This window comes from Tenrec ecaudatus, chromosome 1 (assembly GCF_050624435.1).
Source record: "Tenrec ecaudatus isolate mTenEca1 chromosome 1, mTenEca1.hap1, whole genome shotgun sequence".
NCBI lineage: Eukaryota > Metazoa > Chordata > Mammalia > Afrosoricida > Tenrecidae > Tenrec > Tenrec ecaudatus.
In genome coordinates, this window is record NC_134530.1 from 171487503 (window position 1) to 171559591 (window position 72089).

The following is a 72089-nucleotide window of genomic DNA, read 5'->3' on the forward strand; positions in this document are numbered from 1 at the left end:
TTGCATAGTGGTTATGAGTTGGGCTGCTAACCTCAAGGTCAGCAGTTCGAAACCGATCTTTGGGAGAAAGATACGGCTTTCTACTCCCATAAAGAGTTACAGCTTCGGAAACCCACAGGGGCAGTTTTACCCTGTCCTATCGGGTCACTGTGCATCTGAATCAACATGAGACAACGAGTTTGGATTTGGGGGAGTTTTTTTTTTTACAAGAAGGCAGTGTCCCTTTGGTGACAGTGAAGAAGTTCAAACCCACACACATAGATTGTGGTAAAACCCAGTAGGAGCCTAGAATGTCATTCTCTATCCATTACAAATCTCTGAGCTCTGTTTCACTAGGTCAGGGACAGGCACTTGACCTTGAACATTTTCAGGACATTTCCAGGTGATTCCACTTTACAGTGAGCCTCAAGGGAGCCTCAACAAGTACATGGACACAGGGGATCAAAAGACCATGGAATTTTTCCACAGATTTTTTGAAGTCCCCTCCCAGATGCATATCACTCTTCTTAGTAGAAAGTGGCAATTGCTGCTTAAAAAGAAGTGACAAACACGGTAAACATGACGGAAAGATTGACATCTGTCTCCTACCTCCCACCCCAGGACTCTCACCAAAGACTCGCAGGCTGTACTCCTGGATGTGGGTGATGACGGAGCCCCTTAGGTTAACGTGGGCACGATAGGCGCCTGCATCTTCCTTGCTCAGGTTGCTGATCTGTAGAGAGTGGCCTGGGCCCACAACACTCATTCGGCCCTGGTACCGGGTTTCTGCCTGGTGAAAGACATCTGCTCGTCCCGCTTCCATCAGGGTGACCTCTGCGAGGGCCACAGGGATGGAACGGGTGGTCCAGGAGATGCTCTCCACCTGCTGTCCTGCTGGCCACTGCAGAGGCAGAGTGACAGAGCCCCCTACGGTGCCAGTTACCACCACCCTGGTGGAGGCCTCCCTCGGAGCTCCTCTGCCTGCAGCAACAGAATGGGGGGGGGTGTGGTGGCAAGTTCAGGGGCAGCCTGACCAAACCAAAGGGTTGCAACAGACCTGAGAGCTAGTCAGGTAAGGGATTGTCATCCTCATTTTATATGGGAGAGTCAGAGACCAATGAGATTAGAATCACAGCTAGAACACAAGTCAGCTCCTTTCCTTCATAGCAGATTAATGCTAAGTATTTACAGTAATTAATAGACAGTTGCATGAATGGTGCCCTAAGGGTGGCAGGTGTGAGTAACTCTGTAGGACTTGGTAGAACTTCCCTTGTGAGTTTCTGAGACTATAATTCTTTATAGAAGTTGTATTGGACAGGGTTCTCTAGAGAGACAAACCAGATTGCTAGTAATTATATATAAATATATTTATAAAGATAGATATATAATTCAAGAAATGAACTGTTAAATTAGATACAGATAGATAATACAAGAAATTAACAGTTAAGTTATAAAGTAGTGAGACACTAGCAGTCCTTCAAGTTTTGAGAGCTTCCAGTTGCCAGTCCCCTTCTGTAGAGAGAGCTGGGCTATATATATATATCCAGACAGCAAACAGCAAGGCCGGTCCCCAACTGTCATCAACTGTCAGTCCCCAGCTCCAGAGATGAACATTCCAATCGTGTGGGCTTAAAGGGACCTCAACTTACAGCCACACAGTCCACAGGCTAAGCATCCCACAGGTAGTGTACCCCTTTAAACTGAGGCACAGAATGAGCAAGGTGAGGCTCACCGAGCCATTTATCCCTCTGCCCTTCAGTTAATCCTATTTGTGTTTATCGGCCAGGCTGGCACAATAAACTATAGCACTGTCTTTCTCCCACTGAGTGGCTGGTGGTTTTGAACTGCTGACCTTGTAGTTAGCACTCCAACACATAACCACTACACCACCAGGGTTCCCAAGGAACTCGTGAAACATCCAGGGGATTAGATAGATTGCTAATATTGTAAATGGAACCCTTGGGGGGTGGTAGGATCTTGCAAATAAAATGTATGGTCAGTTTTGCCATCCTGCTAGACTTAAAATTAGCATCCCTGAAGCAGAGAAAGGAGACCTATGGTCACCAAGAAGAAGTGACAGAAGTGGAGTGCTGACCCAAGATCCCTACACTGACAACCCCCATGACCTAGGATGGAGAGAACGCTAACATCAGAGATGATGAGAGACAGTAAGAGTGGCAAAGAAATGGTGGCAGCAGTACCAAGAAACTGGCAGGAGATAATGCTTTGGGCTTCCCAGTCTACAGTGCGGGAAAACTGAGCACTTTGGGGCAGGAGCATTGCTGGCAGAGTGGAGTGCCCCCGAGAGACTGCAGGTTGGCTAACTCACAGAGAGAGCACTGAGTGCCTTCATGCCAAATCCAACGGTTGAAGAATGGAGTGCCCCAGCCACTTGCTGGCGAAGCTAAAAGAGCTCTGCACACTTGCCTGAGCAGGGCAGAGGGCAGGATAGGGATCTGAGAACCAGAGCATGGCTGAGAAGAGGTTATCCTGTTAGAAGAACTATATCCTAAGTGTTCCTGATCCTGAATAACTTGTTACTTCCCTACTAAGCCTTGTAACGGTGAGCCTGGTCTGTGAGTTCTGTTTCGGGAATGCTCAAATCAGCAGAGTAGGGATTGCCATAGAAAGGACAGTTGGCATCAGAACTGGTCAAAAGGTTACAGAGTAAAGACATGTGTGACCTCCTCACAGGACTCAGCCAGACGCTCTTCATCCTGATATCCTGATATGGCTCTCTCTTCCCCTCCTAACGGTAGAAACGGTCAAGGCCTCCTGTGCATGCTTACAGAGGGCAAACTTACATGGTATTACAGGGAAAGTGGTACCCTGGGAACATATTGTAAACCACATGGGAAATTAGTCCAGCTTAGGGGCAGTAGAGCCAGTGCCAACCTTCTTTGTTTAAATCCTTTCTCTGGATTTAAGGAAGGAGAGAGACACAAGAAAATAAAACACAGGGCATCCATCCTAAATGCCAGCTATTATGCCAAGGACTATGTGCACATTATCTCATTGGCCTCTCCTAACAAACTTGCAAAGTGAATATTATTATTCCCACTTTTCAGATGAAGAGCAGGAAACTCAAATAAGTTAAGAAATGTGCTCAGAGAACCAGGTCCCCCTGATCCCAAAGTCCATTCTCTATATCCTGAGACAGGGGTGGCACACTTAATTCCTCCCTGTATCCCGCTGTCTCTCCCCAAGCACAGACCTGGCACTCAGGAGGCACCCCAGATGTCTCTAGAATTGAACTGAAGAATGTGTACTTGTTTTTTCTAACCTGCCTTTTATAAGGAAAGCTTTATCTTGCTCATTCTTTCACTGAAAGCCCAAGTTTCCTCTGTAGGCAGTGGCCACCAAGGGCCCCTCTGGGTACCACAAGACAGGAAAGCAGCTTGTTTGTCTGTTCCATGGCAGAGAAAAAGGCAGAGGAAAGAGAAACATTACTGGAACCCAGCCTCTTGGTTTCCGCTCTATAACTGTGAGCTGATACTGTGGTTCTCTGAAACGTCCCTGTTGCTGTTCCCTTCCCATCTTGGGGCTGCACCGACGTTTGGTTTCAGAGATTGTTAGTCATGTATCTAGCAGATGCCACCTATCCTCTGTAAAATGTCAGCGATACCATCTGCCTTATCTGTATCATAGATTGTTGTGAGGATGTTCTCTCTCTCTTTTTTTAATGTATGTAAAAGATTTGTTTTATAAAGTGCCAAGTTTTAAGTGTATGTAAGCATCCTATCAAGGATCCTCCATGGCATAGTGGGATATGCGTTAGGCTGCAAACTGTAGGGTCATCAATTCTAATCCACCAGCCATTCCATGAGAATGACTGCTCCTATAAAGATATATAACCTAAGAAATCCTGGAGAGCAGTTTTTATAGGGTGACTGTGAGTCATGGTTGAGAAGGGTTCCATCGGTATGGTAAGGAGACCATCTCAAGGCTGCAGTGAGGATATTGATTAGAGTTAGATGATGCTGATAGTCAAGGCTGGTTGGCTTCCCCCATCAAAGAGAATGAAAGTGAAAGTTTACAATTCTAGAATCTAACTCAGGAGACATCAAGGTCAATTGGCATAAAATATTTCACACAAACAATGTTCTACACCTTACTTTGGTGAGTAGCTACTGGGGGCTTCCAAGCTTGTGAGTAGCCATCTAAGGTACTCCTCTGTCTAGTCGTCTCGCTACATCCTGAGCAAAGAAAAGTGAAGAAAATAAAAGACACATGGAGACAATTGGAGCAAAGGACTATGGGCCACATGAACTCCAGCCTCTGTGACCCTGAGATCAGAAAAAAACTAGACTGCCACTATGAACCACTCTAAAAGAGATCACATTAAAGTCTTGGATAGATTGAGAGAAAAAGGTGAAACAAAATTCAAAAACTTAGAAAATGAAAAGCGCCATGCTTCCCCAAATAGAAACTGGGACTATCCTTGAGATTATGACCTTGGTCAACCTTCAGGGCTGGAACTAAAACCAACCCTGTTGCTCAATTTCCAGCCAAGCAAGAGTCAGGTCTCTAAGGTGAACAATGGCACAAGGGAAGCACACATCTTTAATCAACAGTTTGCGAGCAGCAGAGCGGAACTGGCTCAAGAGCAAAGTCAGAAGGCAGAGAAGATTAAGTAAGAAGGAAGGCTGGAAGTGGAAGGTGCGCCGCATCTGCAAAATTTGACCTGAAAGAAGATGTGTATGGACATTTTCAAAAGGTTAACTCTTTCTATCCATGAGAATGGCATATTCCTCTATTTATGTAGGTCTCTTCTGGTTTCTTTTCTTTTCTCTTTTGAGGGATTGTACAGTTTGTTTTCAAACACAGAGAATGAGGGAGTTCCATCAACACCCACCCCCTCTGTCCCCCCACTTGAATCTCCTGGTTGCTTATGGTAGTGTTTTTGCTGTTTCTATGTATGGGTCTTTTGTTTATCTGGTTATATATATTCCTGTTCCTGAGTAGTTCATCTTTTGAGTAGCTATTGTAAATGATATTGTTTTCCTGGTATCCTTTTCGGAGCTTTCTTTATTAATATAAAGGAATCCGACTTTTTGGATATTGATTTTGTTCCCTGCCACTTTGTTGAATCTTTATGTTAATTTTCTTGCTTTGTCTTTGGGATATTCTGTGTATAGGATCACATAATTTGAAAATTTAGAGAATTCCATTTTTTTTTGTTGCCAATTTGGATGCATTTAATATCCTCCTTCATCCCCAATAGCTCTGGTGAAGACTTCCAGCACAATATTGGGTAGGATTGATGCTAAAGAGCATCCTTGCCTGGGAACTGTTTGCCAGAGGAATGTTTTTAGTTTCTCTCCATTGAGAGAAATGTTGGCTGTTGACTTGGCATATATGCCCTCTAGTATCTTCAAGAATTTCCCTTCTATTCCTGTTTTGTTGAGTGTTGTTATTAGGAATTTTAGCAAAGGCCTTTTCTGCATCAACTGATATAATCAAATGTTTCTTTTCCTTTGTTATATTTATGTGATGGACCACATTCATTATTTTTCTAATATTGAACCATCCCTGCATATTTCAGTATCACCAAAAAAGAGAATGACCCTTAATGGGATGGATCGACACCAAGGCTCTCACAAGAGGCTTAAGCATAACAATTGTAAGGATGGCACGGGGCCAGGAGATGCCAGAGCATCTGCTGTAGAGTTGCTATGAGTCAGAGTTGACTCTTTGCAGATGGCAAAAACAACTGGTTTCTTTATTTTACATTTCACATGATTTTCTGTGTCAAATTCATTTTTCTCGTGTATTTATTTGTCATTCTACACCATTGCTTTTGTCTTAGTGTTAAACAAATCGTTGTGATTTTCTTTTTCCTTTTTATTGTGAATTAGGTGGGGTTTGCATATCAGATAATCATTTTTGCATTTAACAGCTTAAACAACTTATTAAACCACATAATGGCTTTCCCTGTCTCTGATTCTCCACCCACTGTTATCCAAGTTAACATCTGTCTCCCTTCTTTTTTTTTTTTTTTACATCTGTCTCCCTTCTAACCCATTACTTCTCCTTCTCTCCCTTCTCTTGACACCCTTAGTTACCTTCAAAGTAGTGGGCCTCTCACTTCCTGATCTCAAGACTTATGACACAGCCATGGTAGACAAAACAACAATGGATACACAGACCAGTGGAACAAAACTAAGAACAGAAGTTCTCATCCATCCACCTGATCAGGCAACTGATTTTTGACAAAGAACCTTAACACATTAAATGATCAAGAGAAATCTCTTTAGCAAATGGTGCTGACAAAACTGAATATCCATTTGCAGAAGAATGAAACAAGATCCATATCTTATACCATATTTTAAAAATGAGCTCAAGATGAATCAAAGGCTTAAATTCAAAACTTAGAACTATAAAGATTATCAGTGAAAAAAATGGGAACAAATTTAAGGATCCTTATGCCCTTGGCATTATACACCATTATATGGCATAACACATCATTGAACCTAACAAAAAGTATGTAAACCACAGAAGATCAAAATAGCTGGAAATTCCTAAAAGTGAAACACTTATGTGCAAAATAAATTTTACTGGAAAAGAAAAAGAAAACCCAAAACCAAGCCTACAGACTAGGAAAAACTCTGGCAATGATAAGGGACTAATCTCTACCTGTATGGAAAAGCTCACCAAATACAGCAATAACAACACAACAAAGCAAAATAACCCAATTTAAAAATGCGTAGCGAACACTTCAGCAAAGAAGACATTCAGATGCACAATAAATACATGAGGAAATGCTCCCAATCATTATTTATTTGAGAAATGCCAGTAAAAACAACAATGAACTGTCACCTCACCCCAACATTAACAGCAAAATTAAAAACAAAAATAACAAATACTGATGATGTGTGGAGAGACTGGAATCCTCATGCATTGCTGGTGAGAATGTAAAAATTGTGTAAGCACTGTGGAACTCAATATGGCCCTTCCTCAAAAGTTTAAGAATAGAAATACCATATGACCCACTAATTCCTCTATTTGGTTTCTGTCCTAGAAAAGAGTTACAACATGTAAAGATATATGTATACACATGTTCATTACAACTAAATACCCATAAGTGAAAGAAAGAATAAACTTTGTACATACACACAATACTATTCAACATTAAAAAATGATGAATCTGTTAAACATCTCATAGCACAACTGAGCACATTATGTGGAGTGTAATTAGTCAACAACTAAAAGACAAATATTGTAGAAGACCACTGTTATAAAAAGTCAAGAAAGGGTTTTCAGATTAAAAGAAATATGTTTTGATGGATACCAGGCATGGAAGGTGAAGGGAACGGGGAGAGTCGTGGAAAGTCAATGTTAACTTGGAGGGAGGAGAAGGCAATGTACACCAAGAGGAGGCTTAGGAAACAATGACGGAGGCAAGGTAAGGCATCGGGAAGCTTGCAGGAGCTAAAGACAACAGAGAGCAATATTGCTATATACACAATCCTGGAATAGTGGTGGTGGCAAGTAGATGTTTAGATCGACACGCAGGTTAAACGGGTAGAAGGAGATTGGGAATATATCCATGAATATAGGTTTGACAGATGATATTTGTTTTTGTGTATTTACCTTTGCTGCAAATCTACCCATAACTTTGGCAAAGGCATACAGGGGTCAAAGTTATGGAAGCTTCTTAGACACAACCAAACGCCTCGAACGAACGAGTCACTGAGCCTGGGGGATCAGGTCCATAGTCTATCAATAAAACATAGTTCACAAAGTGAGTGTCCTTTGGTGAGTCGTGAAAGGAGCCTTCAAACCTGAAGAGTAGCCATCTAAGGTATAACTACTGGTCTTTCCAGTCCAGAGGGAGAATAATAAGGAAAGTCGAAAGACATATGGAACTATTTAGTTCAAAGGACTAATGAGCCATGCAAACATCAGCCTCCGCTAGATGAAACTCAGCTACTACTACCAATTGCTCTGAAATGGATCACATTAGAAGGTCCTGGACAAAGTGGTAGGGGAATGTGGGAAACAGAACTGGGAAGGGAGCGTATGCAGGCAAACTCTCAACATTCATACGTTAAAGAGTCTGGGAGGCCAGATTTTCCATGGAAGGAACCTTCATGTTTGTGGGTTGGAGATGCATCCCACTCACATTCTCCTAAGTGAAGACCATTGCATTCCATGTCTCCCCATAATAATGCCAAATTTAAGGTGCAGTTTGCAAACACGCAGTCTCCTACGGTTAGCTTTAAAGTCACCTGTGTAAAGGTTCTCTGTCTAAAGTTGTCTGCCATTAAAATCAATCAGACCCTATTGTCTGTCCCTTCTGACAAGGTCCATAGAGTGTTCCCCCAGAGAAGAGCTCAAAAACACCTAAGGTCAAGCCAACTCAGAGAGGATCAAAGTTAGGCTGCCATCTTGATTCTAAGGCCCGCCCATCTTGTTATAGTGCCTTCCTGTCACATGTATGCCTCCAGTGCCTCCCCTTCCTATTGTGTGTGCGTGCCCCTAGTTCATCCCCCTCACGTTATGGATATGCTTTTAATGCAACCCCTTCCTGTTATGTATGAGAGGTTTAGATGTTACCTGTATGCTTTTAATAGAGTGGTTCTCAACCTTCCTAATGCAGCAAACTTTTAATACAGTTCTTCATGTTGTGGTGAGCCCCCAAACATAAAATTATTTTCGTTGCTACTTCATAACTGTAATTTTGCCACTGTTCTAAATCGGGCAACCCCTGTGAAAGGGTTGTTCAAGTCCCAAAGGGGTCGAGACCCACAGTTTGCGAACTGCTGCTCTAGATTACATAAGTCTGTGAGTCGATAAAGTCAAGTCTCCTTCTGCTTGTGCTCATCAAGGAGAGCTGAGCCCTTGCATGCTTATCTTGTCTGGCATTTCTTTAATTTACGCCTCAATTACACAGCCACCCCTTGTGCCCATTCGGTTGTGGGGAGGTTGGTCCTCCACAGGAGAGGGTGGAACAGAAGTCCCCTCCATGGAAAAGGCCAGGCTTACTGGCCAGATAGACTGCTGGAACCTCCAGGACTATGGTTCTTAGTCACCCTTCAGGTCTGGACCTGGATTTGCTCCCATGTTAGACTAATCAGCCATTTAAGATCAAACTGGCAACATCTACCCAAGATAGAAAGTTAGGGAAGGAAGAACAATGGAAACAGGAAATACTGGGAGGAAGTGAAATAAGCGATGGTACATTGAGGAGATTTAAATGAATGAACCGAAACAAAAAGCATTTAAATTGTTGAATGTAAAACGAAGGATCTTCTCTGTAAACCTCCTCCTAAATCACAATGAAAAGTTTTGGGGGAAAAAAATTCTGGAGTCCCAGAGCAGAACCTGGTACCCTCACCATGAATTTCTCAGGAGCTCTGTTCCCAGGGCTCTGTTCTTGAAGTCCATCTCCCACAATCCCTGGGGAGTGGGAGGGAGGAGTAAGAATTTAGAAGAGGCACTCCCCTCATTGCCAGGTTTGAAATCCCCTACTGAAAAGCTCAGTCTGGGACAGGAACGACTCAAGTCACAACGAAGCGTGATTACCATAGGGCTGGCAAAAGAGGAGGGAGGAAAGAGACACAAGAATTTTAGATACAAGACACAAATCCCAAAGGACTGCATCTCTACGAGGCCTTAAACACCTGAATGTCCCAGAGAACATGCTCAAGACGGCAGGGTGTTGGTAGGAGAATCCCAAACTGGCTATGAACCGGTCTCTAACTCATGCTGCCACCAGTCCTCCTCTTTGGAAGTACACAGACTCCTTGGGATTTATGAGTAAAAGAAATTTTGCGTGTGCTGAACACACAATCTGAGCTTGCATATTCTGAGTTTAGGGTGCACTCCAGTGGTGCATCTATGGAGCATAACACCTATGGTGATCGCTCCTAAGTTGCTCAATGATCTCTCTCAGCTGGTGATGGAAAATTTGATGGCCAATAGGAACTGCTCATTACCACACCCACCCCCCCAAGTGACTTCCAGGGCACATGTCATACCTGCCATACATTAGATATACCTATGATGTGCGCACGTGTCCACAAACACACACGCACACACACAGCCTGAGTTCCAGAAAGGTACTGTCGCTGGTGAAATTACCCATTCCTAGAATAAATCACAGTCTTAGTGGCATAGTGGGCTACAGGTTGGGCTGCTAACCACAAGATCCGCAGTTCAAACTTATCAGCTTCTCTGAAGGAGAAAGATCAATCTTTTTGTTCCCATAAAGAAGTGCAGCTGCCCAAAGCCACAGAGATGGTGCTAGTCTGTCTCACAGAGTCGCGTGAATTGGAACAGACTCAATAACAGTGAGTGTTGAGAATAAATTGCTCTGCAGGGCAAGTTGAGGTGCCTGGGAAGCTTGTGCCAGGGGTGGACTTACCCATGAAAAGACCAAGGAGGATCAAGGACCACAGTGGCGACAACCCCATAACATCCACCAGCAGACCGACCTGCCTTAAGACAGAGGGTAACTGCGTATGGTAGTATGTTAAGTTCACACACATTTCCTCTTTTTAGAATGTTACCACTTTAACCACACGCCATTTTTGAGTCACGAGATGTGAGAACCAGGAGATAAAAAAAATAAAGACTCATGAGAAGCACCCGAGTGAGCTATTTAAAATTAGAGCCGAGCACGGCACGGCACGTCCCTACTTTAAACCCTTCAGAGGTTCCCCTGGGCTGAAGTCCAAGGTCACACCCTGGCCAGTTTACACCCTGACCACTTCCCTGACCTCCTGTCCTGTCACCAAGGCTCAGACTGCACTCATCACAGACGATTTTTTAGACTTAGCCCTACCCCCACCTTATGGTTTCTCACTTTTCTAATTTGACTCAGGAAGTTCAGCTTACTGGATGGCCCTACAGTCCCTGGGTAGTTCAGTTGTGTCAGCACACAAGAGGGGCTCAGTTCCTACATGCTTACTAAATGCATAGACGGGAACCGAGGCAGCGGGCAGAGGAAGTGTGAGCCTAAGATGGGTCAAGGCCCAAAGAGGTGAACGTCCAGCTGCTGACCATAGCTTCTCTGAGGAAGAAATAAGGCTGGAGAGGGACAGAGGGCAAGAGCTTTGGGATCAATTCCACCTTCAAACACATAGGACCATGTCAGGTATTTTGCTATCATGCCATTTGGGTGTACTGTGGAGGGAATAGCATGAACAGGTCCTGATTCATGAGTGAATGGAAGGAGAGTGGAGAGAGATATGAAGTCTCCTTCCCCTACCTGCCATCTCGCCAACCCAGACAGTTCTGATAACTTTCCTAAGGCACAGACTCTTTGGGTAACTCCATGAGTATGTAACAACTCTCACCCTGTGGGTCGCAACCAGGTCGAATGACCCTTTCACAGGGGCCGCCTGATTCATAACAATAGCAAAATTACAGTTATGGAGTAGCAATGAAAATAATGTTATGATTGGGGTCACAACCACATGAGGAACTGTATTAAAGGGTCGCAGCATTAGGAAGGTTGAGAACCACTGCTCTAGATGCTTTGGCCGTGATCTTAAGTGACCACCACTGGAACTTGACACTGGGAATCTTCCTGCTGCCTGTACTTTCCTGACTTAGACTCCAAAATACTGTTCTCGGTGGGTTCTCCTCACTCATTTATTTAACAAACATACTTTGAGGAATTAAGAATACGAAAGGGGAAAGAAGTCTCTGTAATCATGTGGCTCATAGTCTATTGGGGAAGAAAGTCGGGCCAATTAAAAATATAGCAGTTACACCGAGTGGTTTAGCATCCAAGTTAGTGCAATGGTTGGGTGTCAATTTCCGGTTTGAATCTTATTTCTACTGATTGTTAGCTCTATTGACTTTAGCAATCTACCTACTATTTCAAAAGGTGGGTGTCTTCAACTATAATTTCTTTTCTTGCAGGTAGTTTTGTGCATAGGAGAGACTATTTATAGACTATTGTTTTTAAGAACTAATTCTCAATTTATTCAAGAAATGAGTAAAATTTTTTGTCAGCTTTAAAATGAACTTGGCTTATTATAAATCTTATTATGCTACTTAAAAATCTTGCCAATTTTAACAACCTTTCTTAGGGGCTGTGGATAATATTTGACTGTTTTTATAGATTTACAAATTGAGTCCTTTAAACATTTTAAACCTCACCAATAAATTTAATGCATTTAATGTCCTTTTTAAGCTTTTTAATCAGCATAAAGTTTTCCCAGAAACATAAAACCAGCTTATAAATTTAATAAATAATAATTCTTAAGTCAACCTAAAATTTTCACACTCACAACTACAAAATGAACTTCTACTTTAATAATTCAAATTTTCTCCAACAATAATACACTTAAATATAAAAATAGTAACTGATTTCTTAAACATTTCTGCTCCTAATTCTTTATCTTTCCAGGACTGAGTGATTCATAACCACAAAATAAATTCCCAAGCCCAGCATTCCCTGGGGCACATTGTCAACCACCTAAAGTTGTTTAATGACCAAAAATATTAGCAAGATATTAACGGATGGTACTTACTGAGGGGTTTTTCACTGACTTTGTTAGTGTCTCTAAAATGCTGGTCTCATAGCCCGTCTCTCCTAGATTCGGCTTGCTCACTGTGACTTTCCCTAATTCTCTCTCATTACAGTATTTGATAGATGTAGCACTCCTTTAGTTCTTAAAACATTTAACTGTCTTTCCAGCTATGTGTAAGGAACTTTGAACTTGTTGAAGTTGGGCATTCTTCTCATAGTTTTCCAATAATATAGGCTTCTATAGTTAATTGGTGTCAGTCAGTAAGCTTCAACTGATGAAGAATGAAACAGAATGAAACGTTGCCATCTTCTTAGGCACTATAGTAGAAAATGATGTTTTAATCCATAAGGTTTTCATTGGATTATTTTCAGAAGTAGATTGCTAGGCCTTTCTTCCTCATCTGTCTTAGTTCTGATCCACAGCAAAGCATTACAAACCCCCATGAAACACTGCCCAGCCCTGCGCCATCATCACAATTGTTCCTATGCTTGAGCCCATTGTTGCAGCCACTGTGTCAATCCATCTCGTTGAGGGTCTCCCTCTTTTTCTCTGCCCCTCTACCTTACCAAGCATGATGACCTTCTCGGGGCCTGGTCTCTCCTGAGAACATGTCAAGGTGCACGAGACACCTTTGCCGCTGAGGAGCGCTCTGGCCAAAGTTCTTCCAAGGCAATTTTCCTACTCCTTTGGCAGTCCGTGGTACTTTCAATATTCTTTGCCAGCACCACAATTCAAACCCATGGGGTCTTCTTCAGTCTTCCTCGTTCAATGTCCAGTTTTCACATAAATAGGAGGGAATTGAAAACGCCATGGCTTGGAGCAGGCATATTTTATTCCTCAGGGTAACATCTTGTTACATTGCAAAAATGGGCTCAAGCATAAAAATTATGAGGATGGAACAAGACCAGGCAGTGTTTTGTTCCATTGTACACACAGTCACTATGAGTCCGAACTGACTGTAAGATTTCCTGCTAAGCTCCAAAGAAAATGCTGTGTCTTAATCGATAAACATTTCAGATAGATAAACAAATGTTGTGTCTTAATAGATAAACATGTCAGCACCCATAGTCATGGCCCTGTTCATCACAACCAAAGAATGTAGCTGCTACTGCTGTTATTTAGTCGTGTTATTTTCAAGCATTTGGCCTAATGTTAATATTTCTGTTCTGCATCTGGCATTCATAGAAGTTGGAATAACCAATCATCTTTTTAAAGCTTATAAACAAAACAGAATGGTGCCGAAAAGTCATTTTCAATTTAAATGACAGTCCAGAAAAACTCAGTAGACAATTTTGCTCTGAGCATTGTGCCCTATTAAAGAAATTCAGCCCCTTTCAGACGTAGACTTCAAAACACACTTAGACTAGTCACTTGGAGTTACGGCGGGTCTGGTGATCATTTTATAAGGTCTTCCAAGCCATTTCATAATGTGTCTATCTAATGCGCATCGTACCCTTATTTGTACATCTTTAAAATCGCGTATTCAGAGGAGACCTCAGTTCAGCTAGTCTGTCTTCATTGCAGGGGGAGTAGGAGACCCAAACGATTCTTGCCATGTAGCATTGTGGAACAGCTACTCTATAAGACACCCCTACAGTGGTGTTCAGGGCATTTCGATGGCAATTCATGACCAGAGGGGTTGGTGTGTCTCTCCGAGAAGGTGTTTTCACTATTGTGCATGGGTATACTAGAGAAGGGCACCCTTAACATTACTGGTCTAGATCTCCCATGGGAGAGTCCACCCCGGGCTATGTTGCTAACTGTGCATTTTGGGTGAAATTCCTTGGTGCTCCAGGCCTCCGCTCTTTTATTTCATTGTTTTATTTATTTGTTTGTTTGTTTAAAATGCACCTAGATTTCAGAATTTAGAGTTGTGCATCATTCTTCATCGGTCATTCAGAAGGACCAGATTTTGGACACAGTCTTCTTCCCTCCCCTCCCCGCCCACCTCAAGTGACCTGACTTTGTCTTAAACAGACCTGTTGCAGATTAAAGGAACTGAAATATTCCTTTGGATTTAAAGATAAAATTCTGTAATTTGAGAAGAAGCAGAGAAGACTGCCGTTTTAATGTTATAGACTTTTAAGCCATTGGATTGGGATTCAAATCTCTATTGCTTTTGAGGTTGACCAACAATTAGCAACTTGAGAGAACCATATATTTCCTATTGGCTTTGCCTGTGTGACATGTCTTACTTATGCAGACAAATAGCTTTCCCTTAGTGAATGAGTGCTATTGAAATTATTGCTTTATGTCAAACCTTCATTTTTTAAGCAATGTTCTGTCACTTAAGTTTTTAAATCTGTATAAGCGAACTGCCCATGTATTTTAGTCTGAAAATCTTTCTTATATAAGTATATTTTACTTTTCTCACGAGTCTTTTAAATTTTATAGTATTAATTAGGCTAATATTATTTTTAGAATTACTAGATGTCGGATTCTACCATCAAATGAGGCAGACCTCTCTCTCTCTCTCTCTCTCTCTCTCTCTCTCTCTCTCTCTGCTTCACATTCCTGTTGACAAGCCACAAGGAACCACACTGATTGCAACCAGAGCCCTGCAACCACACTGACTGCAACTGATTGGGTCCACAGGGCTTTCCACCCACCGCTCTGTGATCCTCATGCATTCGGCATTGACACATGTGCTGCCTGAGTCTGAAGAGGAATTTATGGGCTAATATCGGATTCATGGGCTAATATTGAATTTAGGGACTTGATCTGGACTGGATGGGGGTGTTTTCTTGATGCATAATTATTTCTTGATATAAAGCTCTTTCTAAAACACATATGAGTATCTCTGGATTTGTTTCTCTAGTCAACCCGGACTAACACATGGGTAATGGGAGATCTCAGTGTGGCAGCTGTTTCTAGAAAGTAACTGTTTCAGATGGTCAATAGGTTAGGGAAGGATGTTGTTGCTGTTGTTAGGTGTCCTCAAGTTGGTTCCAAGTCATAGAAGCCCTGTGTACAACAGAGTTAAGCACTGCCCAGTCCTTTGCCATCCTCACAACTATTCTTAAGTTTGAGCCCATCGATGCCGCCACTGTGTCAATCCATTTTGTTGAATGTTTTCCTCTTTTTCGCTGCCTCGCAAATTTATCAAGCATGATATCTTTCGCCAGGGGCTAGTCTGTCCCGACAACATGCCCAAAACATGTAGAATGAAATCTGGCCATCCTTGCCTCTAAGGAGTATTTGTGTTGTACTTCTAAGGCAGATCTATTTTTTCTTCTGACATTCCATGGTACTTTCAATATTCTTTTTAAAAATCATTTTGTTGGAGCTCATACAACTCACAATCCATACATACATCAATTTCATAAAGCACATTTGAACATTCGTTACCCTACTTTCAATATTCTGTGCCAGCACTATAAATAATAAAAAGAATTACTGGATGTTACTTATATTATTGCTCTAAAAGCTTACATATGCTGCCTCTGAGGTGATATATATCTATATCTATATATAACATATATATTTTGAGTCCCCCACTTAATCATAAGCCCTTATCTGACAACATTTAGTTTTTATGATGTGTCATATCTTGATATGTACTTCTATGAAGTGATCACTGAAGATATGGGTGCTATAGCAAAGTGTGGTGAAGAAACCAGATGATTCCTGGCTATAAAAAAAATAGCTTTTAGGGTCTTAAAGGCTTGTCTAAAAATAAGCAGCCATTTAAGTGAGATGTTAGCTAAGTCTGCATAGAAGTACATCAGCCTTTGTGATTAAAGGATTATTATTAATAAAATCCATAATCAGAGGTGGAATTGTATTAGAGCTTGACTTCTGAGCACCCTGTTTGCAGAAGGCTATGGATGACAGTGAAAACCTTAACTCCATTTTTTGAGTCCCCACAAATGGACTAAGCTTCACTGAAGTCCTTCTGCCTGTACATTAGGGATAAGAAGAGTCTTAGCCCGGGCAGAGTGAGCTGGAAAGTAGAATAGCTCCACTCCCTCTCCAGCCAGCCAGGGCGGGGAAGCCTCCCTTCGATGAAGATCACCATCCTGGAGGTTACATAGTCATGAATCATGGCCTATATGTCATGCTTTAGTCAGAAGGCCCTGGCTCAATCTTGTAAATCCTTCTGTCTAACATAACGTATGGGTACTAATCACAGTCTCCTTCCTGCTTCTGTATAAGCATCTGTAACTATGATGTATTGATCTCCAAACAGTCATGGATTTGTGAATGTTTCCTTTTTGGTCCATGCTTTGTTTAAGTAACTGCCTGACTGTAAATCCCTAGGTACCATTATGACTTCATGATTTGGTCTCCCTCTACAGGAGGATGTGTCTCAGTCTTTGTCCCATTTAAGACATAACAAGGAGAAAACTAAGAGGTAAGGAGGGAGAGAGAGAAAGAACTGTATCCTGGCCCACCAAGTCTAGAGGACGATATTCTTGCTTTGAACTGCCAGTGCACAGAGAGGACCATAGGGCCGCCCCCAACAAGACACAGAAATCCCCTCACTAATCCGTAACACTACAGGGACAACACTGGAGACACCGGACAGGAATTGTGCCCAGTCTGACCCCACACACCAGGGCAAAACACAAAGGGAGTGCAACAGAGCATCAAGGAGAGCAAAGTTCCTGAGGAATCCCAAAAATAGACTTCAGGGAACAGGGATTGATAACCTCATCAGACTCGATCCGAAAACAGATAGACCTAGAACTATTTATAGGTGTTTCCCCCCACACACACCCCACCCCTTTGAGGCCATTCTATATAAAATAGGCAGGTAAATGATCCTGAGGAGAAAACAATGGGACCAATGGTTCTGGGAGGACATGGGAGAAAAGGAGGTGGGGAAAGGGAAGAGCTAACAAACACAGAGACAAGCAACAAGTGATCTAAAATTGATGGCAAGGAGGACATAGAATAGCTGGTGGGGCTTGATTGAGTGCAATGTAGCTGAGAGGAATTACTGAAAGCCGAATGAAGGTTGAACATGATAGTGGGACAAGAGGAAAGTAAAAGGAAATAGAGGAAAGAACTAGGAGGCAAAGGACATGTATAGAGGTATAAATACAGGTATGTACATATGTAAAAATATTTATATATAACAAATAGATCTATGTACATATTATATGTTAAGTATTAACATAGCAGACAGACATTAGGCCTCTAGTCAAGACCTCCTTCAATGCAAGAACACTTTGTTCTAATAGCCCAGTATTCTGTGATGCTCATCTTATTGACATGATTGCTGAAGACAAATGGGTGCATAAGCAAATGTGGTGAAGAAAGATGATGGTGCCCGGCTATCAAAAGATATAGTGTCTAGTGTCTCAAAGGCTTGAAGATAAACAAGCAGTCTTCTAGCTGGGAAGCCACAATGTCCACATGAAGGAAGTATACAATCCTGTGTGATAGAAGTGGTCTACAGGATCAGGTATCAGGTATTAGAAAACCCAAAACAAACAATCATGTCAATGTGAACAAGGGGGGTCAGAGTGGAGACCCAAAGCCCATCTGTAGACAATTGGACATCCCCTCACACAAGGGTCACAAGGAAGGGATGAGCCAGGCAGGGTGCAGTATAGCACTGAAAAAAAATAGACACATTCCTCTAGTTCTTTAATGCTTCCCATCCCCCGACTATCATGACCCCAGTTCTATCTTACAAATCCAGCTAAACCAGAGCATGTACACAGGCACAGATTAGAGCTGGAAATACAGGGAACCCAGGACAGATAAACCTCTCAGGAACAATAATGGGAGTAGTGATATCATGAGGGTAGAGGGAAGGTGAGGGGAGAAAGGGGGAGCCAATCACAATGATCAATGTACAACCCACCCATTCAGGGTGAAAATAATTTTAAAAACTATTTGAAATAATTGAAAAATTATTTGAATTGAAAAAATATGAAAATAATTTATAATTTATCAAGGGTTCATGAGGGTGTGAGGGTGGCGGAGGGTGGAAAAAATGAGGAGGTGATACCAAGGGCTCAAGCAGAAAGAAAATGTTTTGAAAAGAATGATAGCAACATATACACAGATGTGCTTGACACAAAGGATGTATGGATTGTTATAAGAGCTGTAAGAGTCCCCAATTAAATGATTTTAAAAAAATAAAAAGGACACAACAAATATCCTTCTTAAATTATATTTGAGATTCGGTGTGGTAAACTGATGAAATAAGAATGGATGAGGAGGTAATACGGTTAAATCCTCGATGCTCATAACTACGGGTCTGGAAAGCCGACTCTGGTGGGGGAAGACCCTCACGGTTATGAGATATAAATAAATCTTAATACACATTCTCATGACTGCACAGAGTACCTACAATGACATCCCCCTCCCCATAAAGGAACTGTCATAAAGGAGTTATCATATAAGATGAATCAAGCCTGTGTCTGGCTACTTCACCGTGCCTAAAGGTGTTGTGTATATAAAAGCAATCAGGTTCTATAGCCAACCCACTGTAAAATATAGCAAACTCTCTTTTGACATCTCTTGTTGATACTGATCAGAGATACTTACCCCTGGGGAGGGCTCAAGGTAGCGGTTGAAGTCAACTAGGACTAGGTCAAGACAATGACTCGTGTCATTGCCTGTTTATTGTTACCTGCTTATTTTACCCATTAATTGTGTAATGTGTTAGCTGTATGAGTTCATGCTTTAAGAAAGCTCTCTAACCCCCACTATATATACCCATTGGAAAATACATTCTCTCAGTCCTGGAATGGGATGAGGAGCCCCTGTGCCCTGCTGTCTGTCTGTCTTTCATATTTTCCACAATCTCAAAGTCGCTCCTGAGGACCTGTTTGAATGTTGGGGACACCCTCACCCCGACAATCTGGGTCTCTTTTGTACCTTAACACGGGATTAAATGAATTGAGATATGTAAAGTGTCAGAAACTTCATCTTCATCACATGAACTGAGAGATGGAGAAGGTCAAGCCCTAAACAGGAATGTGACCTGTGGCAAGAGTAAGGCAGATGCTCACTTCCACTGCTGGCAATAGGGGAACAAAGAGAGCCTCAGAGCGGGGAAGTTGAACGTACAGCCACCTTTAAATTTACAAGTGCTACTTGAGAGGGAGGAAGTGAGAGAAGTACAGGATGCATGAATGATATTGCAAGTCCCACGAATACCCTGAATAGACATTGGGTAGAGGAGTCTGTGGTGCAGGCTGTAGCTCAGCTTCTCTGGGTTACACTTGCGGAAGTTGTAAGTTCTTCCTCCTTCACATTGAAAGCTAAAAATAAGACTATAATGGCGGACCCGCAGAGAGATACAGATGATTCTTTTCCGGTGCCTTTCTCGGTTCATCTGCCGAGGATTCTATCCGACAAATTCCTTCCTACTCTGTGGACTCCTCTCCTCTTTCTCCTCGTGGGTAAGTCCACAGGAAATATGCTTACCAATGTTTATGACGAGTGTTTCTATGAGGCTGGTCCATTTCCTCTGCTTAAGGCAACTGCTCCTGGGCTACCCCTTGTTTTAAGCCCTGCGTATGTGTGTGTATTTATTTCTGAATGTATTTCGTCTTCTTGTCAATTAGCTAAGATCAACTTATGGTCCTCTCACAGTCATATTTTTTTTTCTTGGAAAAAAAATTCAAGTGATAAGTTTGTTCCTGCTCAATGTAGATCAAATCCCCAGCGAGAAGCAGCAGAATGCCCCTGACTGTAAGTCAGTGTCCAGTGGGCTAGGAAGGAACAGAATTATTGGAGCTTCTTTCCATGTTCCTGCTGTCTCTCACATATCCTGGACCAGGCTTTACCGAGAAGTGTCTGGTGACCCTGGGCTAGGTGATTTCTAACTTTTCTCTCCTCTGTATTGTCACCATTCTGTTTCTCTCCAAGGCCCTGCCTCCTCTTCAAGGATGAGCCCCTGCTAATTGCTGGGAAACATCTCCTAGAAACATGGCTGTCCCGGTACTACCCAGCAGGCAGGGCTGATCCAGGAGTCCATCCCCACACCCCGGGAGGGACTCAGCCACCCGGGATCTCAGCCCCCCGGGAGTGTGGTGGTCCCACCTCTCTGCACTTTGCTCCCCAGGGTCCTGAATGATGGCACACATGGCACTAGGTGCTGTGGAGCAGTCATAGGGAGGAGGAGGAGGAGGAGGAGGGAAATGCTAGAAAAACTCCCAGCTATGAGGGTGGGAGTTGGTGAGCCTGGACCTCGTTGCGAAGCAGCAGGAAGTTCTAGACTGGGCTCTCTTAATTTTCAATCTTATTCTTGCTCACCGTAAAAATACAGGAAGTGTTTTTATATCCTGGTTCTGTTGTGTGAACTGAAATAAGCCACATCTGCTAACATCCAGGCCTTACATGATCAGTGAGGTACACTGGAATAGTTTAGGGCAAAGAGACCTCTCCCTTGGTCTGGTCCGTAAATTGGGGTAAACGCACACCTTCTTTGGTATAGAAAACAGCTGGGTGTAGGTGTTTTTTTGGGTTTGGGGGAAATGGTTTTAGAGTAGGTAGGGTAAAAGAAGCCTTATTTTAGAATCAGAAGCATTTGGTGTTAAGTTCTTACTCCATCAAGTATTAGCTATGTCAGCATCTGTTTCTTAACTGCATAATGGATTTAGAAAAGCAGGTCATGCTAACTTCTTGTACAGATTAGAAATTATCTGAAAGCCATGAATGTTATGATACTGATATTGATTACATGACTTGTTTGGAAACTATTAAAGGATGGGCAAGCCAAATTCAGTTGTTGTGATTATCACTGAACTATCTATTGTAATTTGCCAAATGTCTCTGTTAAAATAAGAAGGCTGACAATAGGGACGGCTGTCACTGTGCTGATAGCTCTGTGTGGGGGAAAGGCCAGCCCCCCACAACTAATCGCGGGTTCAATAGGCACAATTGTGCAGTTGCTATATATAATACAGTCATAGAGAGCATGAGAGATAAAAGACAGATTGAAATAATGGAGTCAGACACATTTCATGGTAGCATGCTCACCTCGGCCCCACTTGGTGGTCCACATGGAGATGGGAGACTGGCGGGAGGGAGAGAACGAGAGGGGAAGGACACGGGGAAAGAGAACAGGGGAGCAAGACCTGTGGAAGAGGAAGGGAAGAGCCAACACGAGGCCTAGGGGATCTTTATTGCTAACCAAGGATTATATCTCTTTGCGGGGCGTGCAAGCCCACTAATTACAGGTAAAGACACACGTCACAGGAAGGGGTTGCATGGTAGGTTATATAGCAATGAGAGGGGGACAATCTAGGGATATACACACAATAGGGAAGGGAGGGATTTGGGGGTACACATGTGACAAGGGCGGATCCTAGATTCAGGATGGCAGTCTAACTTTGGATGTCACTGAGCAGGTTTGACCTGTTCTCTGGCTCACTGTAGAAACCATTATCAGTAGGGCACAAACCTCATCTACAGGGACCAGACTGATGGCTGATCATGTTTAGGGAGAAGTAGCCCATTGTCCTTAACAGCTTGGAGAGGAGCGGGGCCTACCTGTGGTGGGCCCAGACAATTGTCTGACAACTGACTGCCTTCAGGGAGGATGTCTCTAAGTATCTGACCTCCCACCACGTGCTGGCAAATAGCCTCTAAAGTTTGGCATGTCTCTGAGGTAGACAAAGCTGGGAAAAGTCTCTTGATAATCCCACAGCACTGTTTTGCCATACCTTTGGGCCTATGGGGCCTATGTCCTGCTTCCACTCCTGGTGGTACTGCGAGGCCTGGTTTCTCTCTGATGTGAGGAGAAAGGAGGATCAGCAGCAGGTGGTCCCTGGCATCATCTGGATGGGTGTGGCCAGTGCTCCTGACCTCTACCACCGTGTGGCCACAATTCAGATAAAACTAGCCGCTGTCATGAAGTCAATTGTCACTTCTGACTCATGGTGACCCTGTAAGGCAGAGAACAGTTTATCACTTTCCAAGATTATAAATATTTACAGGACCACCCAGCCTCATCTTTCTCCTGAGATAATGGGGCTAAGTTTAGAATAATTTGGGGAACTAAATGAAGTGGTTTCCCTCAAGTGCTTGATGCACACCTAACAATAAGTGGTTTCTTCCAAATGGAACGTGTGCTCACAGCAGCCAGCTTCCATTTTCTGAGGCAGCTGCAGAATCCACCACACTGACCTTCCCACATGCAGACTACTTAGCAGGTTGTCTTGGTGCACCTTCATATTGCCCAGTACCCAGCTAGTGGAAATCTGGGTGGAGCACCCCACACCTCAACAATTGGGGGATCTCTTCTTACCCTGCAAGTTCTCTAATCATAAAACCTTCCAAGTGAGCACCAGATGTTCTCCACCTTCCTACGTGGGACTTAGGTCGCATCCTCTTTCGCTAACATTTTCTACTTAATTTCCCACCAAGAATGCCCGAAGTAGCACAGGAGCTAAATCCATCCGACTTCATCTAGAACTCCTAGAGTAATCTCCAGGCTCAGAAGCCATGGACTGAGAATCCAAGCTGAGGCTCCTAACAGACACACACGGAATTCCTACATGAAAATCAGCTGCCTTGGCTAACGTGTGGGCCCCTGGAAACCTTGGGGACAGTGTTTATCAGGGATTCTGAGAACAGAGAAGTTCTTCCTGGCCGAGGCAGATCAGTCTGAGTCCCTAGGATCAGATAAGGAAGGTGGCCTGAGCTAGAGATGAGAGATACTCCTTTGTCCCCATAATGTTTATTTTTAACTATTTCAAACATACAGAAAAGCTTAGAGAATTTTCAATGAATGTCTCTCTATATATACCTACCATCTAAGTTCTAAATCCAGTTCTAAAGCAAGAATCCCTAAAAGGAGACAGGAAAGATCTAGGAAGCAAAGCTATGGACAGATGTATATACATAGGTGTGCACTTATATAAATTTATTAATTCATAAAAATAGAGATATTGGCCTATGTACATATATTTCTATTGCAATACATTGAGGAAGTGGACAGACTTTGGGCCTCTGCTCAAGTCCTCCATCAACGCAAGAACACTTCGTTCTAATAACTTGGCAATCTGTGACATTCACCTTCCCAGCACGATTACTGAAGATAAAATGGGTGCATAAGCAAATGTAGTGAAGAAAGCTGATGGTGCCCGGTTATCAAAATATATAGTGTCTGGGGTCTTAAAGGCTTGAAGTTAAACAATCAGCCACTTACCAGGGAAGCAACAAAGTCCACATGGCAACCCATGTGATCATCAAGTGTTGAAGGGATCAGGCATCAGAAGACCCAAAGCAAACCACCATTTCTATGCAAATAAGGGGGGTTGGATTGGAGGCCCAAAGCCCATTTGTAGACAATTGGACATCCCCTCTCAGAAATGTCTCGAGGAAGGGACGAGCCAGCCAGCGAGCGTGCAGTATGGCACCAATGAACACACACAGCATTTCTCTGGTTTGTTAATGCTTCCTCCCCCTAACTATCATGGCCCCAGTTCTAGCTTACAAATCTGGCTAGGCCAGAACATGTACACTGGTACAGATAAAACTCTTGACACACAGAATCCAGGACAGATAAATCCCTCAGGACCGATGAGGGTAGTGATACCATGAGGGTAGGGAAAAGGTGCAGGGAGAAGGGGGAGAAAGGGAGAAACAATTGCAATGATTGAAGTATAACCCCCTCCCCAAAACCCCAGGGGGATGAACAACAGAAATGTGGGTGAAGTGAGACAGCAGATGGTGTAAGATATGAAAATAAAAATAATTAATAAATTATCAAGGGTTCACAAGGGGGTGGACAGGAAGAGAAGCTGGTGTAGCCAGAACTGAAAAGATGGGTCATGATAGTGGGGGGTGAGGAAGCCTCAAAGAGCCAGAGGAATATTGTGTGTTTCATTGGTGCTATACTGGTTGACTCATCCCTTGCTTGTGACCCTTCTGTGAGGAGATGTCCCATTGTCTACAGATGGGTTTGGGGTCTCTATTCCAACCTCCCTCATTTTTAACAATATGGTTGTGGGTTTTTTTTGTTTGTTTGGGGTCTCCTGGTGCCTGTTACCTGATTCTGTCAACACCTCGTGATCACACAGGCCAGTGTGCTTCTTCCATGTGTGCTTGTTGCTTCTCTGCTAGATGGCCACTTGATTAACTTCAAGCCCTCAATACCCCAGATGCTATATATTTTATGTTTAATTTTAATAAATCACTTTATTTGGGACTCTTACAGCTCTTATAACAATCCATGCATTAATTGTATCAAGCACATTTTCACATATGTTGCCATCATCATTTCCAAAACATTTTCTTTCTACTTGAGCCCTCAAAAACACAGGATCCAGGTCAGATAAATCCCTCAGGAGCAGAAATGGGAATAGCAATAATATGAAGGTAGGGGGAAGGTTGGGGGCAGAGATGAGGAAGGGGGAATTGATTGCAATGATTGATGCATAATCCCCCCCATCCTCCCTCCAAGGAAAATGAACAACAGAAACATGTGTGAAGGGAGACAGAGGTCAGTGTAAGATATTAAAATAATAATATTTATAATTTATCAAGGGGTCATGGGGGGAGAGGAAGGAAGGAGGGAAAAAAGAGGAGCTGATACCAAGGGCTCAAATAAAAATAAATGTTTAGAAAATGATGACAGCAACATATGTCCAAATATGCTTGATACAAGTGATGTATGGAATGTTATAAGAGCTGTAGGAGCCCCCAATAAAATGCTAAAAATAATAATAAAGAAAATTATTCTTGGGGAGGGGGGAGCAGCAAGAATCCCATCTCAAACCTCTAGCTCCACAGTGCCTGGCATTTCTGTTCAACACATGCTCACTGAGTGAGTGAGTGAGTGAGTGAGTGAGTGAGTGAGTGAGTGAGTGAGTGAACGCATGAATGCCAGTCTGAGGAGCCCAGCTGCTTCTCCATGTACCTCTTCTGTCTCTGCAGGACAGACCGCCTCAAGTGAGCATGCTGTTTCAACAAATGTAACGGGGACTTTAGGGAAGTCTGTGACTCTCCCCCTGAACATCTCAGTGGACACAGAGATTGAGCATGTCGCATGGACTCATCTCCAAAAAGCAATTGTTATCGTGCATCCAGGAGGGCGGCTTACCTTTTTGGACAAAAGTTACCAGAGCCGAGTAAGCACCTCCAATCAGAGTTACTCTCTGAGCATCAGCAACCTGATACAGAAGGATGAAGGCCTCTACAATGCTCAGATAAACAAAGTGAATACTGACGTCACCACTGAAGAGAGATTCACCCTGCACATCTACGGTGAGTTCCATGCTCATCTATGGTGAGTTCCATGCACATCTACAATGAGTTTCATGCACATCTACGGTGAGTTCCATGCACATCTACAGTGAGTTCCATGCACATCTATGGTGAGTTCCATGCACATCTACGATGAGTTCCATGCACATCTATGATGAGTTCCATGCACATCTATGGTGAGTTCCATGCACATCTACGATGAGTTCCATGCACATCTACGGTGAGTTCATGCACATCTACGATGAGTTCCATGCACATCTACGGTGAGTTCCATGCACATCTATGATGAGTTCCATGCACATCTATGGTGAGTTCCATGCACATCTATGGTGAGTTCCATGCACATCTATGGTGAGTTCCATGCACATCTATGGTGAGTTCCATGCACATTTATGATGAGTTCCATGCACATCTATGGTGAGTTCCAGAGAGCTTTTTGGGAAAGTTTCCATCTTTATTTGTTAAAACAGGTTTTTATTCTTTAATGTAGCTCTCTATGAAAAATAAGACTACCACTTTGGTCTTTTTTACCCTGTTCCATATATAGAGACATCAAGAGTAGGAAATGCATCCATAAAAATCTTTATACATTATATAATTTCCATATGTCATATAGCGTGTCCCTTACAGATAGTCAGATTGTTTCCAATTTCTTCTCTCAAACAATGCTGCAGTGGATATGGTAATGCACCTGTCGTTTTCATATGTGAAGGGATAGATTCTGAAGGATAAATCTATGGAATAAATTCATGGAGTCAAGTTGCTGAGTTGAAGGACACAGGCATATTTCATTTTGATCCAGATTTCCAAATTGTCTTCATGTTATCAAGTAACCTTCCCACAGCAATACTAGAGAATGGGTTCTTGAGTGCATATATTATCAAGCAGGTTGTTGAAGTGATTCATTAAAATGGTATTTGTAGTTTAAACCATGTTTTTTTTCAATTAGAAATTACATGAGCATTTCCTGTGTGCCCCAGAGACGTTTGTCTTCTCTTTTTATGACATTATACCCTTTGTCCATCTTTCTACCAGGCAGTTTGGTCTTTTATATTAATTTTTAGTACTATTTTTGTATTGCAGTCCTGTTGGTATAGTGCTTATTTGTTGGGTTGTGATCCACAAGGTCGGCAGTTTGAAACCACCCAGTGGCTCCTCGGGAGAAAGACAAGGTTTTCTATGCCCCAAAATAGTTACAGTCTCTGAATCTCAGAGGGGCAATTCTAGCCTGTCTTATAGGGTCACTATGAGTCAGACTGACTTGATAGCAGGGAGCTACGTATGTGTTAAAGAAATGCAATTCTGTGCAACTGATAGTTGACAACTATTGCTATAAAATCATAGAGATCTTTATTAAACAAATATATTAAAATGTGAAGCTATTATTTTTTCACATAATCTTTCATGTATGTTTACACATTTCATTTTTGAATGAATGACTCTTTAGTATGAATAGGTGTGGATGTTACATTTCAGATCATCCATTCTGTATGCAATACTTCAAACTCCTCGTCAATGCCCTCACCCCATATGCTATCCCACCCCGCACCCCCACCCACCCCCAATTTCCCTCCCCCCTCTTATGGATCACTGTCCTCCCTTTAACCCAAGTCCATACCCGTCAGCCCTCGATTTGGTTCCTTCACCTTCTCGCCCTTGTCCTCCCTCCCTAAGGAACCTCCAAAGTCTCCCATCTTTGGTAGGCAAGCAGCTCTACACATTTCCAAAGGTGGCATTTCCATCTCGCTAACCCTCCCTCAAAGAATGATATGCTTCAATTCACACCATGTCCAAACGGCAGATGGGCATCCTTGAACAAGCCAAATTGTGTCCTTTTAAATGCTCTTTGAGTTTAGGGAGCAAAAAAAATGTTAGGGCCAAGACCAGCACTGACGCGTGGAGTGGGTGAGGTTTCCCAACAAAATTCCCATAGGTCAACCCTCGCAGGCACATTGTTGTGATAGAAAAAATGTCCCAGCCTAACTTTCCCGGCCCTTTCCTCAACAACACAGTTTTCAGTTTTCTAAAGTTTCTCCATAAAAAGCCCCCTGTGACTGTCCTGTGTCTTTCGAGAATTTTTTTATTAAGACTACCCTTATAATAAAGGGACTCAGGCTGACGAACAATCATGAGAATGTCACAGGACCGTGCAGGGCTTTGTTCTTTGGTGCATAAGGTCGCAAAGGGAGCTGACTCAACCAACCCTAACAATAAACAGCAGCACCCTTTTAGAATAAAATTGAAGGAACAAAAACAGTCGCCATAACTTTCTGAGGTGACCTTTGTGCCTTTAATTCATCTTTACGTCTTCCCAATCTTCCTTAAAGCCGTTGATCCCTCTGCAACAGTTGTCTTATGTAAGGCAGAATCTGTAAACTTGCCTCCTGCTTTAAGGATTTGAGAAGCTGTCCACTTGAGCTTTGTTAAAAATGTGACATTAGCCTTGACTTCAAAATTATTTGGATTTTTTTTTATCATGTCATGAAAAGGGCTCCTTCAGGGGCGGAGGAGAAGGGGGTGGGAAGCACTCCCCAGCAAGTCTAAGGTGAGTGTATTATGAGATGAGAGGACTAACTTGCCTCCAGCCGCCACTGATGACAGAGACATGCGATCCAGTGCGTTTCGCGTGGAATAACCCCGCCCATCCACCCAGCCTGTGTGAACTGGATCCTAGAAGAGTGTTTCCCAGAGTGAATTATACTGCCGCCTAGCAGGGCTCTGGAATGGTCTGGAGGAGTGGGGGGGGTGGGGTGGGGGCTGCTGCAAAAGCAGATGGCTCCACTTCATCCTGGATGATGGGCTACAGGGCAAATGTTTTTATTGCCGGAGGGATGCTGAGTAATTTTTTTTTTTTCTGAAAAGAGGAGAGTAGACCAAACAATTTTGGGGACCTGTGCCCTAGAGCAGTGGCTCTCAAGCTCCCTAATGCCATGACCTTTCATACAGTTCCTCACGTTGTGGTGACCCCCCAACCATAGCATTGTTTTCGTTGCTACTTCATAAGTGTGATTTTGCTACTGTTATGTTTCAGGCAACCCCTGTGAAAGGGTTGTTTGACCCCCCCCCCGAAAGGGGTTGCTACCCACAAGTTGAGAACTGCTGCCCTAGAGAAGTATATTTTCACTTCCCTCATATGTAGCTGCATGAAATATATTCAAGATACACTGCTGGTTTTTAAAAGTGCAGAATAATGCATATGGTATGCTATCACGTGTTTATCTATAGCTAGACCAATTTTTGGAAGAATCAACAAGAAACTCTTAACAACGATTGATTCTGCAGAGAAGAAATAGTTGGATGGGGGCAACAGGATAAAAGAAAACTTACTTTTTTCATAATGTACCTTTTTTTATTTCTTTCAATTGTGCGCTTACATTTCCTAGTTTTAAAAATAGCATTTAATCGAGCACAGGCAACGAAGAGAGGAGATAGAACAAAGGGAAGGAAAGAGCTAGGAAGTAGCTCTACAAGACCCATGGGTCCCATATGCACAGCCAAACACAGGGAAACTCAACTTGGGGGTCAGAGCTACCCCTTCCCTGGTGTTTGGGCCAGGTCACTCATCCACTTATTTACCAAACATGTGCAAATGCCTCTCATAAGGCAAGCCAGATGTCACGTGTCTGGACACAGGCTTTGAACCAGTACAGAAGCTATTCACATCCCAGAGGGGGAAAGAGAAGTATTTAGGCAATATATCAAGGTGAGCCATGTGCAGGACACATAGAATCAGGAGGACAGCTTCTCACCCTAGCCTCCCAGGGAGAGCTGAGAGAAAACGCTGCTGGAGCAGTAATGCCTGACGCCCCTGCTGCTCGGTTCCCCCACCCTCACCATCTGGTTCCAGGGCTCACCCTCCTGAAAGGGGTCTGACTAGTCTTCCTTTGACTGTGTTCCCACAGAGCAGCTGCAGAAACCCCAAGTCACAGTTAATGCCACCATGAGTGACAGTGGCTCCTGTAATGTCACCCTGATGTGCTTCGTGGAGAGAGCCGAGACAAGTGTTCGGTACAGATGGACCCGAGCAGAACCTCATGCTTCTGAGTCCCATGAGGGCTCCACTTTCACCGTCTCCTGGATGCTCTGTGACCCAGATCTGGTGTACACCTGCAGCGCCAACAACCCTGTCAGCCAGAACACCTCCCGCCCCGTCAGTATCCAGGAGTTATGCACAGGTACCTGACACCACTCAGGGCTCCAGGGGATTCCAGAAACAGTTTGAGCCCCTGTGGAGTCTGAACACACCTGAGAGGACACAGATGTAGTTGGAAAGCAAGAGGACAGACTTGAAGAACCCTTTCGCTCTCCCCTCAGGGCACTGAGACAGGTTGGCAAGGGACTTGGGAACTCCCTGGGTACTCTGAGAACTCCAAAGACAGAGCAAGTGAGAAGAGCGCCTAGAATTCGTTTTTCTTGGGGAGTTGAGGGGACAGGATTTCCCTTAGGAGCACAGACAGGGCAGGAGGGGTCTGGTCTGCAGGGTGGTCATGGGAAAGCTCAGGAAGCCTCATCAGAGGCTGGGGGGGAAGGGTGTTGACTTGGGCAGGCTGACTGAAGGGCAAGGGAGGTGGGAGACAGTGACTGAGCTGCACTATCTCGTCTCCGACAGCAGGTCCAGGAGCTTTCAGAGAAGCAATGAGGGAGACAGTGATGGGGACCCTGGGGGAGTCTGTCACCCTGCCTCTGAAGGTCCCAGCCAACCAGAGCATAAAGAAAGTTGTCTGGAGGTTTAACACATCAGTTCTCAGCAAAGAGTCAGGGGAGGTAACAACAGAAGGCTCACTTGCTGAGTCCGAGGAAACGGAGCAGGACAGAGTGCTGGTCTCCGGCCAGGACTACTCCCTGAAGATCCGTGAGCTGATGATGGAGGACGCTGGTCCCTATAGTGCCTACGTGTGCTCAGAGGTCACCAGCATGAAGCACTTCACCCTGCGCATACACCGTGAGTCTGAACAGCCCATCCATCATTAGATTCCTTCCCTCAAGGTTTCCCTTCTTGACCGCCTTGCTGCTTCCCACCTTTCCCATCCCTCTCCTTGTACTGAAATGCCTCAGACCACTAAGAGGGCTATTCAACTCACACCTGTCCATCCACAGGAGGTACAATTACAGACAGGAGCTGGAAAAACCTACCTGCCAAGATTCCCCTTCCTATAAACCTCCAGGAAGGCCCCACCACCCAACTCCCAGGAACTTGTGCCTACTTCCTGAATTGGTTATCAGGTGGGAACAGAAACTCTCCAAGCTGCCTTTGTATAGAACATTGGCATTTTTGATAAGGTAGAGCCAACTGTATTGGAAATAGGTGTTTGAGGAGAGAACCCCTGTCAGTATTCAGGTGGCCACTCACCTCCCTTCATCACGAGAGAAAGATGTGCAGCCTTCTCCCTCATCCCTGGGCTTCAGGGAACTTAGTTGGATGGTATACATGGTCTAAGTTTGGTTACCCCTTCATCTGTCCCACTCAAGCAGGCCAACATGACCCTGGCTGGGTTTGTGGTGTCCAGTTAAATGTGACCAGAGAGCCTGGGTGGTGTGGTGGGAGACATGTTGGGCTGTTAACCACAAAGCCAGTGATTTGAAACCACCAGCAGCTCCTCAAAAGAGAGGATTCTGTCTACTCTCATTAAGAATTTCAGCTCAAAAAAAAAAAAAAAAAAGAATTTCAGCTCAGAAACCCACAAAGGCAATTCCACACCATCCTATAGAGTTGCTTTGAATCAGCAGCAGTGGGTGAGGTATATGTGAAGAGTCACTCACCATGGTTCTGTTAAAATATGCAGCAAGTTCCAAGAACAGGGAATACTGGTGACTTAGTAGAATCCTCCCTCTCATGCAGGATGCCTGGGTTCCATTCCCAGCAGTGCACCTCAATTACAGCCACTACCCATCTGTCAGTAAAGGCTTGCATGTTGCTGTGATGCTAAAACGGTTTCATTGGAGCTTCCAAGCAAAAGTAGACTAGTAAGAAAGGCCAGGCAACATCTTTCCAATATTCTGCCAAAAGCAATCCTATGGATTTCAGTGATCTACCCACAAGCTGTCAAAAGCCAGAACCAGGGAGCATCTCACTTTGTTGTCCATGGGTTTGTCCTGAGCCAGAAGCCAGCTCAATGACAGTTAACAACAATGGGCCGAGTCTGACCCAATGCATGCTGACTCAACTGTGCAGGAAACCGCAAAAAGATCAGCACAGCTGACTATATTAATTTCCTAGGGGTGCTGAAACAGAAGACCACAAAACGGGTGACTTTACACAACAGGAATGTGTTGTCACGCAGTTCTCAGGGCTATTGGTCCAGATTCACATTGTCAACAGAGCTGGTCTCTCTGGAAGCCCCAGGGGAGTTCCTTTATTAGATCTCTGTGTCTGGCATCCCCCGGTGTTCCTTGGCATGCAGATGCATCTTCATTTGACTTTCTTCAGTCTATTTCTCTGCCTCTTCCCCTCTGCTGTTGGGCACCAACTCATATTGGACTAGGGCACACTCTGTCTTCAACGATTCTGTTCAAGGCAAAATCTCGGTGTTAGCCTGAGTTTTCTAGAGAAACAAAGCCAGGGACACTCAAATATGTATAAGAAAGAATTTTACAGGAAGAAATAATTTGATATCAAGAAGGTGACAGCCCAGTCTAACAACTAAAGCCCATGAGTCCAATGATAGCGGGAGCCCTCTTCGGACTCATAGTTGCTGGCTGATGAAGCAGGAAGATGAAGTGGGTAGCTGGGAGATCACATGCCAGTGGGTGCAGAGTCTCGTGCATCCACGGTCCTCAGGACTAGGCAAGGGACTGACCGCCCCAGGGATGGCAGGAGGCCACATAAGCCACCGTGGAAGCCAGACGGGGAATCCAAGCAAGCAGAAAGGTAAAGAGGCTCAAAAGAGAAAGTTCTCAGTGCCACTCTTATAAAAAGACCACACACCCAAGAAGGTATCGTGAGGCTATGGTCTGATTGATACATTGGACTCCATCCTACCTTGATTCAAATACATGAAGTTGGCATAATATCTAACCATCACGTCATAATCACAGGTACTAGGGTTCAACATAAATTAAGAGGGAGGAGGAAATCACAATTTAATCCATAGCATCGATATTTATGAAGTACCTACTATATATCACAGGCACTGTGTTCACCCATCTACCTGAATTCGTTTATATAAATAAAGAAATTAGATCATCCAAAACTCAAAAATTCCAAACTGACTGCTATCAAGTAGATTCTGTCTCATTGAAACCCAAGAGGACACCCCTGTGGGTTTCCAAGACTGTACATTTTTACAAGAAAACCTCATCTTTCCCCTACAACGTGGCTGGTGGTTTTGAACAACTGACTTTGAGGTTAGCAGGCCAATTCCAGGTTGTCTTTTAAGAGCTTTCAGAAGACATAGAAAGGCTGTGCTTTTGTGCTGTTGTTGAATGGTTTTCATATGTTTTTTACAGCTGTGAAAATACCATACATCTATTTTTGGTTTTCAATGACTCCTTTAGTCCACACATGAACATCAGTAGCCCAGAGAGGTGAGGGGATATGCCTGAGACTTCATAGTTGACAAGGGAAAGGGCAGGCACCCTCCAAAATGCCTGCAACACTTGGTGGCACTTTCCCAGTCCTAACACTGGATCAACATATAACTCTAGCAAAGATATTTTGAACAAATAAAAACATAGGGGCTCGTTGGGCAAGTCTGATGCCACACTAGGCTTGCCTTTCTCCTCACACAGGGAGGCTCAGGAAGTCAAACATCACCTGGAACGCTAGATCCCCTGAGAATAGCATCTGCCAGGTTACCCTGTCTTGAAGACAGTGGAAGACAGTGGGGATGCTGTGATGTACAAATGGACCTTCCTATCAAAGGGAGCTGTTGTGGCCCCAAGACGGGCCACTGCTCAATATCTCTTAGAGAAACGGTGAGGATTATTCCAACTTCACTTGCACAGTCACAAACCAGTCAGCAACAGTTCCTGGCAGTCTATGTCTGGGAATATCTGTCCAGGTTTTTCTCTTCATCACTACTCTACCAGGATTTAGAGCTGCAGCCCCCAAAGACTATGCATTCCAAGTATTTACGAAGATACAGTAACGGAATGTGGACAAGAGAAGAGCACATTCCAACAAAAGTATAATGGGAGCCACTTACATAATTATAAATTTATTAATAATCATAAAAAGAAGCCTAGCATGCAATTTTATCTTATTTAATTTAACATATCCAAAATATCATCGTCTACATCAATGCTACATTCTTTTTTCTTATATTTTAAAATTACTCATGAAATAGTTTATATTTTACCTTGGAGTAAGTCTTTAAAACCCAGTATGTATTTTAGAGCATATCACAATTCAGATGCTAAATAGTCATGCTTGATCTGTATTTAGACTTTATAAAATATACAGTTGAAAAAATATATTGACATACCCAAGTTGCCTCAACATCCTTAATAATTTTCAATAACTAAATATTTATTTGTTTTAAAAGTTAATTAGTTGAAATTAAAATTTGTTCCACTAGCCACATTTCAAGGGCTTGAATAAGGCTCGGGGCTATCGAATAAGAAGCTTCTACCATTTGCTTCCCAAGATCTCACTTTTTCTTAGAGTAATGGTTTGGATGGAAAGGAGGTACAGATAGACAAATGTTTCTAGAAAGTTGATATGGAAAGAGATACAGGTAACTAAATAACAAGGCTCTGCAAGGAGCCCAGGTAGCATAGTGGGTTATACAATTCTAACACAGCAGTTGCTCCAAAGGAAAAAAGATGAAGCTTTCTGCTCCCTTAAATATTTAAAGCTTCAGAAACCCACAAGGATGAATCACCTCTGCCCTATAGGATTAGCCTGGGTCAAAATTGACTGCTTAGTGATGAGGGAGTGAGCAGCTGTTGCCAGTGCTGTGTTAGACTAGGAAACAAATCCACAGACACTCATGTAAGAAATACCTTTCTTACAATTGTATATTAATATACCATCCAAGCCCAGTCCAGATCAAGACCATGAGTCCAATACTAGCCCATAAGTCTGACATTAGTCCATAAAGCCCTCTTTGGACTCACACAGCACATGCAATGATGCAGAATACAGGATGCTCACAGGCCGGTAGGTGACAAGTCTTGTAGATCCAATGACAGTGGATACATCTCCAGGGCTCTGGTTGCCATCAGCGAGGCTCAAGAGTAGCTTATCAAAAGGAAGGTGAGGCTCTCGCACGTCTCAGGACGTCTCCACATGACTTGTCAACAGGAAGAAGAAGGAAGAGAGAGTGTGTGGCCCACCTCCCGGGGAGAAAGAAAGGAAGTTCCCAGAATCCTCATGAGAAGGCCACACCCACAAGGAGGCATCATCAGGCTGTGACTTGATTGACAGGCTAGACCACCTCTACTCTTATTTATCAAGTTGACATGAAATTATGCAACTACCACAAATGCCAAACACTATTCTAGGTTTCTGTGCATCTTAACAGAGTCAGTCTTCACAACATACTGTGACAAAGACATCCTTACTATTCCCAAATATACAGGTATAGAAACTAAGACTCAGAGAGACCAAGGAATTTACTCAATGCCACACAGTAAAAACAGAATTGGAACTCTGGGTTCTGTCTACCCAGGGTCTGGCTACATCTGGCAGTTGGATCTAGATCAGGGGTCCTCAAACTACGGCCCTCCGAGGACAAGCAGGCCACATGCGGCCCCCAGAGGACATTTATCCGGCCCTCCGGGGGGGGGGGGGGGTTTGCCCTGTTTGTTATTTTTTACTTCTATATGCGCAAGGCCGCCTGGGAAATGAAGTCCAAAACTGGTGTCCCCTCAGGTCAGTGCTCCAAGGTGCCGTCGCCTTTCCCTGGCCCCTGTTCCTTTCCCTCCGGCATTTCTAACCCCTAGCCCAGGTTCCAGGGACCAGAGGCGCCCAGATGGGCCTGTCTGATCCTGAAGCTCCCATCCCCTGGGAACGGAAAGGTTCCACAGGCGCAAAGCCTCGGCCCAGCTGCCCCACAAGAGGCTCTGGTCAGCGGGTGACAAGGATCGGGAGTCCTGGGGCAGGGAGCTAAAGCCGAGGGCTGTAGGTAGAATGGCACTTCCGGCATTGAAATCTGGTTTCCGGAAGCCAGGAAGGCGTCCCCGTGACGACTGAGGATGGCTCTTTGAGATCTTTGAGAGCCAGCGAAACAGCCCTGATTCAGACTGCAGGGCTCTTCTTCTGTGTGGGTGCTAGAGCCAGGAGCTGTTCTCTGGAAAATTCTGGAATGTGCCCCTGGAGGCCAGGAGAGCAGAAGGAAGATGCTCCAGACCAGTAACTACAGCCTGGTGCTCGCTGCAGTGTCTGCTGCTGACCTCTGACCTCTTTGTCAATTCCTTCTCGGAGCTCCTCCCAATAGCTCCCCCCATCCAGCTCGTCCTCTTCATCCAACAGGGCGTTGCAATTCTCTCCAACATCATCATCGCCTGCCTCATGCTCTTCAACACCTTCGTCTTCCACGCGGCGCTGGTCAACCTCCTGTTCCACAAGTTCAAAGGCACATCCTCCTGACAGTGGTGTACTTAGCCCTCAGCATCTCCCTTCACATCTGGGTGATGAACTTACGCTGGAAAACTCCAACCGCTTCGTCTGGACCGATGGACGGCAAAAACTGTTTGTGTTTCAGAGACTAGCGGCCACCTGTACTGTTACTTCTATAAGTGGACGGCTGTGCGCCTGGGGGATCCACACTTCTACCAGGACTCGCTCTGGCTGCACCAGGAGTTCCTGCAAGATCAAAGGTGACCTCTTCAGATCCCTGGGACGGCGCTCTTCCTCCCATGCGCTGCTCCCCATCGGAGGTTGGCCTCCTCAGACACGTGCAGACCCATGGGGTCAGCATTCCTGAAGAAAGAACCTCCCCTCTTGCACATTCAAGTGGTCGAGTCCCTCCTGCGTACCTCAACCCCGTGCCCCACCCTCTCCTGCTCCACCCCTTCATCCTCCTCTCAGAGCCTCTGACTTCTGGGAGCCCTGTGCCTGTCCTTTAGTGTGCATGGCGCAGGAGAACCTCCCGGGCCTGCTTTCCATGCACCACATACTCATGGGTGAATGGGCGCCTGACTGCCCACACCTCCGACTCTTAGATTTGATACCCAAGATACTTCTCCCACACACACACATTTTCTAAATAGGGAATAAATGGATTTCCCCCACCAAGACAAAACAAAAAATATATGTGTATTGTGCATAGGAATTTGTTCATAGTTTTTTTTTTTAACTATAGCCCGGCCTTCCAAAGGGTCTGAGGGACAGTGAACTGGCCCCCTGTTTAAAAAGTTTGAGGACCCCTGATCTAGATCCTGTCTCAATAAGCATCTAAACTCTTTGTCTCAAGTCTGGAACTCCCCAACTGCCATTTCCAGAAAGAGGCACAATAGTGTGCTTTAAAATAAAAGAGATTGTGTTCACATCCTGGCTCAAGTAATTACATTCGGTGGTGTGGTGTAAGTCATAAATCTCAGGTCAAGTCATAAAACCCAGGTTCTTATTTATTACTGCAGCCTCTTGCCCAGAACAATGTCCGTTCAATATATATATATGTAGAATGGAAATAAATATCTTCTACAGTAACATGGAATTTAAAAGAAGAAAGTAGTATAGCCATGATGTTCTGACCATCATGTATTCCAATCTCACTTGTCATCATTTGAATTAATATCATTTTGTTTTCTCTTTGAAGGGCCTGAAAAAAGCACAAACCATTATATTATACCTATCATAATCATCCTTCTCGCCCTTGTATGTGTTGGGATTTGGTGCATTTGGAAGAGAAAACGAAAGTGTGAGTTTGCTGAAACCAATGATGTCTTCCAGCACTATGCCATTTCTTTGGGACCTTTCTTTCCTTTGGAGAATTTTCTGTATTTAAGTAATCTGCTTCTACCATTTGTCTCCCAAGATCTCACTTTTCCTTAGAATGATGGGTTGGATGGAAAGGAGATATAGGTGGAGCTCTTTAGTCATAGCCAATCAAAATCTAATTCAAACTAGGATGTGTAGAGGAGGGACAACTTACTACTTATTAGTCACATCATCGACCTGTGGGGATGGCAGAATGGACAAACACCTTCTGGACTCAAATGTAGCACAGCTCCCATCTCTGTCTCCGCTTCTCTCTCTGGGCCAGTTTACTCTCTGACTGGAGCCAACAAGGAATACTGATGGAGCAGAGGTTAAGCACTCAGCTGCTAACCTAAGGATCCAGGATTGGCACCTACCAGCTACTCCATGAATAAATTTGCAGCAGGCTTCCTCCATAAAGATTAAAGTACTGGAAGCTCTCTGGGGCAGTTCTATTCTGCCTTATAGAATCACTGGGTCAAAATGGACTCAATGGCAAGGCTTAGCTAGGTTTTTTAATTAAAGCCAACAGCGGGCGGGTGTGAAGGGTGGGGCACCACAAAGTCATAGCTCCAGATTCACACGTACTGTTAGCTCAACACCATAAAGGGGTAAAGGATGTTTCCCTCCAACTCTGATTTTAAAATTCTCAGAAAATGGCTTTGATTGATACTGTGACAGGATATGTGGCTGTTTGGGGGGCCAACCATGTGAACAAAGGGATATAATGTTATGATTGGTAATGCCTTCTGGAATCTCAATTATAGAGTAGATATGGAGTTGTTCAAACACGCACACATACCCCCAAAATGGCTGGAACACACATGGGTCCTGGTAGAATCACCAAAAGGAGGTGAACTATTTGAATCAGTGCTAACTACAGTGGGATTAGAGCTCCCCTTTGAGAAAGATGGAAGGAAGCTCCAAAACCTTTTCCTTGGCTGAAGGTGACTCAAGACTTTAGTCACGCCTTCCCATGGGCTGAGGCACACAGTAGCGTTCATCAGTCCCCTAAAGCCTCTTCTCTGTTCATTTCCCCAAACCTCTCTTTGCTTCTTCTCCGATGCTCAAGGAAACGTCTCTTATCACAGTCCCCTTGGCAAACCTTCTCTACCTTCATTTCTTAGGTTCATCACTCGTCTTCGTTTCCAGGCAAGCTCAGGATCCAGCTGACACATCAGGTAATGTCACCAATGATGCTCAAAGCCTTGCTACCCAAGTGTGGTCTGCCAACCACCAACATGGGGATCGCCCAGGAGTTTATTGGAAATGCAGAATCATGGGCCCCATCTCAGAATCTGAGGCAGAATCTGCATTTTAACAAGATCCCCCCAAGTGATTCATATGCCTGTTTAAGAAGCAGCATGCCACTAGAAGGTGGTTTGGGAATAAAAACAACCTCAACCAGGATAGATTGTTGAGAGATGGTGGGCAGAGCTACAAGAAGCAAGTTGTCTTGGGTGGGGTTTCGAGATCTCCTCAGGCAGTGACGTTTGTCATTTGAATGTGCCTGTGATGGAGACAGAGTTATTCTCTACATGCGGAGAATGGGGGGCGAAGCATAAAGTAAAAGAGTTACTCCGTGACAGGAGCACAATTAGAATTTTAATTAAAATTAAAGTCCGTGAGATGGCATACTCGGTTCCAGAGTATCATTGAAACTGGTTTCCCATCTTTTCATTTTAACTATGAAGTGTTTTTAAATAATCAATATAGTACTCAAAACTCAAATAATATAATGCATGCAAAATCAGCGTTGTTCTGATGCATGGTGGGGCAGAGATGTGCGATGCCTGCCCTTACGCTCCTACCCCCATCCCACCATCTGAAATTACCACCTGGTGCTCTGGAGCTCTGAAGTCCTCCGGAATCCCCAAACTCTGCCCACTCAGCTCACCTCGCTAAACAAAAACAACCAGAAGCCTCCATAGAAGGGCTCGCTCAAGGATGTGAAATAGAAAGGGGAGCTGGGAGAAGGGGAGGAGCCCTGTTGGTGCCCTGGGTTACGAGTTGGTCGAGGGGCTGCTAGCCAGGAGGTCAGCAATTTGAAACCACCAGCCACTCCTAGGAAGAAAGACATTGCTTTCTACTCCCTTGAACCATCATCGCCTCAGGAACCCGGGGCTACAGGGTCACTATGAGATGGAATCAAGTCAGTGGCGGTGAGTTTGAGTTTGAGGGAAGGGAACTCAAGTCTTCCCACAAGGCAATCTTTTCTAAGAAAGAAAAATGTAATCAAGAGACAGAGAATGTGACTAGACTATGAAGTGTCCCTCCTCCCAGCACCCTCCTCGCAGCTGGTAGGGCAGAAGCCTCATCCTCCCATTCTGAGCCCTGGGTAGATGAGGATGGGTGGGGAAGTGCTAAGGAGACCACCATTATTCCCGCCCCTCCTCAGGGCCCCAAAGCCCCGCCTTTGCTCCCAAGGCTTGCTTCCTTACATTATCCACGGTCTCTCGAAGGTCCCTTCTTCTCTAGAGCCACTGCCACGGCCATAGTTCACGCTGTCACCACTTTTTGTGGGTGTTGTTTAATTGTAGGGCTTTTAATGAGAAGTCGCATGGTGTGTAGGAAAGAGCGAATCTTCTTCCAAATCCTAATCTTCCGTTCAAATCACAAACTCCAGATTACATCCCCTACAATCGCCGTTGAAAGGTGTGCACGTCTAAATCCTTCTTGGGATCTTTATACATTTAAACGTTTTCTACACAGTGGGGCTTCAAAAAGCATGTGGAAATTTTTCATTATCGCTTAATTCCATTGTTCCACAAATTTTATCTATCCTCTCGTTTATGCCTACATAGGACTCCTTCTAATTCTCCTAATGATATAGTGCCAACTTATATCAATTTTATGAACTTTGATTTTTCAATTTAACAGTACATACTGGCAACACTAGCATATGTCGATGATTCATTCCGTTCTCATTTTATTCCATGCTGTAGCTGCACCTTAACTTATTTAACCAGTCCTTACTAGCAGATATTTCTATTCCTTGGTACTTCTTTCAAAAAACTATATGATTTCCTAGCAGGCCATCCCACCTCCACAGAGTTACTTCTCTCAATGCCTTTTCCTCACCACTTTCCAAAGCTCAGCTCTGGCCTCTTCTGAAAGCATCAATGGCTCTTTGTGGCCTGTGTCTGTCGAGCCAAAGGCAATAGTTTAGTGGTCAGGTGTATGGGTGCTGGGCTCAGATTATCCTGTATCCAACTGCCGGCTCTTTTCTCATGGGTGGTGTGATCTTCGATTATTTACTCTTAGCCTCATTTTCCTGGTGACCAGGTCTTTTGCCCATAGAGCAGCAGGATGGGTTTGAACCATCAACCTTTCAGTTAGAACCGTCAACCTTTCAGTTAGCAGCCAAGTGCCTTTCACACCACAAGGCCTCCTTCCTGGCACGTATATTAGGCATTAATAAATGTAATCATTGTTATTATGTTCATAAACTTAGGTCAAAATGGCTATTGGATGTGCTTCCAAGGACAGAGCTTACAGCCACCCCAAGGCACCACCCTAGCTGTGCAGAGCAGGCACCCACGCAGATGATCCTGTGTCCAAGCCAAGGAAGCTATTAAATATTTTTCATAGCATCCTTTCCCAAGAGGGTGGCGCACGTTCCACAACTGCCTTTGATCATACTGCTCCATCCACCGGGAATGCCTGTTCGCTTTTGAGGACCCAGCCTTTCTGCAAGGCCGCATTCAATCCGTCATCCGCTGCTTTCCTAACCAGCAATGATTTGTCCCGTGCCCCCCTGTACTTTTCACATACCTTTTCTATGACTTCTACAATCTGTACTCGTTGATTTAAAATGTCAGGATCACCTTTGTGTTTCCAGGAACACCTGCCATGGTGCTTGGCATGGGACGACCCATGGGCCCAGTTCTCCCACTAAGACTAACTGAACCCATCACATGGCCTAATCAGTGTTTATCAACTAATCCGTGTTTATCAGATGAGTGAGTAAATAAATACATGCTTCAAAAGAAGGAGAGACAAACCGTCGGATTCTGCCCCCAAAATGTTGAGAGCAACCTCGCTGCCAGTTTCCTGTGCCTACCGGAGGGGTCAGAGCATGCTGGGATCTTTGTTGCAAACCAAGAGAGAGATGGCAGTTGGCATCCTTTTTTGTGTTGTCGGGTTTTGTTTTTTTAATCTATTCTGCATAATGTGTTCCAGAGCACACTGTTGACCAGATTCAATGCGGAGTAGTTTCTGAGGGTTATGAAAAGCTAGGCCACCCCATCAAAGCTGCCCGACGACCCCAGCCCGAGCAGGCTTCAAGCTACAGTGCTGACAGCACCTCAGCGACGGCGGAGGAAGAGGACACGGGCAGTATGCAACTCAGCAGAAGGGATTTATGCCACTTGGGCCCTCAGGAGGAGAGGGCCTTTGAGAGGCAGACCCAGCATGGTCTCATCACTCGAAACAAGGCAATCGATAACACGGTGTATTCGCAAGTGTCTCACAAATTTCAGGTGAGTTCTTTGGGTCACCACCTCTTTCTCACCCCTCCCACTAGGACCATCCACAACCCTAGAGAACCAGTCCCACCACACTAGGCACGTGGCAGAGGGTGTGAACAGGACCATGGCGCATGGGCAGGACATTGTAGCTCTATCCCTATGCACCAAGCCTCGGGTTCCTTGGGATGGGAGGGCCCAACTCTTAGCCCCCTATGGCCGTGATTAATAGCAGAGGGAGGTGGTATGGAACCAGAGGGTTTGTCCCCTCTGTTGTAAGGCTGCTTTGACCTTCTGGGTTAAAATCAGAAGGCTTGTAGGTGAAACTTTGAAAGGACCTCTTTTGGCTAGTCTGTTATTTTCTTACAGGGAGAGAGGCCAGATCCTCAGAAGAATGACAATTCACTCACAGTATACTGCTCTGTACAAAAACCGCTGCTGGTGAGAACAATCTTCTTTTTTTTTAATCCTTTTATTAGGGGCTCATACAACTCTTATCACAATCCATATATACATCAATTGTGTAAAGCACACTTGTACATTCATTGCCCTCATCATTCTCAAAACATTTGTTCTCCACTTAAGCCCCTGGCATCAGGTCCTCATTTTACCCTCCCTCCCCGCTCTCCCTTCCCTCCTGAACCCTTGATAATTTATAAATTATTATTTTGTCATATCTTGCCTGTCTGACGTCTCCCTTCACCCACTTTTCTGTTGTCCATCCCCCAGGGAAGAGGTCACAGGTAATCGGTTCCCCCTTTCCAACCCACATTCACTCCACCCTCCCGGTATTGCCACTCTTGGTGAGAACAGTTTTCTATGTTTTACAGACCCCACAAATGAGGAACTATTGCCCAGACCATTTTAACTGACAGTACTAGAGCCACTTAGCTGAGGGCTTTAACTTCTACCCATTACACACCTTTGGCACATTTCATGGTCACCAGCGAGCTTAAAAATACATATGCCTGATTTACATCTGTATGCCATAGGCTGAACGTTTTTTGTTTGTTTGTTTGTTTGTTTGTTTTTTGGTTCATTACTCTAGCCATAGTGTAGCTCCAACCCAAATTCTTTCATCAAAGCCTTTCTACTCCTCATTGCTGTGATGCATAGGTTTCCCAAATTTGAAAAACAGTGAGATCTGCACACGTCATTTAGAAAGCAGTTGTGTAGTCAACACTTGTTCTGGTATGCAGTTGAGTTGAGCAGTCAGTCACCTGACTCACATCTTGACTCCTACAGCATGACCCAATGGTTAGCCATCTATGTACTTCCAGGCAAATCCACACTATTCACCGTGTGCCCAAAGCTATTTTCCTGGCCCTTAGTATTGGGATCCATACTGCTCCCTCAGGAAAAAATGGACATCAATCAGCCCCTGCTCTATGCTTACAATTGCCCTTGCCTGGCTAGCCTTCCATGGCTCCCACACCTCCCCCAGGAAATGGAGGCCCCTGAAACCACCCTTTCACAATGCAAAAGGAAATCTAGATATTCCTTCAGTCAAGTTTTAGAATAAATTTACTATGGGGGAAGAATTTATTTATTTTTATGTTTGGGGTCTCCTAACGTCACTATTGCCCACTTGATCAGAAAATTCTCAAATCTACTTTAGTTACTAATTTCTAACATGTGTCTCTCTACTCCATAGATCAAAGATGAATGACCTTTCCAAGCCGTGAATGACACCTAACCCCCCTCTCTCCCCTGCATCATCCCAGGTCTCCTCTGATCTTTAGATGAACCCTCTCTGGCAAGGCAAATCTCGGATTAGTGAGAACATGAAGGGTTAAGGGTCTGTGCCGCTACTCTGGCATTTACAGCAGAGTTCTCTTTCTATGAATGCTTGCTTGCTCCAGCTAGGACAGAGACTGGGCTACTGAGTAGCTACCGTAGCCTACTAGGAAAGGATCTTTGTCTTACTTTCCCCTTGGTTGATTTGATGAACTGCACTGTTTTACATATCCTTTGCACCGTTCACTCTGCAGCAAGACAATGAACAATGCTTCATCACCTGGACTGACTACACATTCTAGACCAGTCCACATGACCTTTCTTCCACAGAATCAACCAACCAGCCATAGCCTGGTCTCCCCCTCTGTGTTCTCACCAGCGCGGGGCGTAAGGAACTGCAGACACAAGCTTTTGTTGACTATGTTCTTTTATCTTCTGACTCACAGGGAAGACCACCACCAGAGCAGAATGATGAGTCCCCTGAAATTCCTACCTATGAAAATTCCACCTGAAAAGAAAAAGTTATAAATATTCAATAACTCTTTATTTGTAAATATAATATAGTATCGTCATGTACTATATGACAGAACTTGTGACTTTTCATGTTAAAGAAATACTTATATTTCTATTGTTAATTTTGAGTGTTTGCTATGTTGGTATTTTACAAAGTCATTACCTCTGTGAGTATTACATTAAATGCTTGTTAGGTTGTATTTACTGGTACAGCAAAACTATTTTAAAGTTGAAGTTACAAATAGTATTGGTTCTAAAACTTAGAGCATATGGTTGGATTATTTGAGATCCCTCAGTTTTGCATGTCATGTCAGACTGAAATTCCCATTGGCTGCTTCCCAGGACATGGACAAGAAAGAGCTTGTCATTGCATTTGCTTTATGGGAAAGATCATTGCTGGCCCTGCTGCCTGGAGCTGCTGAATCAGAAGACACAGATGTGCAAGAATGTTCTCTCAGAATGGATGGGTGGCCTTTTATTTATTAACATAAACCATCCTTGCCCAGGGCATCCACGTGCATACATGACAAATGTACCAAGACTTATTAGAGTTGTTTTTTTGACAGAAATCGTGTACTTTCAAGAAATCACCAAGAGAAGGGGTTTCGGTGATTCAGGAAGGAACTGTAGGAGGGTAGTGTCAAGGTAGATATTGAAGTGCTGGGTGCCTCACAGCTTAAACAATGTGGGCACACATGCATTGTTCAGCCAGCACATTCTCATGTCCTGGAACTGATATCCATTTCACTCAGTGACCTGCCAGCCCCCTTCCACTGTGGCACTCACTGTTCCCTGTGTCCTGTCAGGTTGTCACCCAGGGTTCTTTGCTGTGAACAACTAAGACCCCTGTTTTTTCAATGCACTAAGCACATGCTTCTCTTGCTTACTGAATAAACCCACTCTGAAGCCAGACTCCTGCTTGGAGCCCAAGGACTGCAGGGGTCATGGTTCCACTGATGTGCTTGCTGTTGTATCGTTTCCCCTTTCAACTACCCTGCATGACTTCAAGTTCCTCCAAGGGGCCTGGACCGACCAGCCTTCACACCATCTTCTAGTGTTTTCCAAAAAGGGCAATACCAGGGGAAGTCTGGAGTCATCTGGAGGTGGGGGGGAGGTGCTGCAAAAGCAGATACCCACAGTTTATCCTGGATGATGAGCTGTGGTTAAAGCGTTACTTACCAGGGTAATCTGAGTAATTTGCTTTTTCCTAAAAAGGACAAAGTAAGCCAAATTCATTTGGGAACTTATATAACTAGTTGCTAAAATGAACACAATTGATATTCTCACACAGTTGTATAAGGATCTATGGAAAATTATAACTATTGCAGCATTATTTGAAGGAAAAGATTGGAAATAACCTAAATGTGCATTTACAGAAGTCCACTTAAAACATGATAGTGTGTCCAAGCAATAACAAATCCTGTCATAAAGAAAAGACTAATTTTAATTAATATGTAATTAACTCTAAGAGACATGGGACAAAACAAGGTTCAGGACATTATGTATACATGGGGGTATGCTCCAAAAAAAATGGAATTTTTACCTCAAAGCTATGTTTAAAAATTTTTTTTACAAAACAACCTTATCACCTTCAAAGTGCTTTCCATTACACTTAATACATTTGTCAAATATGTGATTCCATTCTTGGAAACATTTTTCAAACTCATCTGGATGACTGCCAGTTCCTCCTTGTTTTTTTCTTCACCTCTTCTATATCATCAAATTGCTGTCCTTTCAGAAAGTCAAGGGAAATAGAGGAAAGAGCTAGGAGGCAAAGGGCTTTTTTTATAGAGGTCTAGACAAAGACATGTACGTAGGCAAATATATATATGAGGATGGGGAAATAGATCTATGTGCCTATATTTATAGGTTTACTATTAAGGTGGTGGAAGGACATTGGGCCTCTACTCAAGTACTCCCTCAATGCATGAATACTTTACTCTGTTAAATTGGCATTCTATGATGCTCACCTTCCTGACACAACTGCTGAAGACAAAGTGGGTGAACAAGCAAATGTGGTGAAGAAAGCTGATGTTGCCCGGCTATCAAAGATATAGCATCTGGGGTCTTAAAGGCTTGAAGATAAACAAGTGGCCATCTAGCTCAGAAGCAACAAAGCCCACATGGAAGAACACACTAGCCTGTGTGATCACGTGGTTCCGAAGGGATCAGTTATGAGACATCAAGTACAAAAAATCATATCATTGGGTGCACACCTCCATGATACAATCGCTGAGGACAAACGGGTGCATAAGCAAATGTGGCAAAGAAAGCTGATATTGCCCGGCTATCAAAAGAGATAGCATCTGGGGTCTTAAAGGCTTGAAGGTAAACAAGCGGCCATCTAGCTCAGAAGCAACAAAGCCCACATGGAAGAAACACACCAGCCTGTGTGATCACGAGGTGTCGAAGGGATCAAGTATAAGGCATCATCAGAACAAAAAGAAATTTTACCCTAGTGAATGAAGGGGGAAGTACAGAGTGGAGAGCCAAAGCCCATTTGTCGGCCACTGGAGATCCCCTTACAGAGGGGCCTAGGGGAGGAGATGAGTCCGTCAGGGTCTGGTGTAGCACAGATGAAGAATACAGCTTTCCTCCAGGTCCTAAATGCTTCCTCCCCGCCAACTATCATGATCTGAATTCTACCTTGCAGGTCTGGATAGAGCAGAGGTTGTACACTGGTGCAGATAGGAGCTGGAGGCACAGGGAATCCAGGGCAGATGATACCTTCAGGACCAGGGGTGTGAGTGGCGATACTGGGAGGGTAGAGGGTGAGTGGGTTGGAAAGGGGGAACCGATTACAAGGATCCACATGTGACCTCCTCCCTGGGAGACGGACAACAGAAAGGGGGGTGAAGGGAGACGTCAGACGGGACAAGATATGACAAAATAATAATTTATAAATTATCAAGAGCTCATGAGGGAGGGGAGAGCGGGAGGGAGGGGGAGTGGAAAGAGGACCTGATGCAAAAGGCTTAAGTGGAGAGCAAATGTTTTGATAATGATGAGGGCAAAGAATGTACAGATGTGCTTTACACAATTGATGTATGTATGGATTGTGATGAGAGTTGTATGAGTCCCTAATAAAATGTTTTTTAAAAATTGCTGTCCTTTCATGTCCCTCTTCATTTGCAGAAATGAAAAGAAGTCACTCAGAGCAAGGTCAGGTGAGTCAGGTGTGTGAGGCAAGAGAAGCATGCTGGTTTTTGCCAAAAACTGGTGCACTGAGATGGCTGCATGAATAGGTGCATTGTTATGGTGGCACAAATCTGCCACAAATCAGCCCTTTTGTCACATATTGTTATGCTAACTTTTCAGAACATCTAAATAGAAAGCTTGATTAACGGTCTGACCTGGTGGAAAAAACTCCAAATGCACTATCCCTCTCACATCCAAAAACAAATGAACATCATCTTGATCTTTGATTTCACGTGATGAGTTTTGGAGAATGAGGTGATGATGGTATCTTCCACTGGCTTGATTGATATTTGCTTTTGTGGTTGTAAGAATAGTATCATGTCTTTTCACCAGTAATGACCTTCGGAGTGGGGGGGGGGGCGGGGGAGTCTGAGTCACTTGGGAACTCTGTTTTCAAAGCACAGCATGTTTCTACTCCATTCTCTTTTTCCTTGTCAGTCAGAACCCAAAGCACAAATTTCACAGAGACCCTTCTCATTCCAAAATCTTCTGTTAAAATTTGCTGAACCAAGCTCCAAGATAGTCCAGATAACTTCCCCATTTCTTCAAGGATCTGTCATCAGTCTCGAGCACATGCGCATGAATGTTGGTGATATTTTTATCCATTCGGGAAGTTGGCGATGTCCAGAACAAGGTTTGTCATCAATCAACATTTCACCTTTTTTTTAAATGAAAAAACCACTCATACACTTGCATTTTTACCATAGTGCTATCTTGGTAAGGTATGTTCAACATCACAACAGTTCCCGCGGCATTTTTCCTAAGGAGGAAACAAAATTTCACAGCCACATACTGTTCTTTCAAATCGGCCATGACAAACCATGGAGGTTTGAGCAAAACTGCTTTTGTAAAAAAAATTCACTGTGATCGGAGAGAACCTTCCCAGGTGATGCCACTGGGCACACTAACTCAGAGCAAGGTGCTCAATACTCACCTAGTGAGGGGAAAGGCGTACTATGAAAGCTCTGCCCAGCAGAGTTTTTTCCGGGTTTGAGGTGATACCCCCTGGTATATGCAACCAGTTGAATTAAAAAGTAAATGTATATGCTCCTACAGACATATGAAAATCATGAAGAGTCAGCAAGTTTGGTGAGGAAGAGGGTGGATAACAAGGATTCTCTGCCCAAGTATAGGGATCTGGCATTTCTCAGGAATCCGCAGGACATGCAGCAGCATGAATAAGACAAAGCAAACAGTGGCATGGGCCAGGATGCCTCACTCTATCTGCCCCATCCCTCATGAACTCCCTGGCCAGCTGTGTGGGGGCCAAACTAAGGGCATCAGCGGTAATGAGCTTTTCCATGGGCACTTGCCCTGGCATATGCTGTGCCCAGTGTGGAGAAGCCATTGAGGGGATGTCTGCAGTCACTGCAAAGGGGCCTGACCAGCCCTGAATCCATGGCAAAAACATGATGGGCAGGTGGGACAGCTGGATCCTGGATAACATAGCTCACTCTCCTGGTTATCATCCAATTGCTGTCTCCATCCTTTCTTCCAACTTGATTCCCTTTTAGCAGATGGTTGAGAATAGATGGTCAGCTGGGCTCTCTCCACACTGCCCCCAAGCCATACCACCTAATGACACCATGTGACTGGCCCCATGACTAGCCTCAAAGGCCACCAGGTCCAGCCTCTTTCAGCCTTGACTGGAGTTTGCTTCTGATCTTGGCCCTCAATATTCTCTCTGGCAACATACCCAGCTCCTTCCTCCTAAGAGCTAGATCAATAACTTGATTTTCTTCTGTTGACTTACAGACCCCATGCTCCCCCTTACACCGAAAACCACAGGGACCTGGTATAGGCATGAGTGTAGAGGCCAGCGGTCTGTCAGACTTAGCTGTCCCAGACAGGCCCACTGGATGCTGATGCTACTCCTGTCCCCTGTCGGGTATGGTGCCCAGGCCCCGTTGCTGGGCCTGTCATGAGGATGGCAGAGTGCCCTTTCACCCCTCCCCAGTCATGCTACCACTGAGCTGACCAACTTGCTGTTGTGAGCTTTCTCCCACCTGGTCGCTGGCCCCAGGGGACCGCACCCTGATGCCAAGCTGTGCCCTTTGCACACTCAGCCCTGCTCTGTGGCACTTAAAACATCTTGGTGATATACCTTCAGTGGTAAATGGACCTCTGCAGCTACCAGGGGTTGAGCAACCTGGCCCTGGCCCAGCCTTCCTGGAGAGTTTCCTAGGATGAGCAGGACTGCTGGTGCTGAGGCAGCCACTAAATGGACTGCTCGTGTTCGCTGTCCTGAAGCAGGACAGCAGCGTCACACACATCTTTGTTGTGGTCTGTCGGCTTGCTAGAGGTCAATGCCATGCTCAGAGGCACTACTGAAGCTGCAACTCACCACTCCTTCACCACACTGATGGGGGGGGGGGCACCTACTAGAGCATCTGCTCATCCCCAGCTCATCACCTTTGCCCCTGAATGGAGACCCTAAAGATGGGGTGCCACCATCAGAGCCATCTCCCAGGCGTCTCCTGCACGCAACAGCCCTGTCCCAAGTACCTTGTGAGAGCAGCTGGGAGGTTTGTGAGTGAAGGGGTAACTCCAGGGAGATGTAGAAAATGAGTTTGGTTAAAGGAGCCCCTAACTGACCCCCAAGTTGTCCCGGACAAACTATTCAGGGGAACACCACTATCTAGACCTGAGAAAAGATCATCTCTCTTCTGGAGAGGCTTTCTGACTCAGCCCACATTAGTGCAGCTGAACGAAGGGACCAGGGGGAGACGTGTGGCTTTCTGGCCCTGGGGTCAGCCCAGCAGACTCCATGTTCCCATGTCTGGTGCTAGCTGCTCCAGCCCATCAATAGTACACACATGGCTTCCCCATAGGGATACTCCCAACTCTCCCGAAGGAAGACGCGAAATGACATCCCCTCTGATAGCTCCATTCCACACGCAGCCTTATTCCTGGACTCTCTATCTTGAAGCTTGATTCATCTCAAGGAAGATTGTCCCTGGGCCCTGGCATAAAGCTACCTCAGCAGATCTCAGCTCGCCTTCTGAAGCCCACCATCCGTTCTGCAGCTCCTGGGAGGTACCGCTATCGTAATCCGGGCCTGCCTCTGCCTAACAGTGTACTAGCGCCTGTCTGTTGAGAAGTTCTGCAGAGTGAGTGACTAGGGGCCAGGCCCGGTGAAACTTTGATAGCTCATTCAGTGTCTGTCTTAACTACCTATGCGATAAGGTCTTAATAAAGTATTCTGGGTATAGGGCGGTTCCTATGGTAGGCAGAGAGAATGAAATAAAGAAAGTTATAGGAAGATAAATCAGAAACAGCAATGCCAGCTCGGCAGAGAGATTGGGAATCTCAATTAAGAAGGAGACTGATTTTTCACTGTCTCCGGGTTGGACTGCTGGATTGTTACTCTTTCAGTCGTCTTTTAAGCATTTAAAATGCCTCCTCAGGCAAGTTTCCCCTCATTTCCCCCACTGCCCTATTTCCCCATTCTTGCTCAACCAGGAAGTTGCGCAGCCACAATAGTTCTCGCTCCCCCTTACTAGAGCTGCACCGAGGTCACCCCAGCAAGATGCACATGTCCTTGCCTCACACTCACAACGCTGTCCTGCAAATGTGTGTCACATACATCTTACGGACCGTTGGTTTCCTCTCCTGCTCGTGGGAACTGGAGTCGATGTGGCTATTGTGAGAACAGCAGGGGAAGTTGACAATGACATGATTTCCAGGACACTTGGAGAGGGAGGTTGCTTAAAGGAACTCCTAACTGACCCCAAGCTGTTCAAGGCAAAGTGTTCAGGAGGAAACCGTATCTAGGCCTGAGAAATGACAGTATCTCTGCTGGAGAGGCTGCTGACTCGTCCCACATGAGCGCAACTACGTGATGGGAGCAGTGGGAGGCGTGGCTTTCTTGCCCCCTGTGGTCACCCCTGCAGCCCTCCGGTTCCCATGCCTGCTGCTGGCTGCCCCAGGCCAGCTGTGATACGTGATTCCCCACAAGGGATACCCGCAACTGACAAGCCCTGTGCTGCCCTCCCTCCTCAGAGCTGCTCCCCACCGTCAGCCTTCGTGTGGCTGTCACAGGTCCTCCTAGGGGCAGGCAGGATTCAGACTCAGCAGGAGCCTTACTTCTGCTTGCTCACTGACTGGCTCACTGCATGGATCGTGATCTTTGTAGGGCATCAGCGTGACGTTCAACAATCAGACACGTGATATTACATTTTGTACCTTAGTATGCGCCAAGTAAAGCTTGCCAGGTGAAGAACTGCACAACCCAGGAAGCATGAAAGGTGCCCAGCAGTCGGGGTCAGTGTCACTACTGTTAATCTGCACTGCTGGGAGGCCCATCATTTTCTGCTCCCTCTCTGTTTGCCGGGACCCTTGATCTCCACATTAGTTCCCAACACCCTTCTCAAGGCCCCCAGCTCAGATGGCTCTTTGAATATATTTCTCGAGTTTGGGCTCTTGGCAGATTCTCTTCTCTACAGCATCACATATTTGTCTTAAATCCATGAAGTACATAAAGCTGGGACAAGTAAACAATCAACTCCATGCACTCTCACCTGTTGGGGTTGCTATACAGCCTCATCTCTCTCTGGCCACAAAGTCTCAGTTGTACCCACCACATACTAGATAAGGGACAAGCCTTTCTTCTGGAGGTCTCAGCTATCTGACCCTCCCTGAGTGTGTGGAGGCACTACAAACTTTATTATGATATGGATTCTAAGGAAAATTGTGCAAAATCCAATATACATTGCTGATAGCATGTCTTTATAAATCAACCATCGTCACTGTGAGCACTATCTTATCATTTGCTTTTCACCCTTTTTTCTGTTCAAAGGTGGCTTGCTTTGTACCATGTACTCTCACTCTTGCCCAATCCCCTTAGTGACCCATTTGCCACTAGTGGTGTAGTGGTTACATGTTGGGCTAAGGTACACATGGTCGGCAGTTCAAATCCACCAGCCGCTCTGCATGAGAAATACTGGGCTTTTATTCCTGTAAGCAGATACCATCTTAAAAACAGTTATTCTGGGTCGACTAGATGAACAAATCCATAGACACTCATATGTATATAAGAAAGAGGTTTATATACAAGAGCAATTGAACATTGAGAAAACATCCCAGCCCAGATCAAGTCCCTAAGTCCAATATTAATGTCTGATACCAATCTATAAAGTCCTCTTCCGATTCACTAAATACATGCAATGATGCCGAATGCAGGAGGATCACAGGCCAGTGGGTGGAAAGTCTTGTGGACCCAGTGGCATTGTAAGCATCTCAGCGCTGGCAGGGGTCTCCATGTGGCTCCTCCCGCACCAGAGGTCTGGTTGCATCAAGATATGTCCATGTGTCTTTTCCAGCTCCCAGGACGTAGCACCATGTGTCTTGTCAGTAGAGTGTCTCTCAGGGAGTGAGCAGAGAGAGTGTGTCCCGCCTCCAAGGAGGAAAATACAGAATACCCAGAATCCTTAGGAGAAGGCCATACCCACCCAGGGGTCTCATTGGCTATGACCCAATTTGCAGACTAGACTCCACCCTTTCACTCTTACTCTTCTCAAGTCCCAAATTAACACCAGGTGATGTAACGACCACAGAAACCCACAGGGTGTCACTATAAGTCAACATTGACTCTATGGCTGTGAGATTAGTTGGGGGCTTGTTTGTTGGTTTGGTTTTTGCCCATGGTCATTGAAGCACATCATTTTAGGGGAGCAGGAGAGGCAAACCCCACACATTCCGGAGAGGTCCTGGGAGGACAAGTGCCTTCTTCCCTCTGTCGCTCTCCTTTCCCTGTGTCTCCATCCCTGCTTCCTGCCTTCACTGGCTTCTTTTAGCTCCCTTTAATGCTTTCTTTCTGTTCTTTCTCCCTTTAAACTCCTTCCTTTTCTTGATCTTTTACTTATTTATTTATTATTTTTAATTTTTTAAAAATCATTTTGTTGGGGGCTCGAACAACTCTTATCACAATCCATACATACATCCATTGTTTCGAGCACATATGTACATTTGTTGCCATCATCATTCTCAAAACATTTGCTTTCTACTTGAACCCTTGATATCAGCTCCTCATTTTCCCCCACCATCCCTGCTCCCCCTTACCTCATGAACCCTTGATAATTTATAAGTTATTATTTTGTGATATCTTACACTGTCTGACATCTAGCTTCACCCACTTTTCTGTTGTCCATGCCCCAGGGAGGTGGTTATATGTAGATCCTTGTATTCGGTTCCCCCTTTCTACCCCACCCTCCTTTCACCCTCCCAGTATTTCCACTCTCACCTTTGTTCCTGAAGGGATCATCTGTCCTGAATTCCCTGTGTTTCCAGTTCCTCTCTGTACCAGTGCATATCCTCTGGTCTAACCCGATTTGTAAGGTAGAAATGGGATCATGATAGAGTCGGGGGGGGGGGGTGAGGAAGCATTTAAGAACCAGAGGTAAGTTGTAGGTTTCATCAATGGTACACTGCACCCTGACTGGCTCGACCCCTTCCTGCCACCCTTCTGAAAGGGGATGTCCAGTTGCCTACAGATAGGCTTTGAGTCCCCAATCTGCACTCCTCATCTTTCACAATGATATGATTCTTTGTTCTTTGATGCCTGATAACTGATCCCTTCGACACCCTGCGGTCACACAGGCTGGTGTGCTCCTTCCATGTAGGCTTTGTTGCTCCTGAGTTAGATGGCCACTTGTTTACCTTTAAGCTTTTAAGGCCCCGGATGCTATATATTTTGATAACCTGGCACCATCAGCTTTCTTCACCCCATTTGCTTATGGGCACATTTGTCTTCAGCAATCGTGTTGGGAAGGTGAGCATCATGGAATGCCACCTTAACAGAACAAAGTGTTCTTGCATTGAGGGAGTACTAGAGTGGAGGCCCAATGTCCATCTGCTATCTTAATACTAAATCTATAAATATATGCACATAGATCTATTTCCCATCATCATATATAAATATATTTACATATGTACATGCCTGCATTTAGACCTCTATAAATACCCTTGGCCTCCTAGTTCTTTCCGCTATTTCATTATACTTTCCTCCAGTCCCACTATCATGCTCACCATTCATTTGGGTTTCAGTAATTCCTCTTGGTTACGCTGCCCTTGATCAGTCCCTACCAGGCCTCTTACACCCTCCTTGCCACTGATTTTGGATCACTTGTTGTTCCTTTGTGCCTGGGTTGGTCAACATCACCTCCTTTCCCCCACCTGCCCCTCTCCCATGTGCCTCTGGAACCTGTTTTCTCCTCCAAATTGTTTATCCAGCCTATCTTATCTAGATAGACCTGCAGAGATAATAATATGCACAAAAAAGCAAGACAGAGAAAAACAAATCTACAAAAGAAAACAAGACAATGATGACAACAACAACATAAAAACAATAACAAAAAGAAAACCCTGTAAATAGTTCAAGGTCTGTTTATTGACCTTTAGGAGTGTTTTCCAGTCAGTCTGATGGGTGCCATGCCCTGGCCTCAAAATCTATTTTTGGTATTCCCTCTGGACTTCCTTGCTCTTCTTCCCTTGCTGTTCTGTGCACGTCCTTAGTGCTTTGCCTCGGTGTGCTGGGGTCAGATCAGGCACCATTCCCACACTGTGTCTCCAATGTTGTCCCTTATAAGGCTATATCTATTTCTTGATCTTTCCTTGACATGTATATCATTTTCCAGGTACAGTTGCTGTTTGAGGACTTAGTTCTTAAAAACAGAAAGAAAAAAGTTATTTTAAAAGATTGTGATAAGAGTTGTATGAGCCCCAATAAAATGATTTATCAAATAATAAAAAAAGATTGTACTTCCCCACTAGGCGGCGAGCTTACCTTGGGAGAGAGGTTCAAGGTAAACAGCTGTCAATATTAGAAGATGCTGTGGTGCGAATCATTAATGGGGTAGGTTACTAACAGTTGGAAGTGTGAGTCAACCCAGAGGCACCAGGAAGAATGGCCTGGCAAGCTTTTTTTCCTAAAAACTTAGTCCTTCTGAGCCCTATGGAGCACAATTCTTTTAATATTTCTGCACGAGGCATTGCCAAGATATGAACTGACTGGATGGCAACTGGTCTTCAGCTTGTGCCTCAATATTGTGGATTCATTGTGATGGGCCCAGAATGTTCAAGGTGTGGTGGGAGGAGACAGATCAGAGACTCTGACATATGGGTTTCAGGCAGTTAGTAAACCAGAGCGACACTCAGTTTTCTCATCTGCACAGGGGGGTTTGTAGAGCTGCTTTCAGAACAAGTTATGTATCATTCCACAAGAACAGGAATGGGAGGCACTGTTTACAAGACCTGTTACATAACCAAAAATTAGCACATGCTAAATCATAATAGGATAAAGGAGAACAATTGAGATCCACTCCTTTCTGAGGGCAGGTGTGAAAGGGGGTGAGAATAAAGAGTGCAAGCATGCCACAGATTGGAGAGCGCAGAGAGAGGACAGAAGCTGCACCCCTGACGAGAGTCCTCCTCCCGCCCCTCGAGGGGCCAACCCTCCTGGCAAGCCTGGATGAAAAGGAGCAACCACATCAGACATCCCAGCTCTGCTGACATGCTGCAGTTGGACTTTTCAAATGGTTTCTTCCTCCAGCTGAAGCCTGGCTGCCTCGACCCCACAGCATTCCAAGACCTCCTTCTGCCACAAAGGACCAAGTGTCTGGGGGGGGGGGGGTTAGGAAGCCCAAAGATCAGCACCCAAAGGAGGGCAGAAATCAGAGTGGTACCTGGGGCTGGAGCTTGCTGTAGATGGTGCTGCCTTCTGCCTAGGGATTCTGTTCCAGCTCCTGCTCCTGCTCCTGCACCAGAAACAGTTCAAAGAGCCTTCAGAACCAGGAAGTCTGTCCACTTCTGACTGGGGTGAGGGGGGGCTGTGTGTGACAACAACAGCACAAAGGAGAGGCATCTGGAGGAGGGGTGTGACAGGTCCTGGAAGCATCTTTATCAGTTAAATTCAGTAGGTAGAGTGTAGGAGGCCTGTAGGCTGCTCAAGGTGTTAATTGGTGGGTTAATTGCTGGTCAAGATGTTAATTGGTGGGTGACTAATTAGTCCCCTGTACCTCTGTTTACTTTGCAGCTAAAAACATTGGGAGATAACTCAGTTCTTTATGACCTCTTTAAGATTCTTTTGAACCCTCCATGTCCTGTGCTTATCCTAGAATATAGTGCTTTTATTATTCAAATGTTAAGAAAGTGTGACTAGTTAAGTAACATTAGCATAGATAAGAGGTTAAGAGTTTTTTTTTTAAGCAAGTTCTTTGATGTTTGTGTTGGAACCATTCACTTTTAAGAAGTGTATAAAAGCCAAGCTTGGAATATACTCAGTACTTCAGTCCATCAGACTGTTGTCCTCCCAATCCCATGCTTTGTATACGTCTCTTTCTCTTCCTTTAATCCGCATGCCACATTTCAGATGCAGCTTGATGCGGGATAGCTGGTCTTATCACCCGCAGTAGAGTTTAAAATAAAAAACTTTATTTTAAAGACCCACAAGAGACCAGTGTCAGGAAACAGTATGTCCCAGAAGTGACCACACCACGTTGCTCAAGGGTTTCCTGTCACCTGCTTCACATTGGTGACTTTTGCTACCGTCTCAACTAAATAAACCACATAAACTCTGAGTGGGACTCTGCTCTGTGCCTTCCACTGATATGGGCGCTAAAGCTTAGAGAGCTTGAACATTGTAAAACGGAGCACACTGACCCCCAAGCTGGACCTAGTCTTGGGGACCAGTTTCTCTTGGCCTCAGGCCGGCCCCTCAAAAAGCTGCAGAGATGGATGAAGACCCAAGTGTAAGGCCAAAGGCAAGGAACACGGTGGCCCCTTCTCAGACCCCTTTACAACAGGTTATAGGTAGAGGTATTTTCTGCCCCTTGCCCCCTGAGCAAACCCTGCCAGTTTGGCCTCTGGTTGCAACCAGTGGGGCCAGCAAAGCTCCTTCGACCAGGTGCAAGGAAGTCAAGTGGGACACAGAAATTCCAACCCTCCTGGGAGTCTGGGAGCCACAGGCACCAGCCGCCTCACAAGTGTGCTGCACTCCTTCCCTCTCTGACCAGCACAATGTGTCTCCAGAGAGGGTTTGAACTGTCCCAATGTGAGACCACATCAACTCGAGCCCATGCAGACGGTGGGTCTGGAGAGAATCGGGAAAAGTCGGGGAAAGATGAGACCAACCAGGGGGTAACCCAAAGTCAGAAGCAGGGTAAAGAGCTCAGCTCCTCAAGCAATTTCCCCGGTGTTACAAATGTAATGTTTTCTTAATGGGGGTGAGGATGGCACTTTTATTAAGCACCAGGGCTTCACTATCTATAGATCAATGAACCTGCTTCCAGGGATTCATAGTACTCAATATTCCCATTGCTGGGACAAAGAAACAAATGAAAGTAAGGATCATTTGATCCCACTGAGCCCAGGGTTGAGGAAAGTGGCTTGTCTGCTCTGTGAGGCTCTTCCCCCTCCCCTCAAGCATATTGATTGATTGATGATTTTATTGGGGGTTCATACAATTCTATTCACTCCATACATGCATCAATTGTGTTGTACATTTGTTGCCCTCATCATTCTCAAAACATTTGCTCTCCACTTAAGCCCCTGCCATCAGCATCTGTTTCCCCCTCCCTCCTGTCTCCCCACTACTTCAGGAACCCTTGATAATTTACAAATTATTATTTTCTCATATCTTACACTGTCCAACATCTCCCTTCACCCACTTTTCTGTTGTTCGCTCCCCAGCGAGGAGGTCACATGTAGATCCTTGTAATCGGTTCCCCCTTCCCAACCCACTCCTCCTTTACCCTCCCGGTATCAACACTCTCACCGCTGGTCCTGAAGGGATCATCTGCCCTGGATTCCCTGTGTTTCCAGTTCCTATCTGTACCAGTGTACATCCTCTGGTCTAGCCAGATTTGTAACGTAGAATTGAGATCATCATATTGGGTGGGGAGGAAGCATTTAGGAACTACAGGAAAGTTGTATGTTTCATCGTTGCTATACTGCACCCCGACTGGCTCGTCTCCTCCCCGTGACACTTCCTAAGGGGATGTCCAGTTGCCTACAGATGGGCTTTGGGACCCCACTCTGCACTCCCCCTCATTCACAATGATATGTCCTTTGATGCCTGATAACGGATCCCTTCGACACCTTGTGATCACATAGGCTGATGTGCTTCTATATGGGTTTGATGGCCACTAGCTTGCCTTCATTTGTGAGGCTCTGTGCCTGAGGTGACTTTCAGTGCATCACCTCTTGTAGCAGAGAACCAGAAGTTGGAGTGGGCAGCAGGAACCTCCTCCCCTGCATCATCCTGCCCCACTGCCTGCCAGCAAGACAATCTGGTGAGGACTTCCCCACTAGGCCTGTCACCACAACCTGCCCACAGAGCAGCCAGTGGATTGGGACAACCGGTAGATCAGGGGTCCTTAAACTTTTTAAACAAGGGCCAATTCACTGTCCCTCGGACCCGTTGGAGGGCCAGACTATAGTTTAAAAAAATTATGAACAAATTCCTATGCACACTGCACATATCTTATTTTAAAGTAAAAAAACAAACGGGGTAAAAACACGCGGCGGGTTAGATAAATGTTCTTGGCGGGCCACATGTGGCCCAAAGGCCATAGTTTGATCCTCTGTGGTTTCCTACCCTTCCTGAGCTGCTGTGAACAGCTTAATATAGTCCGTAGCGCTATAGCCGTACGACTCTCAACAAATGACTTGGTGGGATTGTGCAAATAAAGTGTCTGTGGCCCACCAAAGGGTTGCTTTCTATCACCCTGGTTTGGGAAGGATTCATGCAAAAGGCGATCTGGTGGCATTTGCTTATGCTATGGCTACTAACCTCAAGGTCAGCTCTTTGAAACTACCAGCAGGTCCAAGGGACAAAGCCAAGACTTCCTATTCCCACAAACAGTTACAGTCTCAGAAAGCCACAGAGACAGTTCTACCCTGTCCCATAGAGTTGCTGTGAGTTCAAATGAACTGATTGTCAGTGAGTTTAATCGTTTTTCTGAGCAAGAGTATTGGTGAGTTTTTCACTCCCACTGGGTAACCAAGAGTCGCTTCCAAAGCACAGGAAGACCTCACCACCACAAAGAGAGAAGACATGGGACTGGAGCATGTCCCTCCAACTCAAAGGCCCTGGGCTGAGAAAATTCAACCCAGGAGACAGAGAGCTGGACCAAGAGAAGTGCTGAGCAAGCCATAAACAGCAACAGAGAAACAGCAGCAGCACAGACAGTGAAAGCAGGAGTCCCAAAGAAGACAGCACATTTGGACTTGCTTCCTCCAACTGAGCAGATTCTGTGCCTCCATGTGTGCAGTTTTGGGGGGAGCGGAGGCCCCCCAGGCACTTACTGGAAGATTTAAAGAGCTTTACAAGCTTGCATGTGCAGGGTAACAATAGGGCCAGCCCAAGTGGACCAAGACGCCTGCAGAGCCATTGGCTGAGATGCAGGGCCAGAGAGAGACCTGGCTTTAGGCACCACTAAGAAGCTGCCTCACTGAAGAACCATATCCCAAGTCCATCCTGATCATAATTCCTACTCCTTGGATCCCATCATATGGATGTTTGAAAACATCTTTTAGCTCCTCTTTGCTTTTAGATTGGCTTGTAAAACCATCGATCCAGGTCATGGCACTGTCTCTCAGCCACAACTCCTGAAACTCCCCGCGAAGAGCCATGTTTAAACCATGAGGTCAACGCTTGGCTGAGACATGGGAGACACTTAAAGCGTGACATTTTCAGAGGCAGTCTGAAATATGAAATTTCTGGGCTATGTAGCACCAGCCGTCAACCACCCTCTGAAATGTTCTCCACAGGCAAAAGCCCATACTCATCTCACTCTTCCTTTCCGTCCCAGACTACCTAGGAGCTAACCTTACTGACTACAAGATCAGGGCAACTTACTAACCTCTTCCTCAGGAGGCTGTGCTGTGATTAAGTGATCGAGATGTGCAAAGTGTTGGAGAAAAGTTTCATCACACCACATAGACTAAGAGATGGAGAAGGTCAAGCACTAAATGATGACTTGGTGTGTGGCAATAAGTAAGGACAATAAACAGTAAGTTCCCTGCAGACAACAGGGGGGTGAAGAAAGTCTCACTGTGAAGGGGTTGGACATGCAACTACTGAAATCTTCTAATTTGACAAAATTGACAAAAACTCTGTCTCAGTGTCAGACATCCCCTCACAGAGGGGTCACAGGGAAGAGATAAGTCAGTCAGGGTGCAGTATAGCACCAATGAAACACACAACTTTTCTCTAGCTCTTTGGTGCCTCTTTCACCCCACTATCATGACCTCAGTTCTACCTTACAAATCTAATTAGACCAGACCATGCACACTGCTACAGATAAGAACCAGCAACACAGGAAATCCAGGATAGATAATCCCCTCAGGGCCAACAATGAGAGTAGTGACACAAGGAGGATTAAGGGAAGGGTCGGGCGAGGGAGAAAAGGGCAATCAATCACAAGGATCAAACTAGAACCCCTTCCCAGGGGGATGAATGACGAAAACAGAAAAGGTGAGGGGCAATGGAGGATGATGTAAGACATGGGAAAAATAATCTGTAACTTATCAAGAGTTCATGAGGGAGGGAGGGAGAAGAAATTGGGAGCTGATATCAGGGGCTCAAGTGGGAAGAGAATGCTTTGAAAATGATGATGGCAGCATATGTGCAAATGTGCTTGGCACATTGGAGGAATGTAATGATTGTGAAAAGAGATGTAAGAGTCCCCAATGAAAGTATTCTTTAAATTTTTTGAAAAGCACGGTCAAATGAAAATGAAGAAAAAGCCCAGTGTGTCACAAAGCTCAAGCCTGAGAAGGAAGTGAGAAAGGTGACGCAATGCTCAAAATGATACTGCAAATGCAGGGCTGAACCTCAGTAGTCATTTGTCAAGGAGTTCATGCCGGTGATGCCCACCCCCTCTGGAGTGTGGGCGCCCACACAGGCACGGACAGGCAGACACACCTTTGTGGAAGTTGAAGGAAATTCTCCCTCCTTCGTGCTGAGAGCTGACAGTGAGACAGCAATGACGGGTCCAAAGAGACCCATGGAAGACTGGGCTCCGGGACCTTGCCTGGCTCATCGGCTGAGGATTCCACCCAACAAATCCTCTCCCACAACTTGGGCCCCTCTGCTCTTCCTCCTCATGGGTAAGTGCCAAGTATGCTCACCAATGCTTACCCTGAAACTAGTGTTTCTCTGGCGCTGCTCATGTCCTCTCCTTAGGGCAATGACTGGCCGACTATACCTTGTTCGGAATCCTGCATGTGCATGTGTATTTATGCATGTGTATAAGCGAGGGTATGCGTGTTCCCATGCCCTCAATAGAGGGCATTCGAGTCCTCATCTCAAATAACTAAGATCACACTATATTCCTCTTACCATGACATTTATTTTCCAATTGAAAAAATGAGTTTGTGCCTGCTCAGTGTAGATCACATCCACAGCAAGAAGCAGGAATGTGCCCCCGATCCCAGTCAGCTCTCAGTGTGCTAGGGAGGAACAGAGTAGTCGGAGCTCATTTCTAGGTATTCTTGGTGTTTCTCGCAGATCCTGGACCGGGCTACAATGGGAAGCCTCTGGTGGCCCTGGGCTAGGTGGTCTCTAGCTTTTCTCTGCTCTGAGTTCTCATCATTCTCCTTCTCTCGAAGGGCCTCCTTCTTCTTCAAGGATGAACTCCTGCCAGTTGCCAGGAAATATCTCCTAGCAGCATGGGGGAGGGGGGAGGGAATACAACCCAGCAGGCAGAGCTGATCCAGGACTCCATGCCCACCCCCAAAGAAGGTTATCAGCCACGCAGGCTCTCAGCCACCTGAAGTGTGGCCACTTTGCCCTTCAGTGATTGGTTTTTCCCAGGGTCCAGAAGGATGGGACAGGTGGGACTACAAGCTGAGGAGTGGGTGTTGAGAGAGGAGGGAAGCACTGGAAAAACCTTACGTGTGTGGTTGGGAGTTGGGGAACCTGGACCTCCATGCTAAGCAGCAGGAAACTCTAGACTGGTCGCTCTTCACTTGCAGTTTTGTTCTTACTCAGGGAAAAGCACAGGAAGTTATCAGGGCCATGTTATTCATAGCCCGTCCGTTGGCTGCGCCTTCTTTGCTGGGTGAAAGGAAGAAAGCTGCATGCAGTGTTCCTGGAGCCTCCGATGATCGTGCAGAGGAGGGAGTTCTGCACGAAGCGGCCTCCTCTGCTCTGGCTCCACACATGGAGGTTACCCCACATCTTCCTCATTGCTATAAAAGACTGCTGTTATTTTTAATGCTTTAGGTAAATAGGTTAAAAAGACCCTCTTAATTTAATATCAGGCACATTTTATGTTAAGGCCTTACTCCAGCACTTACTAGAAGTGTAAGCCTCTGGTCCTTAACCGTGTAATGGATTTAGTAAAACAGATCACGTTAAATCATTTGTTAGATTAGAGATGGCCTGCATAATAACCTTCTTAGGACATAGTAGGTAGATGTTGAGATGGTTACCATACTGGTTACTATTACATGCATTCTTTTGAAGGATTAAAGAATAGGCAAGCCAAATGTAGTGGCTGCATCAATGGGCTCAGGCACAGGAACAATTGTGAGGATGGCACAAGGCCGTGCAGTATCTCCTTCAGTTGTGCACACAGTCCTTCTGGGTCTGAGCTGACTTGATGGCACCTACCAACAACAACAACAAGCCAAATTCAGTTATCATTTTCATTGCTCTGTCTTTTATAATTTATCAAATGGTGTAGTTAAAAGAAATAAGGTTGATAGCTGGGAGCACCGTCCCTACGTTGAGAGCAGTTTTGCTGCAATGGCTTTTGACCTGCAGGACCCACATGTGGCTCCCCACTCCCTGTCATAGTCTGTGAGGCCTTGTTTCTCTCTGGTGGGAGGAGAGATGTCGTCGAAGCATGGTCGTATGCACCAGCACCGTCTGGATAGGGTGGTCAGTACTTCCAGCCTCAGGGTCACCATTTACATGAAATCTAGCCTCTGCAATATACCATCCCTGTCACCTCAGGAAGGTGACTAGCTCCCCCTCTAGTATGGGCTCACTAGTTCACTGACCACTAACATAAAGTCAATTATAACTCATGGTGACCCTACAGGACAGAGAAGAACTTCTCCATAGATTATTATGATTGTAATTATTTTCAGGACCTTTTCTCTCACATTAATAGGACTAAGTTTAGAATAATTGGGGGAACTAAAATAGGTGATTTATATAAAGTACTTGATGCACAACTAACACTAATACATAGTTTATTCTGGATGAGACACATTTTCACAACTCAGCATCTAACTTCTGAGGTAGCTCAGGATCCACCACAACTACCTTCTCACATGCAGGCTACTTCCCAGGTTCTCCGTAGGTGCCTCTTCTCAAGCCCGGGTACTCAGCTAGTGGAGATCCGGGGAAAGAACCCAGACATTTACAACAATTGGGAGTCTCCTTGTCTGTGTACACTCTAACCAATAGACCTTTGAGCACCCCTCAGGATTTCAACCTTTTTCTAGGCTGGGTGTATGCCCCTCCTCTTTCACTAAAATTTTCTATTTTACTTTTTGACCCAGAATTCCTGGAGAATTCAGGGAGCTTAACCTGACTGACTGCATCTAGAATTCCTAGAGTACTATCTAGCTGCAGAAGTCATAGGTCTTGGGAATTCAAGCTGGGATTTCCAGCAGACACTCAGACTCTCTACATGAAAGTCAGGTGCCTTGAGGGAAAGGTGGGCTCCTGGAGGTCTTGGGGACAGTGTTTATCAGGGATTCTTAGGACAGAGAGGTTCTCCCTAGCAAATTCATATCAGCCTGAGATCCTAGGATTAGATAAGGAAGGCGGGGTGAGGTAGGGATGAGAGATGCTCCTTTTGTGCTCATAATGGTTGTTTTTTTATTTAATGAAAATTTTCAAACATTCAGAAAAGTCTAAAGAGTTTACAATGAATGTCCATATCTATACCTACTACCTAGGTTCTAAAAAGTAAGAATCCCACCTCAAACCTCTAACTCCCCGGTGCCTGGCATTTCTGTTCAACACATGCTCACTGAGTGAGTGAGTGAATGCATGAATGCCAGTCTGAGGAGCCCAGCTGCTTCTCCATGTACCTCTTCTGTCTCTGCAGGACTGATAGCCTCAGGTGAGCATGCTATTTCAACAAAGGTAATGGGGACTTTAGGGAAGTCTGTGACTCTCGCCCTGAACATCTCAGTGGACACAGAGACTGAGCATGTCACATGGACCCATCTCCAAAAAGCAATTGTTATCGTGCATCCAGGAGGGCGGCTTACCTTTTTGGACAAAAGTTACCAGAGCCGAGTAAGCACCTCCAATCAGAGCTACTCTCTGAGCATCAGCAACCTGATACAGAAGGATGAAGGCCTCTACAATGCTCAGATAAACAAAGTGAATTCTGACTTTGCCACTGAGGAGAGATTCACCCTGCAGATCTATGGTGAATTCCATGCACGTCTATGGTGAGTTCCAAAGAGCGTTTCTATGTTTTCATCTTTATTTGTTAAGACAGATTTTATTTTTATTTTTTTAATTTATCTCTCTAGGGTAAAGAAGACTACACCCCCCTTTTTGCCCATTTCCATATATAAAGATATCAAGAGTCAAAAACGCATTCATAAAATCTTTACATATTACATAATTTCCATATTTCCTATAACTTTCCCCCTACTCAAACACTTTTGGACGACCTCCCATTTCTTCTCAAACTATGCTACCGCAGACACGCTTATGCAACATCCACGCTGTCATAATGGCAGGTTCACATCTCAAATGATGCAAACGGTGTTCTGTTAAAAGTTCTTTGGTTTGGGGGAACAAAAGGAAGGTCTGAGGAAGCAGGATCGGGGCTGTAGGCAGGGTAGGGTGAGCTTTCCCAATGAAATTCTCATAGGCACACCCTTGCTAACGTGGAAGAATGAGAAGGTGCTTGGGAGCCCTGGCTGTGTAGTGGTTAAGCACTGGCTGCAACCCGCATCGTCGGCAGTTTGAAACCAACAGCTCCCCGGAGGGAGAAAGACATGGCTTCCTACTCCTGTGAATAGTTACAGTCCCAGCAACAGTCACGATGAGTCGGCATTGACGCCGGGGCAGTGAGTTTATTGGTGGTGGAAAAACCCTTAGTGCAACATTGCTTGCCTTTTTCTCAGCAAGGCAGTTTTCAATGTGTTCTTAATGTTTCCTCATAAGAAGCCTTTGTAGTGGCCCTCTGTCCTTCCAGAAAATGTTATTCAGACTACTCTTTTAGAATCCCAGAAAGACGATCACCATGACCTTCTGAGTCGACCTCTGTGCTTTCAGTCCATCTTTGAGGGCTTCTCAGTTTTCCTTAAACACTTGGTCCATCTAAACTCTGTGTATTGTGGAAGACAGTATTTCGTGAACTTATTGCAAAGTCTAAACGATTTTGAAAGATGATCTCTTGAGTTTTATTAAAAGATTGATGTTAGTTCTTACTTCAAAATAGATTTTACCCCCATGTGGCCAAAATATAAAGTCTCCATTCTTGTTTGAAGGCATCCAAACAAGTCTAAGTTTAAGATAGACAACTAGTTCTCAGTCATCCACTAATCACAGAGACATGTTTGCACACACTTTATCTGGAATCAAACATATCTATACGAACTGGAACCCTAGAAGAATATTTAGTTTTACTTAAGCATATGTGCAATCACATAATGCAATATATAAGAAACACTGTTAATTTTTTAAGTGCAGATCTGTATATACTCATATAGTATGCTGATATATATGTGTGATCACTCATATATATCAACATACTGTATATACATTTCTGAACTTTAAATAAAGTAACAGTGCATGTGTTATCCATATATGTATATGTGCATATATAAATGCATATGTGTATGTTTGTGAATATATGCATATATGCAAGATGGCATCACTACATCTTGCAGAAGAATCATCAGGGAGCTCATACAGTTTCCTTGGGAAAGCAAATAGGCAGGAGGTTTGTGGGGACAACAGTAGGAGAGATAGCAACTTTTTCAGAGTGTACATTTTTATTTCTTTCAATTGTGTACATAGATTACCTAGGCAAAAATAGCATCTAATTATAAAGTTAATTATAATTAATGATGAGCACACACTATGAAGAGAAATAATAGAACAAAAGAGAAGGAAGAGACCAAGAAGAAGCTCGGAAAGAAGAATGAGTTCTAAATCCAAAGGATTCATAGGCAGGGGCCACTCCTTACAGAGGCAGAGTTAGGGTTTCGTACCTCCACTGTTTCACCACACAACCAGGAGTGCCTTCATAGGCCAAACCAGGACAGAGGTGTCAGGACAGACGCACTGAACCAGTTCTCAAGGTGTTCACATCAGAGACAGGGAGAGAAACACTTACTTAGACTATGTAAATCAGGGTGAGCCATGGGACCAACCCCTGTGCAGGACATGCTAGGCAAGAAGACAGGTTCTCGCCCCAAGGGAGAGCTGAGAGAAAACGCTGCTGGAGCAGTAATGCCTGATGCCCCTGCTGCTCGGTTCCCCCACCCTCACCATCTGGTTCCAGGGCTCACCTGCCTGGAAGGGGTCTGACTAGTCTTCCTTTGGCTGTGTTCCCTCAGAGCAGCTGCAGAAACCCCAAGTCACAGTTAATGCCACCATGAGTGACAGTGGCTCCTGTAATGTCACCCTGATGTGCTTCGGGGAGAGAGCCGAGACAAGTGTTCGGTACAGATGGACCCGAGCAGAACCTCATGCTTCTGAGTCCCATGAGGGCTCCACTTTCACCGTCTCCTGGATGCCCTGTGATCCGGATCTGGTGTACACCTGCAGCGCCAACAATCCTGTCAGCCAGAGCAGCTCCCACCCCGTCAGTGTCCAGGAGTTATGCACAGGTACCTGACGCCACTCGGGGCTCCAGGGGATTCCAGAAACAGTTTGAGCCCCTGTGGAGTCTGAACACACCTGAGAGGACACGGTTGTAGTTGGAGATCAAGAGGACAGACTTGAAGAACCCTTTCGCTGTCCCCTCAGGACACTGAGACAGGTTGGCAAGGGACTTGGGAACTCCCTGGGTACTCTGAGAACTTCAAAGACAGAGAAAGTAAGGAGAAGAGAGTCCAGAATTCATTGTTTTCTTGGGAAGTTGGGGAGACAGGATTTCCCTTAGGAGCACAAACAGGGCAGGAGAGGTCTGGTCTGCAGGGGACAGTACCAGAAAAAATGTGTGATCATGGGAAAGCTCAGGAAGCAACATCAGAGGCTGGGGGGGAAGGGTGTTGACTTGGGCAGACTGACTGAAGAGCAAGACTGGGAGACAGTGACTGAGCTGCACTATCTTGTCTCCGACAACAGGTGCAGGAGCATTCAGAGGAGAAGCAATGAGGGAGACAGTGATGGGGTTCCTGGGGGAGTCTGTCAACCTGCCCCTGAAAATCCCAGCCAACCAGAGCATAAAGAAAGTTGTCTGGAGGTTTAACACATCAGTTCTCAGCAAAGAGTCAGGGGAGGTAACAACAGAAGGCTCACTTGCTGAGTCCGAGGAAACGGAGCAGGACAGACTGCTGGTCTCCAGCCAGGACTACTCCCTAAAGATTCGTGAGCTGAAGATGGAGGACGCTGGTCCCTATAGTGCCTACGTGTGCTCAGAGGTCACCAGCATGAAGCACTTCACCCTGCGCATACACCGTGAGTCTGAACAGCCATCCATCATTAGATTCCTTCCCTCAAGATTTCCCTGCTAGACTGCCTTCCTGCTTTCCACCTTTCCCATCCCTCTCCTTGTACTGAAATGCCTCAGACCACTAAGGGGGCTATTCAATTCACACCTGTCCATTCACAGGAGGCAAAATTAAAGCCAGCATTTGCAAAGTACCCTAACCTGCTCTGTGGAAGAGTGTGGAGATGACCATTGTAAGCAGGTAGTTGAATGAGCAAAATGAGCCAAGACCGTGTATCGTTTAAGAGGTTTATTGGGTCCAAACCCAGACTCAGTGCTGAGGGACGATACCAGACTCCATCAATTGAAAGGTGTGGACGCCAAGCTGAGACTGGCGACAGCTCTTACAGGCATACAGTTTGCTGGGTCACACAGAAAGAATGTGGTTCTTTGCATTATCTTTTCACCTGCACCCGCATGTGGTTTTCTAAGAAGCTGCAGCACAGTGTGCAGTTAAGCTGGCCTTTACATCATCCTGTTTTCTTCTGCTCTTATTGCGAACCTAGAGTAATTTCAATTTCCTTATCACCCGCAACAATGTCAGCTTCCACACCACGTTCTTCATCACACTCCTTATGGCATTCCTTCTCACATTTCTTGGTGTTGGCTATTGTTTTCAGGAATTGGAATGAGGAGCCCTGGTAGTGCTATGGGTTAGGCTTTGGGCTGGTAACCCCAAGGTCAGCCGTTCAAACCCACTAGCCTCCCCTTGGGAGAAAGAAGAGGCTATCTGCTCCTGGAAATATTTACAGTCTCAGAAGCCAACTCTTGATGAGTCAGACTCTACCCAATGTCACGGGGCTTCGGTTTGTTTGGAGGGGTTATTGGAACTCCAGACCTCTTTGAATACAGTGCCGGAGCACTCACATGGACTGTCATCAAGTGGGTGCTGACTCCTAGCGACCCTCTGGGACAGGGTACAACTACCCCTTTGGGTTTCCAAGGCTGTAACTCTTTAAAGCAGTAGAAAGCTCCAGCTTTCTCCAGAGGAGTGGCTGGAAGTTTTGAACTGCTGACCTTGCGGTTCGCAGTCTGACTCATAGCCACTATGCCACCAGGACTCCTCCCTTATCACATTTCTTATCACAATCCTTATCACAATGACATAACTCTGACTGTGTTACAACTCCAATAGAATATGCATTTGAAGTGTTTTTGAGAGTAGAGCAAGGAAGGGTGGGAGGGAGAACAGCATAAACCAACCAAAGTATAATGGGAACCACTTACATAATTTTACATTTTCTAAAAATCATACTAAAAAAGCAAACTGAGAAACAGAACTGGGAAGAGAGTGTATGCAGGCAAACTCTCAACTTTCCTATGTTAAGGAATATGGGGGGTTGGGTATTGAGGCTCCCGTGGAAGAAACCTTCACACTTGTAGGTTGGAGGTGCGCCCCACTCACATTCTCCTAAGAATAAGTAAAAATTATTCCCCATCAAGGCCCCCCATAAAAATGCCAAATGTAAGGAGCTACTTGCAAACACAAGGTCACTGAATATACACTTGAAGGTCAGCTACTTAAAGGCTTCCTGACTGAAGCAATTATACTCTATTTATGCCCTATCCTAAGTAGGGCCCACTCCTCTCTGAGAAGGATCATAGATTATTCCCCTGGCGAAGAGCTCAAAGACACCTAAGGTCAAGCCAGCTCAGAGACTACCAAGGTTAGACTGTCATATTGACTCCACCCAACTTCCTGTCACATGTATGCCTCTAGTCCCCGCCTTCTGGTTATGTACGAGCTTACCATGGCTTGCTGGCCCACGATGATAAAAGTCTGTGGGCCAATAAAGTACAATCTCATTCTGTTCTTCGTGAAACAGATGAGCGCTTGCCTGCTTTATTTACTCTGATGTCTCTTAATTAACCCCTACTTACACAACTGCCCCTGGCACCAATTCACTTGTGGGGAGGCTAGTCCCCTACAGGAAACCTTAAAGATCATTGTCATATTTTATTTAATCAAATATATCCAGAATACCAGAGGAGAGAGATTAAGTATTCTACTCCCCCTAAAGAGTTACAGTCTGGGGTACTTCTATCCTGCCCTATCAGGTTGTTAGGCGCCAGAATCAACTGGAAGGCAGTGAGTTTGGGGTGAGAGTCCATAATATTACCATTATAATGCTTAATTTTTTAGCTCGTGTTTTTAAATTCCCCATGAAATTGTTATTGGCTTCTTTGTATTAACTTTTTTAAAATGTAATTTGTATTTTACAGCATATCACAATTCAGATTATAAATACTCATGGGTATACTGGATGTGATTTTAGACTTGATATAGTTTACAGTTGCAAAAAGATATTTGCATACCTATTTTGCTTCAATATACTTAGTGATTATAGTGTCAGCTGAAAATTTTTAATTTAGGTAAATTTTTTCTAAAACTAGCCACATTTCATAGGCTTGCACAGTGCTGATTATGATATTAAAATCATAGCATTACAGATTTGTGGAGAAAACTATGTGATAAGTTAATATGAAAAGGGACACAAATAACTTTTGGAAAAGGCTATGTGAGACAATTTTGAAAAGTAGCTATAAAGGCTCTTAGTAAAGGAAAACATTAGTCCTGGCTTTTGTGCTTTTTAGCATAATCTTCACAAAAATGCTATGAAGGAGATATTCCTACTATCACCCATTATATTAAGACACTAAGTCTAACAGGGGCAAAGAAACTTACACCAGGTCAAACAGCAAAAGTAGAACTGGGACTCTGAGTTCAGGAACCAGAAAGAAGGGATGGTCCACACAGAGTCTGGCTGTGTCTGGCAGATGTATATAGATCCTGGCTCAATGGCATCTAGACTCCTTCCATTAGAAAATTGGAATGCCTCAACCACCACTGACAGAAAGGGGAAGTATATATTAGTGGTAAGTATGCTGGGAATCAGAGAGACGGCGCTCAGATTCTGACTCAAGTACTTACACTCTGTGGCACTGAGCAAGTCATAAATATCCACAGCCAGGGACTAATTTACTATCACAACATGGTGGCTAGAACACATCTAGTTGTTGGATGGAAAAAGCTACATCTACACTATCATGGATTTTTAAGAGGAAGGATCAATGGCCATCACAAATAGTCTTTCATTTACTACTATCTTAATTGTCATCATTTATATCAATATCACTCATTTTTCTCTTACAAGGTCCTGCAAGAAGCACGAAGCAATGGATCATCCGCTCACTGATGCTTTTTGCACCACTTCTATGCATTTGGATTTGGTTCATTTGGAAGCAAACGCAACCATGTGAGCTTGCTGAAACCAATGATATCTGCCAGCACTCTGTGATCTCTCGGAGGCCTTCCTTTTGTCTGAATAATTTTCTATATTCACAAAATCCCTTTCTACCACTTGTCTCCCAATATCTCCCTTTTTCTCGAGGGATGGCAGTGATGAGCCTGGGTGTGGTTGCAGCTCTTTAGTCATAGACCATCAAAATCTAACTCAAACTAGTTTAAACAAAAAGCACATGTAAAGGAAGGGAATTTGGCTACTTATTAGTCACATCATCTGTCAGAGGAAACCAGCCTCTGACAACCGCGGGGTCCATAGGCAAAATTGTACGATTATAATATAGAAAGATCATAGTAAAGTCATAGAAGATAGGAGAGAGTGTAAAATACAGGAGTCAGACACATTTTATGGTAGCATGCTCACCTCAGCCACTCTGGGTGGTCCACGTGGAGGTGAGAGAAGAGAGAGCAGGAGAAAGAGCATCCTCACTATCTTGGGATATTTATCGGTAGCCCTAAGACATGCATATCCAGTAGTTACATACATCACAAGGTGTGTGGTAACCACAGTAAAGTCCCTGAGCTCACAGGCGAGGAGACCTAATACCTGCTTTGCGGGAAGGTATGAGTGGGGATGGGTACGGCGGCGGGAGGAGATAACAATAGAATGTCCACTTCTATAGGGAGATAGACTCAACCACGTGCTCACTTTAAGGCAGCATCTGTGTTAGGGGAGAATCTGTAGGAATGATGTTTAAAGCATGATTACTTACTTGG

The 72089-nt window shown here is 44.8% G+C and overlaps 2 protein-coding genes and 2 pseudogenes across 2 annotated transcripts in view; all 4 read left to right on the plus strand.

The window, feature by feature from the left end:
- The first annotated feature begins 19557 nt into the window (after nucleotides 1–19557).
- On the plus strand, nucleotides 19558–44224 carry LOC142438646 (T-lymphocyte surface antigen Ly-9-like). The gene is given in 12 exon segments (XM_075540794.1): nucleotides 19558–19831; nucleotides 25317–25646; nucleotides 29549–29821; nucleotides 30259–30588; nucleotides 33375–33445; nucleotides 33448–33522; nucleotides 33524–33590; nucleotides 33593–33646; nucleotides 37349–37537; nucleotides 41692–41990; nucleotides 42345–42416; nucleotides 44159–44224. Coding segments are annotated over 12 exon segments (2100 nt in total).
- LOC142437162 (transmembrane protein 138 pseudogene) lies at nucleotides 35928–36411 on the plus strand (annotated as a pseudogene).
- Nucleotides 44225–48461: 4237 nt separating the features above from the next.
- Nucleotides 48462–48836, plus strand: LOC142438662 (SLC35A4 upstream open reading frame protein-like; annotated as a pseudogene).
- Nucleotides 48837–61282: 12446 nt separating this feature from the next.
- Nucleotides 61283–72089, plus strand: part of LY9 (lymphocyte antigen 9) — an 11919-nt gene continuing 1112 nt past the window's right edge. Inside the window, exons 1-5 of the mRNA XM_075540796.1 lie at nucleotides 61283–61532; nucleotides 64493–64822; nucleotides 66972–67244; nucleotides 67705–68037; nucleotides 71224–71325. Of these exons, the coding sequence (XP_075396911.1) occupies nucleotides 61283–61532; nucleotides 64493–64822; nucleotides 66972–67244; nucleotides 67705–68037; nucleotides 71224–71325 (1288 nt within the window). The remainder of the gene's footprint in view (nucleotides 61533–64492; nucleotides 64823–66971; nucleotides 67245–67704; nucleotides 68038–71223; nucleotides 71326–72089) is intronic.